This window comes from Triticum dicoccoides, chromosome 5B (genome assembly GCF_002162155.2).
Source record: "Triticum dicoccoides isolate Atlit2015 ecotype Zavitan chromosome 5B, WEW_v2.0, whole genome shotgun sequence".
Classification (NCBI taxonomy): Eukaryota; Viridiplantae; Streptophyta; class Magnoliopsida; order Poales; family Poaceae; genus Triticum; species Triticum dicoccoides.
This window is the reverse complement of record NC_041389.1, coordinates 361,685,003-361,757,091: the sequence shown is the minus strand read 5'-3', so window position 1 is coordinate 361,757,091 and position 72,089 is coordinate 361,685,003. Positions and strand designations below refer to the sequence as shown.

Below are 72,089 nucleotides of genomic sequence, written 5' to 3'. Positions count from 1 at the left end.
AACATGCTTTTATGAAGCAATCTTTCTTAGCACGCATCCTAGCGGTTCTTTATTTGCACTCATCAATGGAAATTCTCATGGCTTTGAGAGACTCATTGATATCATGCTTGGGTGGAATAGATCTAAGTTTCAAAGAATCAACATCAAGAGAAATTATATCCACGTTCCTAGCCAATTCATCAAATTTAAGCAATTTTTCTTCAAGCAAAGCATTGAAATTCTTTTGAGAGATCATAAATTCTTTAACACTATTCTCAAAATCAGAGGGAATCTTGTTAAAAATTCCATAAGAATTGTTGTAGGAATTACCATAATTATTAGAGGAATTACTAGGAAATGGCCTAGGATTAAAGTTTCCTATATACGTGTTGTTACCAAAATTATTCCTACCAACAAAATTCACATCCATAGATTCATTATTATTCTCAATCAAAGTAGACAAAGGCATATCAATAGGATCAATAGGAGCACTCTTAGTAGCAAACAATTTCATAAGTTCATCCATCTTTCCACTCAAAACATTAATTTCTTCTATCGCATGAACCTTTTTACTAGTAGAACTTTCGGTGTGCCATTGAGAATAATTAACCATAATATTATCTAGGAGTTTGGTAGCTTCTCCTAAAGTGATTTCCATAAAAGTGCCTCCCGCGGTCGAATCTAAAAGATTTCTAGAAGCAAAATTCAATCCAGCATAAAAATTTTGTATGATCATCCATAAATTCAAACCATGAGTAGGGTAATTGTGAATCATTAATTTCATTCTTTCCCAAGATTGGGCAACATGCTCATGATCAAGTTGTCTAAAATTCATAATATCGTTTCTAAGAGAGATGATCTTAGCAGGAGGAAAATACTAAGAGATAAGAGCATCTTTGCACTTGTTCCATGAATCAATACTATTTGTAGGCAAAGACGAAAACCAAGTTTTAGCACGATCTCTAAGTGAAAACGGAAATAACTTCAATTTAACAATATCATTATCCATATCTTTCTCCTTTTGCATATCACACAAATCAACAAAGTTGTTTAGATGAGTAGCTGCATCTTCATTAGGAAGGCCGGAGAATTGATCTTTCATAACAAGATTCAACAAAGCAGCATTGATTTCACAAGATTCAGCATCATTAAGAGGAGCAATCGGAGTGCTAAGTAAATCATTATTATTGGTATTGGAAAAGTCACACAATTTGGTATTATCTTGAGCCATCGTGACAAGCAATCCAACACACAAGCACACAAAAGACAAGCGAAAAGAGAGGCGAACGGGAAAGAGAGGGCGAATAAAACGGCAAGGATGAAGTGGGGGAGAGGAAAACGAGAGGCAAATGGCAAATAATGTAATGCGAGGGAGATGAGTTTGTGATGCGTACTTGGTATGTCTTGACTTGAGCGAAGACCTCCCCGGCAACGGCACCATAAATCCTTCTTCCTACCTCTTGAGCACTGCGTTGGTTTTCCCTTGAAGAGGAAAGGGTGATGCAGCAAAGTAGCGTAAGTATTTCCCTTAGTTTTTGAGAACCAAGGTATCAATCCAGTAGGAGGCTCCTCAAAAGTCCCACGCACCTACACAAACAAACAAGAACCTCGCAACCAACGCGATAAAGGGGTTGTCGATCTTTTCACGGCAACTTGCAAAAGTGAGATCTGATAGAGATAATAAGATAAGATAAATATTTTTTGTATTTTTATGATATAGATTGGAAAGTAAAAGATGCAAATAAAAGTAGATGGGAAACTTATATGATAAAAGATAGACCCAGGGGCCATAGGTTTCACTAGTGGCTTCTCCCACGATAGCATAAGTATTACGGTGGGTGAACAAATTACTGTCGAGCAATTGATAGAAAAGCGCATAGTTATGAGATTATCTAGGCATGATCATGTATATAGGCATCACGTTCGTGACAAGGAGACCGACTCCTGCCTGCATCTACTACTATTACTCCACACATCAACCGACTCCTGACTGCATCTAGAGTATTAAGTTCATGAAGAACAGAGTAACACATTAAGAAAGTTGACATGATGTAGAGGGATAAACTCATGCAATATGATATAAACCCCATCTTTTTATCCTCGATGGCAACCATACAATACGTGCCTTGCTGCCCCTGCTGTCACTGGGAAAGAACACCGCAAGATTGAACCCAAAGCTAAGCACTTCTCCCATTGCAAGAAAGATCAATCTAGTAGGCCACACCAAACTAATAATTCGAAGAGACTTGCAAAGATAACCAATCACACATAAAAGAATTCAGAGGAGATTCAAATATTTCTCATAGATAAACTTGATTATAAACCCACAATTCATCGGATCTCGACAAACACACCGCAAAAAGAGTTACATCGAATAGATCTCCAAGAAGATCGAGGAGAACTTTGTATTGAGATTCAAAGAGAGAGAAGAAGCCATCTAGCTAATAACTATGGACCCGAAGGTCTGTGGTAAACTACTCATAACTCATCGGAGAGGCCTGCGAGATGATGTAGAGGCCCTCCGTGGTCGATTCCCCCTCCGGCGGAGCGCCGGCGAAGGCTCCAAGATGGGATCTCGCGGATACAGAAGGTTGAAGCGGTGGAAATAGTTTTTCGTGCTGCTCCAGGATATTTTTGGGGTACGTGGATATATATAGGCGAAAAAGGTAGGTCAGGGGAGACACGAGGGGCCCACGAGGGTGGGGGGCGTGCCTGCCCCCTTAGGGTGCGCCGGGCACCCTCGTGGCCGCCTTGGTTACTTCTTGACGTCTACTCCAAGTCTCCTGGATTGCGTTTGTTCCAAAAAGATCGCTCCCGAAGGTTTCATTCCGTTTGAACTCCGTTTGATACTCCTTTCCTTTGAAACACTGAAATAGGCCAAATAAACAGCAATTCGGGTTGGGCCTCTGGTTAGTAGGTTAGTCCCAAAAATGATATAAAATGTAGAGTAAAGCCCATAAACATCAAAACGGGTAATATAATAGCATGGAACAATCAAAAATTATAGATACGTTGGAGACGTATCATGGCCCCCCTCGGTAGTTATTGGCTCCAATATTTCTTAAGTATTCCATAAAAAGTCTCCGTGAAGTTTTAGCTTGTTTGGAGTTGTGCACAATAGGTGGCCTGACGTAGCTTTTTTAGGTCCAGATTTTCAGCTGCCGGAATTCTCCCTCTTGGTGTATACCTTGCAAATTTTGAGAAAAAAGCATTAGAATTACTCCAAAAACATTATTATGGATAAAAACATTATAAATAACAGTAAGAAAACATGATGCAAAATGGATGTATCACCCGCCAGGAGTAACGACCACCAGCGGGTGTGTCCGGGGCATTACAACTGTGAAGGGGGGCACAACACACGGCTAAGAAACAATTGTTGTGCTTTGGGGTGCCCGTCGCCCCCGTATATAAAGGAGGAGAGGTAGGAGGTGGCGGCCAAGGAGGGGCGCGCCATAGGGGGAGCCCAACTAGGATTCCCAATCCTAGTTGGACTCCCCTTCCTTTTCCAAGAGGGGAAGAGAGGGAAGGAGGAGAAGAGGGAGAAGGAAAGAGGGGGGAGCCACCCCCTCCCTAGTCCAATTCGGACTTGCCATGGGGGCGGGCGCATCCACCCCTTGCGGCCCTCCTCTCCTTTCCACTAAGGCCCATGAAGGCCCAATACTTCCCCGGGGGGTTCCGGTAACCCCTCGGTACCCCAAAAAATATCCAAACCTCTCCGAAACCATTCCGGTGTCCGAATACCTTCGTCCAATATATCAATCTTTACCTCTCGACCATTTCGAGACTCCTCGTCATGTCCGTGATCTCATCCGGGACTCCGAACAAACTTCGGTCACCAAAACACATAACTCATAATACAGATCGTCATCGAACGTTAAGCGTGCGGACCTTACGGGTTCGAGAACTGTGTATACATGACCGAGACACATCTTCGGTCAATAACCAATAGTGGAACCTGGATGCTCATATTGGCTCGTACATATTCTACAAAGATCTTTATCGGTCAAACCACAAAACAACATACGTTGTTCCCTTTGTCATCGGATGTTACTTGCCCAAGATTCGATCATCGGTATCATCATACCTAGTTCAATCTCATTACCGGAAAGTCTCTTTACTCGTTCCGTTATGCATCATCCCGTAACTAACTCATTACTCACATTGCTTGCAAGGCTTATAATGATGTACATTACCGAGAGGGCCCAGAGATACCTCTCCGATACATGGAGTGACAAATCCTAATCCCGATCTATGCCAACTCAACAAACGCCTTCGGAGACACCTGAGCATCTTTATAATCACCCAGTTACGTTGTGATGTTTGATAGCACACAAGGTGTTCCTCCGGTAATCGGGAGTTGCATAATCTCATAGTCAGAGGAACATGTATAAGTCATGAAGAAAGCAATAGCAGTAAAACTAAACGATCATAATGCTAAGCTAACGAATGGGTCTTGTCCATCACATCATTCTCTAATGATGTGATCCCGCTTATCAAATGACAACACATGTCTATGGTTAGGAAACTTAACCATCTTTGATTAACAAGCTGGTCAAGTAGAGGCATATTAGGGACACTCTGTTTGTCTATGTATTCACACATGTACTAAGTTTTCGGTTAATACAATTCTAGCATGAATAATAAACATTTATCATGATATAAGGATATATAAATAACTACTTTATTATTGCCTCTAGGGCATATTTCCTTCAGTTTCCCACTTGCAATAGAGTCAATAATCTAGATTACATAGTAATGATTCTAACACCCATGGAGACTTGGTGTTGATCATGTTTTGCTCGTGGAAGAGGCTTAGTCAACGGATCTACAACATTCAGATCCGTATGTATTTTGCAAATCTATATGTCTCCCTCCTTGACTTGATCGCAGATGGAATTGAAGCGTCTCTTGATGTGTTTGGTTCTCTTGTGAAATCTGGATTCCTTCGCCAAGGCAATTGCTCTAGTATTGTCACAAAAGATTTTCATTGGACCCGATGCACTAGGTATTACACCTAGATCGGATATGAACTCCTTCATCCAGACTCCTTCATTTGCTGCTTCCGAAGCAGCTATGTACTCCGCTTCACACATAGATCCCGCCATGACGCTGTGCTTGGAATTGCACCAACTGACAACTCCACCATTCAATGTAGATACGTATCCGGTTTGTGACTTAGAGTCATCCGGATCAGTGTCAAAGCTTGCATCGACGTAACCATTTATGACGAGCTCTTTGTCACCTCCATAAACGATAAACATATCCTTAGTGCTTTTCAGGTTTTTCAGGATGTTCTTGACCGCTGTCCAGTGATCCACTCCTGGATTACTTTGGTACCTGATGACCCACAAGTATAGGGGGTCTATCATAGTCCTTTCGATAAGTAAGAGTGTCGAACCCAACAAGGAGCAGAAGGAAATGATAAGCGGTTTTCAGTAAGGTTTTCTCTGCAAGCACTGAAATAGTAGGTGATAGATAGTTTTGTGATAAGATAAATAGTAACGAGCAAAAGTAAATAAAGTAAATAAAGTGCAGCAAGGTGGCCCAATCCTTTATGTAGCAAAGGATAAGCCTGGACAAATTCTAATAATGAAGAAGGAGCTCCGAGGACACATTGGGAATTATCGTCAAGCTAGTTTTCATCACGTTCATAAGATTCGCGTTCGGTACTTTGATAATTTGATATGTGGGTGGACCGGCACTTGGGTACTGCCCTAACATGGACAAGCATCCCACTTATGATTAACCTCTATTGCAAGCATCCGCAACTACAAAAAGGAGTATTAAGGTAAACCTAACCACATCATTAAACATATGGGTCCATATCAACCCCTAACGAAGCAACGCATAAACTAGGGTTTAAGCTTCTGTCACTCTAGCAACCCATCATCTACTTATTCCTTCCCTATGCCTTCCTCTAGGCCCAAATAATGGTGAAGTGTCATGTAGTCGACGTTCACATAACACCACTAGAGGAAAGACAACATACATCTCATCAAAATATCGAATGAATACCAAATTCACATGATTACTAATAGCAAGACTTCACCCATGTCCTCAGGAACAAACGTAACTACTCACAAAGCATATTCATGTTCATAATCAGAGGGGTATGCATAAAGGATCTGAACATATGATCTTTCACCAAGTAAACCAAATAGCATCAACTACAAGGAGTAATCAACACTACTAGCAACCCACAGGTACCAATTTATGGTTTTGATACAAGATTGGATACAAGAGATGAACTAGGGTTTTGAGAGGAGATGGTGCTGGTGAAGATGTTGATGGAGATTGACCCCCTCTCGATGAGAGGATCGTTCGTGATGATGTTGGTGATGGTTTCCCCCTCCCGGAGGGAAGTGTCCCCGGCAGAACAGCTCCGCTAGAGCCCTAGATTTATTCTGCCAAGGTTCCGCCTCGTGTCGCCGAAGTTTCGTCCCGTAAGCTTGCCCACGATTTTTTCTAGGGGAAAAGTGATGATATAGCAGAAGATGGACGTCGGAGGCCCACCAGGGGGCCTAGGAGATAGGGGGCCGCGCCCTAGGGGGGGCGCCCCCTGTCTCCTGGACAGGGTGTGGGCCCCCTGGCCTATTTCTTATTCCCATAAATTCTTATTAAATCCAAAAAGTTGTTTCGTGGAGTCTCAGGTCTTTTGGAGTTGTGCAGAATAGGTTTCCAACGTTTGCTCCTTTTCCAGCCAGAATTCCAGCTGCCGGCATCCCCCCTCTTCATGGTAAACCTTGTAAAATAAGAGAGAATAGCCATAAGTATTGAGATATAATGTGTAATAACAGCCCATAATGCAATAAATATTGATATAAAAGCATGATGCAAAATGGACGTATCAACTCCCCCAAGCTTAGACCTCGCTTGTCCTCAAGCGGAAGCCGAAATCAAAAAATATGTCCACATGTTTAGAGATAGAGGTGTCGATAAAAAAATAAAATACGGACATGCGGGCATCATGTCATTCTAATAACAGCAACATATATGGGTTTTGTCATATGATTTCCTATGTTCAAGTAATAAGCAATTCACATTGTCAAGTATGGTTCAAAAACTTCATTGGGAACTAACAAACTATAATCTCAATCACTGAAGCAATTGCAATTTATCGTAACATCAGAAAGAATCAATAATAGAGCTTTTCAGCAAGCTCACATACTCAACTATCTCGTAGTCCCATATAATTTTTAACACTCACGCAATACTTGTGGTTATAGAGTTTCAGTCGGACACTGAGAAAGATAGGGGCTTATTGTGTTGCCTCCCAACGTATTCACCTTTAGGTGATGTCAACAGTAATAGCCTATGCCAACTTACATCCAATTGGATATATGTATCATGATCTTTCCAACACGAGGAGCTTGCCAAAGGATAAAAATAAAAAGGGAAAAATGAGGATCACCTTGACTCAAGCATAAAGTAAAAACATAAAGTAAAAGATAGGCCCTTCACAGAGGGAAGCAGAGGTTGTCATGCGTGTTTAGGGTTGATGCATAAAGTCTTAGTGCAAAAGAACGTCACCTTATATTGCCCCTTGTATGTGGACCTTTATTATGTAGTCTGTCGCTTTTATTACTTCCACAACAAGTTCGTACAAAGTTTATTTTCTCTGCACTAATAAGTCATACTCCCTCCATTCTGAATTACTTGTCGCACGTATGGATGTATCTAGATGTATTTTAGTTCTAGATACATCCATTTCAACGACGAGTAATTTGGAACGGAGGGAGTACATATTTAGAGAGCAATTTTTATTGCTTGCACCGATGACAACTTACTTGAAGGATCTTACTCAATCCATAGGTAGGTATGGTGGACTCTCATGGCAAAACTGGGTTTAAGGATATTTGGAAGCACAAGTAGTATCTCTACTTGGTGCAAGGAATTTGGCTAGCATGAAGGGGAAAGGCAAGCTCAACATGTTTGGAAGGTCAATGACAACATACTTTAACTGAGATGTCGGAAAACATAAACCATTATGTTGTCTTCCTTGTCCAACGTCAACTCTTTTAGCATGTCATACTTAATTAGTGCTTCACAATCATAAAAGATGTCCAAGATAATATATTTATATGTGAACCCCTCTTTCCTTATCACTTCCTATTAATTGCAACGATGACCAAGGCTACGTTCATCAACTCTCAACAATTTTTATGCCTCATACTCTCTATGTGTGAAGTTATCACTATCCATAAGATCAATATGAACTCTTTTGTTCTTTCTACTTTCTCAAGATCATAGCAACATAGCAAAGCCCTTGACTCAACACTAATCTTTATTATAGATAGCACACGGACTCGATTACATAAAGAGATAACAATGAAAAACTCAAAACTACTTGATATCAAAACTTCGAACTAATAGATCAAGATGCTACTAAAAGGATCGAACTTAATAAAGCGGTAACAATATGAGTGTGATGGTGATACGATACCGGGGCACCTCCCCCAAGCTTGGCAGTTGCCAAGGGGAGTTCCCATACCCATGTGATTATTTCTTCGGAGGTGATGGAGATAGTAATGATGACGGTGGATAATCGCACATCGAGCGTAAAAGCTCCTCCAACTTACGGATAATGCCCTTGAGCCCAGCAATATGATCTTTCAACAAAATATTCTCCTTTGTGAGGTACTTGTTCTGTATGCGGGCTAACTCAATCATCTTGAAATCTTTAATCTCTATTGGAGTGAAAAGGTTTGGTAAAGGTTGAGGGAGGTCTTCTTCTTTCACCACCGGATCTTGAGCCTCCATGGCCTTCTTGATCCCTTCATCCTTGTTGCTCTCTTCTGGTTCCTCTCTTTTCAACTCTATCTTCAATAGCCAAGCATCCTTGTCTTCATTGTTGGAGGAGGGAGAAGTCATGGTGCTCTAAATCTGCAACAGGAACAGCTCGAAACGAAAACAGAGGATATTTGCGTGATACGGTGGTCAAAACCTTCGGGAGTATATATAATGAATTTTTACCGACCAAAATACGTAACATACAAGAAAACGGAGTCCGGGAGGCACATGAGATGCCCACGAGACAGGGGGCGCGCCCTCCTCTCTCGTGGGATCCTCGTGCCCCTTTCGGACTACTTCTTTCTTCCTAAAATATTTAAATAATACAAAACTGACAAAAATTGCCATTAGAGTTGTTTTGGAGTCGGTTTACTTACCGTACCACGTACCTATGTCTTTTCGGAGTTTGGAACATTCTGGAAAGTGTCTCTTATGTATTCCTCAGGGGTTATGGTTTCAATAATATTAGTTTCAACATTGATAGGATTACCTGAAATATAATGTTTAATTCTTTGACCGTTTACCACCCTCGGATTTGTGCCTTCGAAGTTGTTGATTTTTATAGCACCAGAACGATAGACCTCCTCGATAACGTAGGGACCTTCCCATTTTGGGAGAAGTTTTCCTGCAAAAAATCTCAAACGAGAGTTGAAAAATAACACATAATCTCCTACGTTAAACTCACGCATTTGTATCCTCTTATCATGCCAGCATTTGACCTTTTCTTTGAAAAGCTTGGCATTCTCATATGCTTGGGTTCTCCATTCATCAAGTGAGCTAATATCAAATAACCTTTTCTCACCGGCAAGTTTGAAATCATAATTGAGCTCTTTAATAGCCCAATATGCTTTATGTTCAAGTTCAAGAGGTAAATGACACGCTTTTCCATAAACCATCTTATATGGAGACATACCCATAGGATTTTTGTATGCAGTTCTATAGGCCCATAGTGCATCATCAAGTTTTTTGGACCAATCATTTCTAGATCTATTCACAGTCTTTTGCAAAATTAATTTGAGCTCTCTATTGCTCAACTCTACTTGACCACTAGACTGCGGGTGATAAGGAGATGTGATTCTATGATTGACATCATACTTAGCAAGCATCTTACGGAAAGCACCATGAATAAAGTGTGAACCACCATCAGTCATAAGATATCTAGGGATTCCAAACCTCGTAAAAATAACTTCTTTAAGCATTTTAATAGAAGTGTTGTGATTAGCACTACTAGTTGGAATAGCTTCTACCCACTTAGTAACGTAATCAACAGCAACTAAAATATGTGTATAACCATTGGAGGCAGGAAAAGGTCCCATATAATCAAAGCCCCAAACATCAAACGGTTCAATAACAAGAGAATAATTCATAGGCATTTGTTGACGTCTACTAATGTTACCTATTCTTTGACATTCATCACAAGATAAGACAAACTTACGAGCATCTTTGAAGAGAGTAGGCCAATAAAAACCAGATTGTAGTACCTTGTGTGCAGTTCTATCTCCAGCGTGGTGTCCTCCATAAGATTCAGAGTGACACTTGCGTAGGATTTGTTCCTGTTCATGCTCAGGCACACAACTTCTAATAATACCATCTACTCCTTCTTTATAAAGGTGTGGATCATCCCAGAAGTAATGTCTTAAATCATAAAAGAACTTTTCTTTTGCTGGTATGTGAAACTAGGCGGTATATATTTAGCAACAATGTAATTAGCATAATCAGCATACCAAGGAGCAGTACGAGAAGCATTGACAACTGCTAATTGTTCATCAGGAAAACTATCATTAATAGGTAGTGGGTCATCAAGAACATTCTCTAGCCTAGACAAGTTGTCCGCAACGGGGTTCTAGGCTCCCTTTCTATCAATAATATGCAAGTCAAATTCTTGGAGCAAGAGAACCCATCTAATGAGTCTAAGCTTAGCATCTTTCTTTTCCATAATATATTTAATAGCAGCATGATCAGTGTGAATAGTAACTTTTGAATCAACAATATAAGGTCTAAACTTATCACATGCAAACACAGCTGCTAAGAACTCTTTTTCAGTAGTAGCATAATTTCTCTGGGCAGTATCAAGAGTCTTACTAGCATACTGGATAACATTCAATTTCCTATCGACTCTTTGCCCTAAAACAGCACCTATAGCATAATCACTAGCATCGGACATAATATCAAAAGGTAAATTCCAATCATGTGGCTGAACAATAGGTGCAGTGATCAAAGCTTTCTTAAGTGTTTTGAAAGCTTCTACACAATCATCATCAAAGACAAAAGGAATATCTTTTTGCAATAAATTAGTCAGAGGCCTAGAGATTTTAGAAAAGTCCTTAATGAACCTCCTATAAAAGCCGGCATGACCAAGGAAACTTCTTATACCTTTTATGTCCTTGGGACATGGCATCTTTTCAATAGCATCAACTTTGGCTTTATCAACTTCAATACCTCTCTCGAAGATCTTGTGCCCCAAGACAATTCCCTCATTAACCATAAAGTGACACTTTTCCCAATTCAGGACGAGACTAGTGTCTTCGCATCTCTGCAAAACTCGATCAAGGTTGATCAAACAATCATCAAAAGAGGATCCATAGACGGAGAAGTCATCCATGAATACCTCACAAATCTTTCACAAAAATCAGAAAATATAGCCATCATGCATCTTTGAAAGGTAGCAGGTGCATTACATAAACCAAAAGGCATACGTCTATAAGCAAAGGTACCAAAAGGGCAAGTAAAAGTAGTTTTAGATTGATCCCCCGCTGGTACAGGTATCTGAGAGAAGCCAGAATAACCATCTAGAAAGCAAAAAATGTGTGTGTTTGGATAGCCTCTCTAGCATTTGATCAATAAAAGGTAAAGGGTAATGATCTTTCTTAGTGGCTTTATTTAACTTACGGAAATCAATTACCATCCTATAACCTGTAATAATTCTTTGTGGGATCAATTCATCTTTATCATTAGGAACAACGGTAATACCTCCCTTTTTAGGGACACAATGGACAGGGCTTACCCATTCACTATCAGCAACGGTATAAATAATACCTGCCTCAAGGAGTTTTAGTATCTCCTTTCTTACCACTTCCTTCATTTTGGGATTTAATTGTCTTTGAGGATCTCTAACTGGTTTGGCATCTTTCTCCACTGAGATTTTGTGTTGACATAATGTGGGACTAATGCCCTTAAGATCGTCCAGAGTATATCCACTAGCAGCTCGGTGCTTCTTTAGAGTTTTCAATAATCTTTCTTCTTCTTTCTCTGAAAGGTTAGCACTAATAATAACAGGATATATTTCTTTTTCATCAAGATAAGCATACTTAAGATTATCAGGTAATGGTTTGAGTTCAAACACGGGATCACCCTTGGGTGGAGGGGGATCCCCAAGAATTTCAACGAGAAGGTTATGTTTCAGCATAGATTCTTATTTAAGGAACACTTCATCTATTTCTTCCCTCTCCTTCATAAACATATCGTTTTCATGGTCTAGCAAATATTGTTCTAACGGATCAATTGGTGGAACAGCAATGGAAGCAAGACCAATAATTTCATCCTTACTAGGTGGTTCCCTTTCATGAGGTTGTCTACTAAACTTGGCAAAATTAAACTCATGAGACATACCATCTATGCCAACAGTGACAATATTCCTTTCACAATTAATCTTAGCACTAGCAGTATTCAAGAAGGGTCTACCAAAAATAATGGGACAAAAATCATCTTGTGGGGAACCAAGAACAAGAAAATCAGCAGCGTATTTAATCTTCCCACACAAGACTTGAACATCTCCAACAATCCCAATAGGTTTAATGGTGTCCCTATTGGCAAGCTTAATAGTAACATCAATGTCTTCTAATTCAACAGGTGCAATATCGTGCATAATTTCTTTATAAAGATCATAAGGTATCGCATTAGCACTAGCACCCATATCACATAAACCATGATAACAATGATCTCCTATTTTAACAGAAATAAGAGGCGTGCCTACAACAGGTCTACATGTCTTAGTATTGGGTCTAGCAATATTAGCAGTTTCACCCAAGAAAGAGATAACATGCCCATCTAAGTCCTCATCCAAGAGATCTTTAATCATAGCAATACCAGGTTCAACATTAATTTGCTCAGGAGGTGTGTAAGTCCTAGCATTACTCTTAGGAACAACAGTCTAAGCTTTAACATGATCTTTTATCCTAACAGGAAAAGGAGGTTTTTCGACATAAGCAGTAGGAATAATAGGATCACTATATGTAATAGTCTTCTCTTCGACTATAATAGGTGCAACTACTTTCACTTCAACAGGAGGATTATATTTAAACCACTTCTCTTTAGGGAGATCAACATGAGTAGCAAAAGTTTCACAAAAAGTAGCTACTATCTCAGAGTCAAGTCCATACTTAGAGCTAAATCCACGGAAAGCATCGGTATCCATAAAAGATTTAACACAATCGAACTTAGGTGCCATACCTGACTCCTTACCATCATCGGAACCCCAATCTTCAGAGTTGCGTTTAATTCTTTTCAATAAGTCCCATTTGAAATCAATAGTCTTCAGCATATAGGAACCAGCACAGGAAGTATCGAGCAAGTTGCGATTATCAAGAGAAAGCCGAGCATAAAATTTTTGAATAATCATTTCCCGAGAGAGCTCATGATTGGGGCATGAATACAACATTGACTTAAGCCTCCCCCAAGCTTGAGCGATGCTTCTCCTTCGCGAGGCCAGAAATTATATATGTAATTACGATCACGATGAACAAGATGCATAGGATAGAACTTCTGGTGAAATTCCAACTTCAGTCGCTTATAATCCAATATCTCGTATCATCACATAGCCTATACCATGTCATTGCATCTCCCTTCAAAGATAAAGGGAAGACCTTCCTTTTAACAACATCATCGGGAATACCTGCAAGCTTAAATAATCCACAAACTTCATCCACAAAGATAAGGTGTAAGTCAGGATGCAATGTTCCGTCTCCTGCAAAGGGATTAGCTAGCAGTTTTTCTATCATACCCGAAGGAATCTCAAAGTAAATATTTTCATAAAGTATAGTAGGTTGAGGAGCATATATTGGCTCTTCTGGTTGGGGTGAAGATACCCCAAACAAGCCCCTCAAAGGATTAGTTTCCATAGTGACAAGTAACAGAAAATTTTAGCACACTAAATAAATGTTTCCTTACCAAGTTCCACTCACCAAGAGCGCTATGCTCCCCGGCAACGGTGCCAGAAAAGAGTCTTGATGACCCACAAGTATAGGGGATCTATCGTAGTCCTTTCAATAAGTAAGAGTGTCGAACCCAACGAGGAGCAGAAGGAAATGATAAGCAGTTTTCAGCAAGGTTTTCTCTGCAAGCACTGAAATAGTAGGTGATAGGTAGTTTTGTGATAAGATAAATAGTAACAAGCAAAAGTAAATAAAGTAAATAAAGTGCAGCAAGGTGGCCCAATCCTTTATGTAGCAAAGGATAAGCCTGGACAAATTCTAATAATGAAGAAGGAGCTCCCGAGGACGCATTGGGAATTATCGTCAAGCTAGTTTTCATCACGTTCGTAAGATTCGCGTTCGGTACTTTGATAATTTGATATGGGGGTGGACCGGCACTTTGGTACTGCCCTAACATGCACAAGCATCCCACTTATGATTAACCCCTATTGCAAGCATCCTCAACTACAAAAAGGAGTATTAAGGTAAACCTAACCACAGCATTAAACATATGGGTCCATATCAACCCCTAACGAAGCAACGCATAAACTAGGGTTTAAGCTTCTGTCACTCTAGCAACCCATCATCTACTTATTACTTCCATATGCCTTCCTCTAGGCTCAAATAATGGAGAAGTGTCATGTAGTCGACGTTCACATAACACCACTAGAGGAAAGACAACATACATCTCATCAAAATATCGAACAAATACCAAATTCACATGACTACTAATAGCAAGACTTCACCCATGTCTTCAGGAACAAACGTAACTACTCACAAAGCATATTCATGTTCATAATCAGAGGGGTAATAATATGCATAAAGGATCTGAACATATGATCTTTCACTAAGTAAACCAAATAGCATCAACTACAAGGAGTAATCAACACTACTAGCAACCCACAGGTACCAATTTGTGGTTTTGATACAAGATTGGATACAAGAGATGAACTAGGGTTTTGAGAGGAGATGGTGATGGTGAAGATGTTGATGGAGATTGACCCCCTCTCGATGAGAGGATTGTTGGTGATGACGTTGGTGATGATTTCTCCCTCCTGGAGGGAAGTGTCCTCGGCAGAACAGCTCCGCCAGAGCCCTAGATTGATTCCGCCAAGGTTCCGCCTCGTGGCGGCGGAGTTTCATCCAGTAAGCTTGCCCATGATTTTTTCCAGGGGAAAAGTGATGACATAGCAGAAGATGGACGCCGGAGGCCCACTAGGGGGCCCAGGAGATAGGGGGCCGCGCCCTAGGGGCGGCGCCCCCCTGTCTCCTGGACAGGGTGTGGGCCCCCTGGCCTATTTATTTTGCCCATAAATTCTCATTAAATCCAAAAGGATGTTTCGTGGAGTCTCAGGTCTTTTGGAGTTGTGCAGAATAGGTTTCCAACGTTTGCTCCTTTTCCAGCCAGAATTCCAGCTATCGGCATCCCCCCTCTTCATGGTAAACCTTGTAAAATAAGAGAGAATAGCCATAAGTATTGAGATATAATGTGTAATAACAGCCCATAATGCAATAAATATTGATATAAAAGCATGATGCAAAATGGACGTATCAGTACCTCCCTGCTAAACTTATATCAAGGCACACATCAGGTAAGGTACACAGCATTGCACACATGATAGAACCTATGGCTGAGGCATAGGGAATGACTTTCATTTTCTCGCTATCTTCTGCAGTGGTCGGGCATTGAGTCTGACTCAACTTCACACCTTGTAACACAGGCAAGAACCCTTTCTTTGGCTGATCCATTTTGAACTTCTTCAAAACTTTATCAACGTATGTGCTTTGTGAAAGTCCAATTAAGCGTCTTGATCTGTCTCTATAGATCTTAATGCCCAATATATAAGCAGCTTCACCAAGGTCCTTCATTGAAAAATTCTTATTCAAGTATCCTTTTATGCTATCCATAAATTATATATCATTTTTGATCAACAATATGTCATCCACACATAATATCAGAAATGCTACAGAGCTCCCACTCACTTTCTTGTAAATACAGGCTTCTCCAAAAGTCTGTATAAAACCATATGCTTTGATCACACTATCAAAGTGTATATTCCAACTCCGAGAGGCTTGCACCAGTCCATAAATGGATCGCTAAAGCTTGCACAATTTGTTAGCACCTTTAGGATCGACAAAACCTTCTGGTTGCATCATATACAACACTTCTTTAAGATATCCATTAAGGAATGTAGTTTTGACATCCATTTGCCAAATTTCATAATCACAAAATGCGGCAATTGCTAACATGATTCGGACGGACTTAAGCATCGCTACGGATAAGAAGGTCTCATCGTAGTCAACTCCTTGAACTTGTCAAAAACCTTTTGCAACAAGTCGAGCTTTGTAGACAGTAACATTATCGTCAGCGTCAGTCTTCTTCTTGAAGATCCATTTATTCTCTATGGCTTGCCGATCATCAGGCAAGTCAACCAAAGTCCACACTTTGTTCTCATACATGGATCCCATCTCAGATTTCATGGCCTCAAGCCATTTCGCAGAATCTGGGTTGATCATCGCTTCCTCATAGTTCATAGGTTCGTCATGGTCTAGTAATGTGACTTCCATAACAGGATTACCGTACCACTCTGGTGCGGATCATACTCGGGTCGACTTACAAGGTTTGGTAGTAAATTGATCTAAAGTTTCATGATCATCATCATTAGCTTCCTCACTAATTGGTGTAGGAATCACTGGAAATGATTTTTGTGATGAACTACTTTCTAATTCAGGAGAAGGTACAACTACCTCATCAAGTTCTACTTTCCTCCCACTCACTTCTTTCGAGAGAAACTCCTTCTCTAGAAAGGATCCATTTTTAGCAACGAATATCTTGCCTTCAGATCTGTGATAGAAGGTGTACCCAACAGTCTCCTTTGGGTATCCTATGAAGACATATTTCTCCAATTTGGGTTCGAGCATATTAGGTTGAAGCTTTTTCACATAAGCATCGCAACCCCAAACTTTAAGAAACGACAACTTAGGTTTCTTGCCAAACCACAGTTCATATGGTGTCGTCTCAACGGATTTAGATGGTGCCTTATTTAACCTGAACGCAGCTGTCTCTAAAGCATAACCCCAAACCAATAGTGGTAAATCGGCAAGAGACATCATAGATTGCACCATAGCTAATAAAGTACGGTTATGACATTCGGACACACCATTACGTTGTTGTGTTCCAGGTGGCGTGTGTTGCGAAACTATTCCACATTGTTTCAAATGAAGACCAAACTCATAACTCAAATATTCACCTCCACGATCTGATCGTAGAAACTTTATTTTCTTGTTATGATGATTTTCCACTTCACTCTGAAATTCTTTGAACTTTTTAAATGTTTCAGACTTATGTTTCATCAAGTAGATATACCTATATCTGCTCAAATTATCTGTGAAGGTCAGAAAATAATGATACCCATCGCGAGCCTCAACACTCATCAGATCGCATACATCAGTATGTATTATTTCCAACAAGTCAGTTGCTCGCTCCATTGTTTCGGAGAACGGAGTCTTAGTCATCTTGCCCATGAGGCATGGTTCACAAGCATCAAGTGATTCATAATAAAGTGATTCCAAAAGCCCATCGACATGGAGTTTCTTCATGCGTTTTACACCAATATGACCTAAACGGCAGTGCCACAAATAAGTTGCATTATCATTATTAACTTTGCATCTTTTGGATTCAATATTATGAATATGTGTATCACTACAATCGAGATTCAATAAAAATAGACCACTCATCAAGGGTGCATGACCATAAAAGATATTACTCATATAAATAGAACAACCATCATTCTATGATTTAAGTGAATAACCATCTCGCATCAAACAAGATCCAGATATAATGTTCATGCTCAACACTGGCACCAAATAACAATTATTCAGGTCTAAAACTAATCCCGAAGGTAGATGTAGAGGTAGCTCGCCGACGGCGATCACATCGACTTTGGAACCATTTCCCACGCGCATCGTCACCTCGTCCTTTAGCCAGTCTTCATTTAATCTGTAGCCCCTGTTTTGAGTTGCAAATATGAGCAACAAAACCAGTATCAAATACCCAGGCGCTACTACGAGCATTAGTAAGGTACACATCAATAACATGTATATCAAGTATACCTTTCACTTTGCCATCCTTCTTATCCGCCAAATACTTGGGGCCGTTCCGCTTCCAATGACCTGTAACGCCCACGATGCGGCTATATCTCCCATGTGTTGAGGCACGACTTAGAGGCATAACCGCATGGTGGTTTGTCACAAGAAGGGTCATCTTCACACAATCCCATGTAATGAACAAGAAAGGGATAAAGAGAGTTGGCTTACAATCGCCACTTCACATAATACTTAAATAAGTCATACATAATCCAAAATACACACATAGACCGACTATGGTCAAATCCAAAAGAAAAGAAGATAACCCCAAATGCTAGATCCCGATCGTCCTAACTAGGAACTACTAATGATCATCCAGAAATGAAACATAGTAATGGCCAAGGTCCTCGTCGAACTCCCACTTGAGTTCGGTAGCATCACCTGCACTTGTATCATCGGCACCTGCAACTGTTTTGGTAGTACCTGTGAGTCACGAGGAATCAGCAATCTCAAAACCCATGAGATCAAGACTATTTAAGCTTATGGGTAGGATGTGGTAATGAGGTGGAGTTGCAGCAAGTGCTAAACAAATTTGGTGGCTAACATATGAGTACAAGAGTAAGATGAGAAACTACGCAACGGTCATGAAGTTAGAAGTGATCAAGAAGTGACCCCGAACTACTTACATTCAAATATAACCCAAACCATGTTCACTTCCCGGACTCCGCCGAAAAGAGACCATCACGGCTACCACGCAGTTGATTCATTTTAAATAAGTCAAGTGTCAAGTTCTCTACAACCGGATATTAACAAATTCCCATCTGCCACATAACCGCGGGCACGGCTCTTCAAAGTTTATACCCTGCAGGGGTGTCCCAACTTAGCCCATCGCAAGCTCTCACGATCAACGAAGGATATTCCTTCTCCTGGAATAACCCGATCAGACTCGAAATCCCAGATACAAGACATTTTGACAATGGTAAAACAAGACCAGCAAGACCGCCCGAATGTGCCGACAAATCCCGATAGGAGCTGCACATATCTCGTTCTCAGGGCACACCAGATGAAACATCCTACAAGTAAAACCAAACCTCAAGTTTCCCCGAGGTGGCCCCACAGTCTGCTCGGTTCGGACCAACACTTAGAGGAGCACTAGCCCGGGGGGTTAAATAAAGATGACCCTTGGGTTTGCAACCCCTAGGGAAAGTTATAGGTTGTTAGGCAAATGTAAAACCAAGGTTGGGCCTTGTTGGAGGAGTTTTATTCAAAGGGAACTGTCAAGGGGTTCCCGTAACCCCAACCGCGTAAGGAACGCAAAATCAAGGAACATAACACCGGTATGACGGAAACTAAGGCGGCAAGAGTGGAACAAAACACCAGGCATAAGGCTGAGCCTTCCATCCTTTACCAAGTATATAGATGCATTAAAAATAAGATATATTGTGATATCCCAACATAATCATATTCCAACATGGAGCAATCTTTAACTTCACCTGCAACTAACAAAGCTATAAGAGGGGCCGAGCAAAAGTGGTAACATAGCAGAACAACGGTTTGCTAGGAAGGTGGGTTAGAGGCTTGACATGGCAATATGGGAGGCATGATAAACAAGTGGTATGTAGCGCGACATAGCGATAGAACGAACAACTAGCAAGCAAAGATAGAAGTGATATCGAGGGTAATGGTCATCTTGCCTGCAAAGTTCTCAGAGTTGTCGAAAGCTTGCTCCTCGTTAGCGTACTCAATAGGTTCCTCATTCATGAACTCATCTTCCGGCTCTAACCGAAGCAAGAACACAAGCAACGGAACAACAATCAATCACGGTGAAATGCAAAAGCAACATGATGCAATACATGGCATGGGATGCAAGGTATGATGTGCAATGCATATGGATACTCCAGAAGGGAAAAGATGGTCAAGGCATAAACTTGGCAAAGCAAGTATGCCACGGGAAAGATTGAGTGATTTCGGTCGAAATCGATATAAGGATCACCGGAAACGGATGCACGGTTTGCAAATGACAAGCAAAACAAGAATGATGCAAAATTGCGCTAACATCATCGTAGCACTTACAATGCAACAAGAAACTATGCTACAACCCTCCAACAAGAAAACAAAGCAAATGGAATTAAATTACAGGTGAAACTCTACAAATCATGAACACTGAGTTCCTGCTAGAACTCACTAGAACAAGCTTAAAATAGCATGGCAAAAATGCAAATGATAACAGATTCACAGACTGTGAAAATACTAAACATGGCATAAACAGCATCAGGTAGCAATGTATAGAGCTAGCAAACAACATGCTACAGGAACATATCATGGCAAACAAAGACATGGCATGCTAGTACTAAAGGCATAGAACAAAACTCCCTTACTTAACTTTAACCAAAAATGCATGGACAAGATGGTAGCATCAATGCAAACATGGCAAATGATATGATCAGTTTCAGACTTAGAAGAAAAATAGAGCATGGCAGAAACAGATTCATGATAGCAATTTACAAGCTCATGCCACTCACCACAAAGCTAGGTTACTCCATAATAGCAAACTGAGGCATTAATGGATAGAGAAATACCATATCTTCAAAGCACTCTTACTAAACTATCTCAAAATGTGCATGGATCTCATGGTAGCAACAAGACAACATAGCATCACAATATAACAGGAAAAGACTTGGCAAAATATTCTGTGTCTGAAATCAGCAACATCACATAGCCTACTTTGCATGCTTGTAATAGTCACCACATAGCTCATAAAAATACAATGCTTGACCTATGTAAAGATGGCATGAGGGAGCTCATAAAACATGTAGACATCATCCTCGTAGGATGCACACACAAAATGCAATGAAAAAGACAAATCATCAAGTTATGATAAATTCCAGCAGACAACATCATATAGCAATTTTGCAACGAGTATAATGGCATCAATATGGACAGTAAAATGCATGAAAATAACACTAGCATGAAGAGCATCACGAGACGAACAATTCTATGTATCATATGCGCAAAACAGAGTTATGAGCATGAAGATATGGCATGATGAATAGGGCAACAAAATGTTAGGATTTGAGGACTTGGAGAAATTATACCCTTCCAGATCTAGGGTCTCAGGCATGGTTTTCGAGGTTCGTCGGGGTTCCGCTAGAGAAGAGGGAGGCTGTAGCCGAAGAAGCTCGAGGGAGGTGGACGCCGGCGAGGGGCCACCGGATCTGGGGCCGGTCGGAGATGGGACGGCGAGGAGGCGGCGCAGCACGGCCGTGGGCGCGCGCGGGCGGCGAGGAGAGCTCTGTCCTGGGCGGTGAAGGGCGGCGGCCGACGAAGGGTTCCGGCGGGAAGGCGAGAGGCGACGAGCGGCGGTTGGCGACGAGGTCGGCGCGGTGGACAACGGAGATGCGCGGTCGGCGGCGGAGGCGGTTCGGGCCTCGCGGGCCCGCTGCGGGCTCATGGGCCGGCGGCACTCGGGGCGGCGGATGTGCCACATGGCAGCCTCAGAGTGGTGCGAGCGGTGGTGCGGGGCGTGTCCGGCGGCATGGAGGAAGGTGGACTAGGGTTTTTACCCGTGATTTGGAAGGGGGATGCATATTTATAGGTAGGGGGCTAGGAGTGTCCATATGAGGTGCGGTTTTCGCCCACACGATCGTGATCCAACGCCGGAGAGCATGGAGGGGGTTTAGATGGGCTAGTGGGATGTTGTGGAGGGGTGTTGGGCTGCAAAGAGAGGGGGGTCTTTGCGGTTACCCGGTTAACCGTTGGGACATCAAACGACCTCCAAATAGAACGAATTTTGACAGGCGGCCTACCGGTGATGTACCAAGGCCACTCGACAAATCTCAACCCATTCCGAGAATGTTTTTATCCCGCTCACAAAACGAGATCTGAGAGTTACAATGGGTGCATGTGTGAGTGTCGGATTCTGAAACGGACAGCGGGGAAAATGACCGGATGCATGAGACAAACACGAATGCAAATGAGATGCACATGATGACATGACATGAGATGCATGACATGAGAAAAATGAAAAACAAAGACAAAACCCAACCAGGAAGGAAATATCATAACACATAGCCAGAAATGGCAAGAGTTGGAGTTACAATTATGGAAAGTTACATCCGGGGCGTTACATGACCAGTGGTCTTCTTGGGCTTAGGTCCAGACTTGGGCTTCTTCACTTGAGCATTAACTTTCTTGCTGTTCTTCTTAAAGTTCCCCTTCTTCCCTTTACCTTTTTTCTTGAAACTAGTGGTCTTGTTAACCATCAACACTTGATGCTCCTTCTTGATTTCTACCTTCGTAGCCTTTAGCATCGCAAAGAGCTCGGGAATTGTCTTATCCATCCCTTGCATATTATAGTTCATCACGAAGCTTTTATAGCTTGGTGGAAGTGATTGAAGAACTCTGCCAGTGACACTATCATCAGGAAGATTAACTCCCAGTTGAGTCAAGTGGTTGTGGTACCCAGACATTCTGAGTATATGTTCACTGACAGAACTATTCTCCTCCATCTTGCAGCTATAGAACTTATTGGAGACTGCATATCTCTCAATTCGGGCATTTGCTTGAAATATTAACTTCAACTCCTGGAACATCTCATATGCTCCATGACGTTCAAACCGTCTTTGAAGTCCCAATTCTAAGCCGTAAAGCATGGCACACTGAACTATCGAGTAGTCATCAGCTTGCTCTGCCAGACGTTCATAACGTCCGGAGTTGCTCCTGTAGCGGGTATTGCACCTAGCGGTGCTTATAGGACGTAATTCTCCTGTGCAAAAATGAGGATAATCCTCAAGTTATGGACCCAGTCTGTGTAGTTGCTACCATCATCTTTCAACTTAGCTTTCTATATGAACACATTAAAATTCAAAGGAACGGTAGCACGGGCCATTGATCTACACCAACATGGACATGCAAAAACTATCAGGTACTAAGTTCATGATAAATTAAAGTTCAATTAATCATATTACTTAAGAACTCCCACTTAGATAGACATCCCTCTAGTCATCTAAATGATCACGTGATCCACAACTAAACCATGTCCGATCATCACGTGAGATGGAGTAGTTTTCAATGGTGAACATCTCTATGCTGATCATATCTACTATATGATTCACGTTCGACCTTTTGGTCTCATTGTTCCGAGGCGATATCTGCATATGCTAAGCTCGTCAAGTTTAACCTGAGTATTCTGCATGTGCAAAACTGGCTTGTACCCGTTATATGTGAACATAGAGCTTATCACACCCAATCATCACATGGTGTGTCGGCACGACGAACTGTAGCAACAGTGCATACTCAGGGAGAACACTTATACCTTGAAATTTAGTGAGGGGTCATCTTATAATGCTACCGACGTACTAAGCAAAATAAAATGCATAAAAGATAACATCACATGCAATCAAAATATGTGACATGATATGGCCATCATCATCTTGTGCCTTTGATCTCCATCTCCAAAGCACCGTCATGATGTCCATCATCACCGGCTTGATACTTTGATCTCCATCATAGCATCATTGTCGTCTCGCCAACTATTGCTTCTACGACTATCGCTACCGCTTAGTGATAAAGTAAAGCAATTACATGGAGATTGCATTTCATACAATAAAGCGACAACCATAAGGCTCCTTCCAGTTGCCGATAACTTCTACAAAACATGATCATCTCATACAACAATTTATATCTCATCATGTCTTCACCATATCACATCACAACATGCCCTGCAAAAACAAGTTAGACGTCCTCTACTTTGTTGTTGCAAGTTTTACATGGCTGCTACGGGCTTCTAGAAAGAACGTTCTTACCTACGCATTAAAACCACAACAATTTTTCATCAAGTGTGTTGTTTTAACCTTCAACAAGGACCAGCCGTAGTCAAATTCGATTCAACTAAAGTTGGAGAAACAGACACCCGCTAGCCACCTGTGTGCGAAGCACGTCGATAGAACTAGTCTCATGAACACGGTCATGTAATGTAGGTCCGGGCCACTTCATCCAACAATACCGTCGAATCAAAATAAGACATTGGTGGTAAGCAGTACGACTATTATCGCCGACAACTCATTGTGTTCTACTTGTGCATATATCATCTACGCATAGACCTGGCTCGGATGCCACTGTTGGGGAACGTAGTAATTCAAAAAATTCCTACGATCACGCAAGATCTATCTAGGAGAAGCATAGCAACGAGCGGGGAGAGTGTGTCCACGTACCCTCATAGACCAAAAGCGGAAGTGTTAGTTAACACGGTTGATGTAGTCGAACGTCATGATCCAAACGATCCAAGTACCGAACGTACGGCACCTCCGTGTTCAGCACACGTTCAGCACGATGACGTCCCTTGAGCTCTTGATCCAGTAGAGGGTCGAGGGATAGTCCCATCAGCACGACAGCGTGGCGACGGTGTTGGTGATGTGATCCGCGCTGGGCTTCACCTAAGCACTACGACAATATGACTGAGGTGGTAAACTGTGGAGGGGGGCATCGCCACAGCTAAGAAACAAATGTTGTGCTTTGGGGTACCCCCCCCGACCTCGTATATAAAGGAGGAGAGGGAGGAGGTGGCAGCCAAGGAGGGGCGTGCCATAGGGGGAGTCCAACCAGGATTCCCAATCCTAGTTGGACCCCCCTTCCTTTTCCATGAGGGGGAGAGGGAAGAAGGAGGAGAGGGAGAAGGAAAGAGGGGGGCACCGCCCCCTCCCTAGTCCAATTCGGACTTGCCATGGGAGGAGGGCGGCCACCCCTTGCGGCCCTCCTCTCCTTTCCACTAAGGCCCATGAAGGCCTAATACTTCCCCGGGGGGTCCCGGGAACCCCTCGGTACCCCGAAAAATATCTGAACCTCTCCGAAACCATTCCGGTGTCCGAATACCTTCGTCCAATATATAGATCTTTACATCTCGGCCATTTAGAGAATCCTCGTCATGTCCGTGATCTCATCCAGGACTCCTAACAAACTTCAGTCACTGAGGGAGTCCTGGACTAGGGGGTGTCCGGATAGCCGAACTATCATCATTGGCCGGACTCCAAGACTATGAAGATACAAGATTGAAGACTTCGTCCCGTGTCCAGATGGGACTTTCCTTGGCGTGGAAGGCAAGCTTGGCGATATGGATATGTAGATCTCCTACCATTGTAACCGACTCTGTGTAACCCTAGCCCTCTCCGATGTCTATATAAACCGGAGGGTTTTAGTCCATAGGACGAACATCAATCATACCATAGGCTAGCTTCTAGGGTTTAGCCTCCTTGATCTCATGGTAGATCCACTCTTGTACTACACATATCATCAATATCAATCAAGCAGGAGTAGGGTTTTACCTCCATCGAGAGGGCCCGGACCTGGGTAAAAACATCGTGTCCCTTCTCTCCTGTTACCATCCGCCTAGATGCATAGTTCGAGACCCCCTACCCGAGATCCGCCTGTTTTCACACCGACATTGGTTCTTTCATTGAGAGTTCCTCTGTGTCGTCGCCCATAGGCCCGATGGCTCCTTCGATCATCAAAAACAATGCGGTCCAGGGTGAGACTTTTCTCCTCGGACAGATCTTTGTATTCGGCAGCTTCGCACTACGGACCAATTCGCTTGGCCGTCTGGAGCAGATCGAAAGCTATGCCCCTGGCCGTCAGGTCAGATTTGGAAGTTTGAACTTCACAGCCGACATCCGCGGAGACTTGATCTTCGACGGATTCGAGCCACAGCCGAGCGCGCCGTACTGTCACGATGGGCATGACCTAGCTCTGCCGCCGGACAGTGCCCTGGAGGCCGCACAAGAGTCCGCTCCGACCCTTAACTCGAAGCCGACTGCGCCGATCGAGGATGGGTGCCTAGGCACCGCCTCGGGGGCTGCTACCTCTACGGCGATAGAGCCGAATACCGACCCTGTCCCTTCTGAAGCTCGTGACTCCGAGGTGTCGGACTCCTCGCCGGACTCCAAACCTCCCGCGCCCCTACCAATCGAATCCGACTGGGTGCCGATCATGGAGTTCACCACTGTGGACATCTTTTAGCACTCGCCTTTTGGCGACATCCTGAATTCGCTAAAGTATCTCTCGTTATCAGGAGAGCCCTGGCCGGACTGCGGTCAGGACGGTTGGGATGCGGACGACGAAGAAATTCAAAGCCCACCCACTACCCACTTTGTAGCCATTGTCGACGATCTAACCCACATGCTAGATCTCGACTCCGAAGATATCGACGGTATGGACGACGATGCCGGAGACGACCAAGAACCAGCGCCCACAGGGCACTGGAAAGCCACCTCAACTCACGATGTATACATAGTGGATACACCAACAGGAAGCAATAACAAGGAACAACGGGACGCTGCGAGGCATAATTCCCCCGAAAAACAGCCAAAACAGCGACGCAAGTGTCACCCGAAGTCCCGCCTCGATAACAACAGCACCCATATCGACCCAGCCATAGAGCAGGGCGAACCAGTGGACGACGAACATGCCACCAAGCAACCATCCGAACAAGAGGAATTGGATAAACAGTCCATCCCCGGCGAAAACAACAGTCCGGATGATCTCACGTCGGACACATTGTTAGAACAGAAAAATCTTCACAAAAGGCTCGTCACCACTGCACGAAGTCTGAAGAAGCAGAAGCGGAAGCTCAAAACAGCGGAAGACATACACAGAATGAGATGGAGCAAGGTACTCAAGACCGCGGACAAGTACGGCGATAGTCGCCAAACAAAGAGCTACCCGAAGCACAAACTATTGCCCGAATTCGACGAAGAGGCCATGGAGCCCCCACAATCAAAAAACAAAGGGGCTGCCCGGTCGGATAGACGACCACATGGCAAACAAAGAGCGGCAAGCGGCGCCGCACACAAGCCGGCACACGATCCACATAAGGATCTTCACAAAAAGGATAGCCCGGCCAGGTCCATCTACGGGCCAAGAAGGAAGGCTCCTGGGAGCAAAACAACACGACGAGTGTTCGAAAACAATGGCAGACCTAAATACAGGGGCGCCGCACACCCCCTATGTTTCACCGATGAGGTACTGGATCATGAATTTCCAGCGGGATTCAAGCCCGTAAACATAGAGGCATACGATGGAACAACAGACCCTGGAGTCTGGATTGAGGATTACATCCTACACATACATATGGCTAGAGGAGACGATCTCCACGCCATAAAATACCTACCCCTCAAGCTCAAAGGGCCAGCCCGGCATTGGCTCAAAAGCCTCCCAGAAAATACCATTGGAAGTTGGGAAGAGCTCGAGGACGCATTTCGGGCAAATTTTCAGGGGACTTATTTCCGCCCTCCGGATGCAGACGATTTAAGTCACATAACTCAACAGCCCGGAGAGTCGGCCCACAAATTCTGGAACAGGTTCCTTACCAAAAAGAACCAAATAGTCGACTGTCCAGACGCCGAAGCCTTAGCAGCCTTCAAACATAACGTCCGAGACGAATGGCTCGCCAGACACCTCGGCCAGGAAAAGCCAAGGACAATGGCCGCATTAACAAGCCTCATGACCCGCTTTTGCGCGGGAGAAGATAGCTGGCTGGCAAGATGCAGCACCAGCGACCCGAGTACATCCGAGGTCAGAGATGGAAATGGGAAACCACGACGCAGAAAAGACCAGCGTCGAAATAAGGAAAATAGCCCAAAGAGCACGGCAGTTAACGCCGGGTTCAAAAGCTCTCGGCCGAACAACAAAACACTGCCTCTTAAGGACAACAGTGACGAGCTATCCAATCTAAACAAAATCTTGGACAAGATATGTCAAATCCATAGTACCCCCGGGAAGCCTGCAAACCATACCCACAGAGATTGTTGGGTCTTCAAGCAGTCCGGCCGACTTAACGCCGAACACAAGGGGCTCGACGCACCAAGTGAGGACGACGACGAACCCCGCAAGCAGAGCGACGTGAAACAAAAGACTTTCCCACAAGAAGTCAAAACAGTGAATTCACTTCAAGTGACAACAAGGAAAAATAGGGCGGCACCTACTAAAGTACACGCCGCACGGTGCACCCTAGCGGAGTCCCGAAACTGGATGTCAAAACCAATTACTTTCGACCATCAGGATTACTCCAGAGGTATTCGAAACGCGGGATGGACTGCTTTGATATTGGATCCTATAATCGACGGGCTACAGTTTACACAAGTCCTAATGGATGGTGGTAGCGATATAAACCTGCTATACCAGGACTCAATCCGCAGAATGGGGATAGACCCTACCAAAATTTGCCATAGCAACACTTCCTTTAAAGGAGTAACGCCAGGCCCTTATGCCAATTGTACGGGCTCCTTATTACTAGAAGTTGTGTTCGGTTCATCCGACAACTTCCGTCGCGAAAAGCTAATCTTCCATATCGCCCCATTTAAAAGTAGCCATCAAGCACTATTGGGACGCGAAGCTTTCGCCCGCTTTAACGCAATACCGCATTACGCGTCTCTTACACTCAAAATGCCCGATTCACGCGGTATCATCTCATTAAAAGGTAACTTCGAGTGTTCCTCGACCGCGGAAGAACGCGAGACTGCCTTGACAGCTACACACTAATCCTGCTTTGATGATCAAAGCTCCTAAAACAGGTTATTCAGACCCCGGACACGGTTAGATGAGTCCGGTAACAAGGGGCTTACTAGCCACATACCCCTTTACAAGGGGCTGAAAGCATGAACAATGAGAGCCAATAAAGCTCAATTTTATTCATTTTTTAAATCATGCTCCGTTTTAAATACATTTTTCGCACGCTCTTTTTCCAAACTAAGTTCTTCTCTCTTTACAGATGAACAACGTGCTACACCCGTCCAGGATACAGCACAACGGAGACACAGGCGCAGACGTGCAGCAGGGACCCGTTACAAGGATTCTTTTCAGATTAAGACCCTGCATAAACCTTTTTTACTGTCTCTTGTTGATACACATCCCCCGGTCTCTTACCATAACCGTGGAGGAGGCTGGCGTTTTGGCATCGGCCGCGTCAGAGGTTTTTGTGCGTACCTAGACACTAGGGGCTTAGGGCATTGTTCTGCCCGTCATCATAAAGACCAAATACCTTAGGGAGTGTTCGGCGTCTCGAGTTAGGCCTTATATGCATCAGCTCCGAATCATGTCTTTGGTCAAATGTTGGGTTTGAACGGCTCCTGTGTTTTGCTGCCTTACGTTCCGCTCTATCGGCTAACGCGGCACCAGGAGAACTACTACGATTGTGCCCCGGTTCGGCCGGGTGAGCACCTCAGTAGAGAAAGCCGAAAACTGACTGTCATGATATAGCGAGAGACTGGTCAACCACTCGATCGACCACCGGAATGTTTAGAATTCCTCCGCTTTGACGAAGGACCGTTTCCCGGTCAGGCACACACGCGCCCCGAGTTCGGAGAGCGCGGTGCCCCTAGGGGCTATATAGTAGCCCCACCATCGAAATCCTATGGCTAAGTGAAAGTGATAAAGCATTATAGTCCGGTTGCCTAGTTTGCTACGCTATCACCTCCTTCACAGGACCAAGACGTTGGATTAAGTGTGAAAATGCGCCTTTTTGCAAACACCCCCGCACCATGTGCGTGGGGGCTCAAGCCGAAGACTGCCATCTTTCAGGTTATATATACATATACATTAACGGCCGCACATGAGATATTTCAACACTTGAACGCACAAGTATAAAAAGCCCTTATATTATAAATATAGTTTTACAAATCATACATGTCATTTGAAAATAACGTTTTTCGAGCACTGCGACTCTATTAAGCGAGCGCCCCGCGGGACTTCCTCAAAATAGTGCTCGGCGGGTAATCGGCTTCTGTCCGAACCCCGGGATGAAACATCAGTGGCATCCATCTCTACCTAGCATGTTTTGACACGGGCGAGGGCCATCCGTGCACCCTCTATGCATGTCGACCGCTTCATCGCCTTGATATGCGGAACCGCATCAAGGAACTGATGCACCAAGCCAAAATAACTCTTCGGCTTGGGCCTGTCCGGCCACAGATGAGCCACGACATCCTTCATGGCAAGTCGGGACAACCTGCTCAGCTCAGCCCACTCAGCCAATCGATCAGTTAACGGAACTAGACGCTCCGGACTATGGAATTGAGACCAAAAAAGCTCTTCCATCTCGTGATCCTTTTGGCTTCGGAAGTGCACGACCACGTCCGCCGCACTCACCGCCAAATTCAGATAAGTATCCTCCGCACCCCACAACTGGCCCAACTGAGCATACTTCGGGTTCGTAAACTTCCTACGCAGCAGAAAGGGCTTTCCAGCCGCAATATCCCCGGCCTGACGCAGCTCCTCCTTTATAGCCCTCATCGCGGAGCGGGCATCTTTGGCTTCGACAGTGGCCTTCTTCAGGTCCTCTTGCTCCGCTTGGCGTTCTCATTCAAGAAACTCATAGCGGTGGGTAGCATCCTTCAGCTTCATGGCCATTTCGGCCATCTCCTCCCTGCTTCGGCAGTGAGCAGCCTTTTCGGCTTTTAGCTCTTCGGCCACCTTCGAGGCAGCCGCATCACTCTTTCTGGCTTGCTCCTTGACTCGGGCAAGCTCCGCCCGAAGCTCCTCCATAGCAGCGGCGCCATCTGCATCAAGCATACATATTGTCAGGCGTGGGCATCAGCTCCCTTACCAGGTGACCGCGGAGAAGCCACCTACCTTGTGACTCGTCAAGCCGTTTATTGACCAGCGCGATGTCCGCATCCGCAACGTCAAGTTGCCGCTTCAGTTCGGCAACTACATCAATCCGGCCGGCCACCCAACGCCCCGCCACCTATACGGGAAGAACGATACCTTATAATTGAGATTATGATCCTCGGCACGCTGTCGTTCTCGCCAACATACCGAGTCTCAGGGGCTACTATCTATACAGGGCGCATTCTAAGCGCAAAACTGTCAAAAAGTATGGTCATTTTTACGTACCTCAAACCCCATCAGTAAACTTCTGACGGCCTCATGCAACCCGCTCTCAGCGGATAAAATCCTTTCTATCAACGTACCCATTAATGTACGGTGATCTTCTGGGATAGACGCCCTCTCGAGCAGATCCTTCAGCTCCTCCGGCCGTACACCAGTTGGTGCCGAACTCTCCGGCCTTGCCTGACTCGGGGAGACCCTCCGTGACGACACCTCAGGGTTGTCCGCCCCGCCTGATGGTGCGGCAGATGGAGGCGTCTCGCTCTCCATCATCTCCGGACGAAGATCCCCCGAAGATGAGCTCTGCTGAGAAGGGCTAAGATCCGAACTACAAGGTAAGAACTTCGGTTATCCTCAGAAATAAAAACAGGGATGTCCCTTATTATGAAACTCCTCTTTTCTACTTATGGCTTGCTGGAGGGCCGATTCCCTTGGGGAAATAATGCGTCCGGGGTTTCCCCTGGCGTAGGACCCTCCGGTGAAGATTTCTTCCCCCGCTTTGAGGCCTTGACCTCCGGATCTTCAGAAGCGGTCCTCTTCTCCCCCTGGAGGGAGGGATTCTCGATCCCCCCCTTTCTTGAGAGCCTCTTTAGCAGAGGCAGTAGTTTCCCTGTTTCCCCCTTCGCCTTCTTCTAAAGGCATAGCCTCTAGCATCCTGGCTAACACGGGATCCGGCGTGGTCTCAGGGAGGGGGGCCGGACACCTTATTAGCTTTGCTTCTGCTATCCGCTCCTGTTTAGGGGACATCTTTTTAAAAGAGCAAGAATTATGATGAATATACGGATAGCACGTCCGGGCAAGGGAACTACTTACTTGAGTATCCGGGCGATTGCAGCTTAGGCCGGCATCCTCAGTCAAGTCCGGACACATCTCTTGTGATCCGAAGAACAGTTTATACATCTCCACGGGCGTCACACCCATGAGGTGGCGGAGAGCTCATGGTCCCTCCGGATTGAATTCCCACAGCCGGAGAGGGCGACGTTTGCAGGGCAGAAGGCGCCGGATCAGCATGACCTGCGTCACTACGACCAGAGTGATCTCCCTCTCTTGGAGGTCTCGAATCCGGCCCTGCAGTATTGGTACGTCCTTGGATGGCCCCCAGTCAAGCCCTTTGTTGACCCACGACGCCAGCCACTGTGGAGGGCCCGGGCGAAAGACAGGTGGCGCCACTTGCCTGGTGCCCTTGGGAGCGGTGATGTAGAACCACTCCTGTTGCCACAAACCAAGCTCCTCTTGAAAAGAGCCCTCGGGCCATGGAGCATCGTCCCTCTTGCTTATGACATCCCCTCCGCACTCTGCCTGTCTCCCCTCGATCATCTTCGGCTCCACGTTGAAGGTCTTGAGCCACAATCCGAAGTGAGGGGTAGTGCGGAGGAAGGCTTCGCAGACAACAATGAAAGATGAGATGTGGAGGATGGACTTCGGAGTCAAGTCATGGAACTCCAGCCCATAATAGAACATGATCCCCCTCACGAAAGGGTCCGTCGGGAAGCCTAAACCCCGACGGAAGTGAGACATGAACACCACGCTCTCACCAGGCTCGGGGGTGGGAATGACTTGCCCTTGGGCGGGCAGCCTATGCGAAATCTCGCGGGTTAAATACCTAGCGTCTCTCAGCTTTAGCACGTCCTCTTCCGTGACGGAAGAAGGCATCCACCGGCCTTGTAGGTCCGAGCCAGACATTGTCGAAGGTCCGAAGCGCTTGAATCTGGAACCTTGGGTGTTGGAACTCGGGGCGAGGGGCGGATTTGATCAAGGATTGAAGAAAAGAAACAGGCCTTGGTCTCATTATAAAGGGGTAGAATACCAAGAGCCGTCCCCGTGACCGTTTGGAACTCGCCTCCGATGGAGGGGGCGTGGCAACGGGCGCGGTTGGGTTACCCACGTCCGTATTGATGAGAATCCCGGAATAAGGGGACACGATCTCTGCTTTGATAAGACGTGCCAAGGAAACCGCTTCGCTAAACGCGCTGAGGTGGAACAATAAAAACAATTCGAGTAGAGGCTTGGCCGTGGCGCGATGTCATGATACGAAATACGTCAGCAGATTGAAGTTGTGTAAATATTATTCTCTCTGTGGTGGTATGTGGAATTTATTTTGCAGAGCCGGACACTATCCTGGTGTTCACAATCTTCTATGACGTATTCAGAGGAGGAACCCGCCTTGCAATGCTGAAGACAATATGCGCGCCAGACTCATCGTCATTGAAGCCTGGTTCAGGGGCTACTGAGGGAGTCCTGGACTAGGGGGTGTCCGGATAGCCGAACTATCATCATTGGCCGGACTCCAAGACTATGAAGATACAAGATTGAAGACTTTGTCCCGTGTCCGGATGGGACTTTCCTTGGCGTGGAAGGCAAGCTTGGCGATACGGATATGTAGATCTCCTACCATTGTAACCGACTCTGTGTAACCCTAGCCCTCTCAGGTGTCTATATAAAACGGAGGGTTTTAGTCCATAGGACGAACAACAATCATACCATAGGCTAGCTTCTAGGGTTTAGCCTCCTTGATCTCGTGGTAGATCCACTCTTGTACTACCCATATCATCAATATCAATCAAGCAGGAGTAGGGTTTTACCTCCATCGAGAGGGCCCGAACCTGGGTAAAAACATCGTGTCCCTTGTCTCCTGTTACCATCCGCCTAGACGCACAGTTCGGGACCCCCTACCCGAGATCCGCCGGTTTTGACACCGACAGTCACCAAAACACATAACTCATAATACAAATCGTCATCGAACGTTAAGCGTGCGGACCCTACGGGTTCGAGAACTATGTAGACATGACCAAGAGACATCTCCGGTCAATAACTAATAGCGGAACCTGGATGCTCATATTGGCTCGTACATATTCTATGAAGATCTTTATCGGTTAAACTGCATAACAACATACGTTGTTCCCTTTGTCATCGGTATGTTACTTGCCCGAGATGTCTAAGGTGTTCCTCCGGTAATCGGGAGTTGCATAATCTCATAGTCAGAGGAACATGTATAAGTCATGAAGAAAGCAATAGCAGTGAAACTAAATGATCATAATGCTGACCTAACGAATGGGTCTTGTCCATCACATCATTCTCTAATGATGTGATTTCGTTTATCAAATGACAACACATATCTATGGTTAGGAAACTTAACCATCTTTGATTAACGAGCTAGTCAAGTAGAGGCATACTAGGGACACTCTGTTTTGTCTATGTATTCACACATGTACTAAGTTTCTGGTTAATACAATTCTAGCATGAATAATAAACATTTATCATGATATAAGGAAATATAAATAACAACTTTATTATTGCCTCTAGGGCATATTTCCTTCAGTACTGACTACCTTTTTCATACATGTCTTACAATTTTTTATGCATAACAATTGTTTGTACACGATTAACATTTTTCAGATACATAATTAACATTTTTTCGAATATATATTTTGATGTCTATCTTTTTTCATGTATGCCCTAGATTTTCATAGACATCAGTAACGTGCTTAACATTTTTTAGTGCTTGATTACCTTTTTCAATATATGTTTTTAATGTCTACATATTCATACACATTGTATATTTGTCATATACATCAGGTATATTTTTATACTTGTTTAACACTTTTTTAATATTTTCATAAGCGGAAGCTTATATGGGCCGATGACCCACCGCAGGACTGGTGTCCAAAGATTTAGTGGGTTGAAGTGATGGTGTACTGGACTAGGGGGTGCTAGCCACATCGGCTCCCAGACATACGGGCCAGTCTAGGATTATAAACTGGTGGGCCATATTCGTCAGGCCCAGGAGCTTCAAGAAGGAATCTACTAAAGAGTTAATGCATACTTCAAGGCAATCTTCGCACATTTACCCTTAGATGTAACCGACACATGTGTAACCCTGGGCATCCCCGGTATCTATATAAGCCGAGGAGTGAGGACCGTAGACCCCAACTTTCATACATACACGATATCATGGTAGGTCAACGCGTACTATGTACCTCCTCAATCAATACAATCAACGCAGGACTAGGGTATCGTATATACGAGAGAGCCCAAACATGGGTAAAACCAGTGTCTCTGTTACCATCGCACCAAGGCTACCAGCTCGGGACCCTTATCTGAGATGTGTTGGATTTGACTCCATCATTGGTGGCCCATGCAGGTTCCTCTGAGTAGTCGAAGTAGTTCATTGGCATTCATGACCGATGATCAGATCGGCGCCAACACGATTCTTGCGCTGGAATTTCCTCACCTAGTTTTCGCGGAATCTAGATTGAGTGCCAAAACATACATCAAGTTGGGTGCCGGAATGGACTCCCGATTGAGTTTTCGTGGATACAAAGGCTTTCGGCGGCGAAACTTCTCATCTAGATTGCTCAAAAAAATAAGAAACTTCTCATCTAGGGTTCTTTTCGGGGGTTTGGGTATTTATAGGAATTTTTGGCGTCGGTCTCACGTCAAGGAGGCCCATGAGGGAGCGACAAGCTCGGGAGGCGCGCCCTAGGGGGCGCCCCCCAGGCTTGTCATGCCCTCGTGGCTCTTCTGGCCTGGCTCCGGTGCTCTTGGGTCTCTTCTGGTCCATAAAAAATCACCATAAATTTTCAGCCCATTCTGAGAACTTTTATTTCTGCACAAAAATGACACCACGGTAGTTCTGCTGAAAACAACGTCAGTCCGGGTTGGTTCTAATTAAATCATACCAAAACCATATAAAATTGTTGTAAACATGGCATGAATACTTCATAAATTATAGATACGTTGAAGACGTATCAGTCATCTCCTTCGTCGGAGGCGGTCAGTGTGAGGCTGGGTGGTCGGATCTCAAGATCTGTCATCTAGTCCCGACTGCGAGTCGGGGAGACATAGTCGCCGGTGAAAACCGAGCCAACGATGGGTGTTGGCGGCATTTTGTAGCGTTACCTTGATGAAGGCATCGATGTGTAACTATTGTCAATCCACTCGTGCTGCTCTGGGGAAACCCTAGAATCTGGTCTTCCAGATCGGACGATGGTGGCACTGCGGTGTCGTTTCTGTCTTGGGAGCATCATTTGTGGAGCAGCGTTGAAAGACATAGGCGGGAGGTGGAGCGGCTTTGTCTTGCATGGAGCTTTGGTGGAAATGTCAAATCATGCCTGGCCGATAGGTGCTACGCTGTGTCATACCTGTTTAGCAGGTGCTATGCATGACATATCTTGCAGAGACTTCAAGCTGTGCTGGCTGGTGGTAGTTGGCGCCATGGTGTTGTAGTGTATCGGCGGCGACCGCGGCGTGCTCAACACTTTGTGTGCAGGGAGGTGGTGATGGCCGGAATGGCACGGATGATGTCGATCTCTTTCCTGAAGATGGGTCAGCGGTTCGATGATGATGTCGGCTTCTTAAACGTGTGCACGTTGTGTACGCTTTAGGTTTGCTGCACCGGCTGTAGGTTCCGATATGTTATGTGGATGGATCGGCGACAACACTGATTTTAGATATGGGGAATGAGAGCACTTAACATTATCGAGTTTGTAGGTGTGAGTGATGGCTTCGGGTGGCTTTATGTATGTTCTTGTCAGACCTTTGTGAAATAATTAATAAAAATGATTGTATGCATCGATTGATGTAGAAGCCAGGGATTTTAACCTCCTTTTTTAAAAAAAAGTACGGAAATCATGAATGTTGATGCATTTTAAAAATAATGTGTTATATTATGACCTTAACAAAAGCTTACGGGTTGTGTCATGCTGAAAATTTGGTGTCGAGATAATGGTTTAAGGATTTCCTTATGTTACTTCTTCTGCTTCTGCTCTTCATAAGTACTCAGTATTTTTTCTCTTTGAAGCTCCCTTCAGATGATGAAATCTACTTAGTACTCTTCTCAATAACCATGGCTCTCTTCTCTTAGCCAAAAAAGTGCACATGATACTTGCTCCATATTTGTTTGCTCGGATTTGGTCGTAATTCATATACGTTTGTATGTTTTCAGGTTGGATTCTTCCGATCTACGCTACTCCTCGATGGTGTTGGTTATTGTTCTGGTGCGCTGGTCCTATGATGCCTTAGCACGATGACTTCCCGACTGTCTATTACAACAAGTTTTGCCCGGTTCCAGTGAGGAAGGGGCGATGACGGCGGCGCGCCTTCGACGCGCTTCAGTCTTTGTAGTCGTTGTTAGGTGGTCTACGGATCTGGATGTAATTTTTATTATTTCTGGTGTTCGTTGTACTGCCATGATTGAAGATGAATAGATTGGAAGTATTCTCGCAATTTTTTTTATTTTTTTTTCGTTTTCACTTCGGGTTTCATCGGTTTTTTTAATTATAGTTTTTTTTAACATGTGTCTGCATTTTTTCATGCTTTTTTTTAAACGTCAGTACAGACGCAAGCGCTCTTACATACGCGCATTCACTCACCTCTATGAACGCACACACGCACATCCTACCTCTATGAGCATCTCCGAGAGACTGCTCCGGCATATTATCTTGAGATATACAAAGTCACCGTATGCGTCTCGTCGTCGACAGGAACGTCTGCTCCCACTGAAAGTGCATCGTCAGAAATCCTGAAATAAATCCAGGATAATGCGAGCATCGGGACTTGAACCCTGATGGGCTGGGGATACCACTGTCCCTCCAACCATCCAACCACAGGTTGGTTCAGCATTAAAAATGTTTTCATGCTCTAACTACATTCTTTTGTGTACATTAGGGATATTTTTAAAAATGTTTAATTTTTTTAAAATAAATGATTACATTTTCCCTAATATATATATATATATTAATGACTACTTTATTCATACACGACTTAAAAAAATTTGTACATGTTAAAAATATATATATATTTAACATTTTTTTTCAATATATTTTTTATGTCTATTTTTTTCATGTGCGCCTTAGACTTTCGTGTACGTCAGTAACATGGTTAACATTTTTCTAATACATGATTACATTTTTTTCTCAATACATGTTTTTCATGGCTACTTCTTTTCATACACGTTTGTACATTTGTCGCATAGATCAGGAATATTTTTACGGAATTGCTAATTTTCATCCGGATGAAAATTATTTGTCTTCATCCCTTTTCTGAGCCGTACGTTCTGTCGCGTCGTGATTCATGTTTTTCCTTTTCTCCTGTCCTCTTTCGGGCGCTGACCTTTCTTTATCGGGCCCGCTGAATTTTTCAATCCGACCCGTTACGCTCTGCTCGCTATCCCGCTTCTGTCGCTTCCTCCCTCCACAGCCTCGTCGTTTCCACTTTGCCACTTCACACACGCATCCCCTGGAAGAGAGGTTGGGAGAGATAGCCATGGCGATTTGGATCTCCCTCTCGGCGATCGACGCAGTTTGTTGTTGGTGACTCGCCTGCGCTCTCTATCCCGCTCCCCTGCTGCCTCCGCGCCCCGCTCGACCTCCCGTCGCCCCCCGCACCAACCCTGGCCCCAATTTCCCCCCTCCCTCCGATTTTTTGTTCGTCTGATTCGGTAATTTCTCTCGATTTCTCTTGTTCCGCAGATTCATAGTCAGATCTGTGTGTATTTTCCCCACAGCATTCGTATAGTCAGATCCGGATTCTGAGGTTCCGCCGTTTTTCTGGGTTTGAATCTCGTTTGCCATGGCGGATTTCGGCGGCGGAGTGCATTGTGGTAGGGGGAGGTAGTTCCAGTTTCTCGTTCGTAGGCCGCTCGTCCATGTCCATGGGCAGGGCGAGATGACTAGAGTGGTGCTCCATGAGGGGGTTTAACTGTTAGTTTTCATTGATCTGTAACTGCGGTGTTGTTATTCTATTCGGGTGGTTGTTTGATTAGATTGGCTTGTTTTACTTGTACTAATATGCGATGGTGATCTATCCCTAGGTTGTGCATGCAGGTTTCCCCTTAGGCTGACATCCACTTGGTTGCGTGGTTGTAGTTTTTACAATACAGTTCACACACATCCACCTACATTGTGGATACAGGACTATAGGAATGAGTCAGTAGATTTTGTTGTGTTTCTGAATTTGTTGTGGTTCTGTTCTTTGTCACTGGATATTTCCCATTTGTTTTTACAATGTAATTTCTAGTGCATTTACAGTGTAATTCGCTATGGACTTACAGTGTAATTGTCATTGATTTTACACTTTTATTCCTAGTAGATTTTGCAGTGTATTTTCTTAGGCGGCTTACACTGTATGTCCTTTTGGATTTGGGATTGGTGATGATTGGGTGAATGAATTAGCACTACCACTGCCACTGCCATGCTACTACTAGTAATCATAACCACCACCATGAAAAACTAATGTGTATTTTTGCACTGTATCTCATCAGTATATTTACACTATAATTATTAGTGCTTTTTACAATGTATCTTTAGTGGATTTACAGTGTATTTCTCAGTGTATTCACACTGTAATTCTTAGTGTGTTTTACTATGTAATTCTTAGTGTCATTGTACTGTTTTTTGCTTATCTTATCATTGATTTTTACACTGTATATCATATAGGAATTATGTTGCAACTACTGACTGCATTTAGATCATTCTATTTGTTTTCATAGGTTTGTTTTGTCATGCTTTGATGCTAATCCTTGTTTAATTTTTTTGCAGGGTGTTGTATAGTTAGTTGCTGGATAAAGTGTAATTTATTTTCATTTTATTTTGTGTAATCCAGTGATGATTTTTTATTGTAATTGTATTCTTTTTAATTCCTCATTTGGTCCCTTTCCAGCTCAGTTGTAATTAATCGCATGCCCTCGTGTTCTTTTGATTTAGTTCATGTGTTCTTTTTTCTTATTTGCATGATCCATTATATGCATCTGACAATGTGTATGTACTAAACATCTGTATGATCAGTTTATTTTTTATGTTTCTCATGAGGTTTATTTTTTCTTTGTGGTTGAATCCAGGTAGCTCTTTGAAAAGGCACAAGCCTAATGTTGATGTCATATATGACAGAAGACCTTCCATGGCTAGCTTCAATTTTGATTGCGAATCAAAGGATGCTCGTCCTGTTACCAAGGCGGATCAGAATATCGGTTCAGCTGATGTTGATTTTGAATTTCACCCAACTAGAAACAACCTTTCACCTATTGTTCCAGTGAGGCTATCCCAGCGTTTTATAGATGAGGTTGGATTCTCTTTTTTTGTCATTTATGTGTGGGGTTTGTTTCTAGTGCATCTCTGCCATGGTATGTCTTTTTTAATGGAGAGAAATGAATTGTTTCTAGTGTATTTGATTGGTTCCATTTTTTTGTTTCTGCTTGCAGGTCGACCAAGTTCAGTGTTCGCAATATGTGTCTGAAAGGCTTCTTAACTCTCATGTGTCTCCTTTTGAACATGTTATTTTCTCACTTTTTAGTTTAGTTTCTTTTTCCAGTTCCTTTATATATCTATTTATCTTAGTTATTTCTCCCCATTTGCTTATTAGTTTTTGTTCTATATCAGGACTGTGTTTAACTGGTGACGATTCCTCATTCCAACATTTCAAAGTCAGTTCAGGCATCCCAATCAAATCATGTTGATCTCAGCTCTCCAGAAGCATTAAATGAGTTCTTTAACAGAGGAGATGATGTAATTTCATGTGTTCTTTATTTTCGATTCTTAACTTCCTTTTCTCCGGATTATTTGTGATTGTTCCTCATTTTGTTTTCTTCTCTAGCTGGTCGGTCTTGATGAAGTTCAAGTAGTTGGCACCTCCACATTTTATGACCGTTGTGTTAATTTCGCAAAGAAGACGAATGAAGCTTATAACCGGCTGAACAATTTAGCATCATCTTCTTCCGTTAGACCGGTGCGTTTTTTCTTTGTGCTTTTTCACTCATTCTTATTTTTATTTTATTGTATTTCTGTTGCTATCTTTTTTATCATTTGATTTTTACGGTTTAATTCGTAGTAGTTTTTCATTGTAATTTTCCTATCTCGTCAGTGTAATTACAATGTAGTTCTTAGTGGATTTCTGTAATATCACTATTTTCTCATATTTCCTAGGTTATGGGACTTCTTATTTATTTTCTTGACAATCCCTATTTTTTTTCACAGGGTGTTTCAAACAGTCCTGAAGTCCTTATCATCTCTGATCCTGAAGGTGTTGCAGAATTAAATGCTGCTCAAAAGCGCAATGAGCTCGCTATTTCCAAATTTTCTAATTGTTCAACAGCGACGACCCAGCACGTTCCTCGTAGGATTGTCGGAGCTGCTAGGTTCAACTCAGATCCTTATGTTCAGCAGTTGAATCATTTTCCTGTTACTTTGCAAGAAAGGAAGCATTATTTTGCAATGAATCGCATTGGCAGCGACAAAGTTTGGTGCAAGTATGTTCTTCTTTTCTTCTCCTTGTACCTTTCATGCTTTTCTTTCGATTTTGTTGCTGATTGTGTACTCCATGTTTTTTAATTTTTTTGTCACTGATTTATCTTTCATTTTCTTCCTTTTTGTGTAGATATGAAGCTATTAGATATGATAGAGCGTTCTGCTCGTATCGCTCTCTTTCATCCCTATGCCCAGGTGGTCATCTAGATAACTTCCTCATTCTGTGTTTTTGTCGATTCCTTTTCAACAAGTGTCATCCTTCAAAATCAAAGAAACATTTCTTCTTCAGTTATATTGGGGTATGCTAGCTTGAACATTTTTCTTTAATTTCTTTGGATTATGAAGTTATGTCCCTTTCATGTTTCCCTTTTTTTTACTGTTCTGCTTTTTATTTTTTGTTTGCTGTAGGAGTGCATTCTGAATAACAACAATCCATTGACCCGTAATCCAAATATTGTCCGAAATGCTTTTGAGGGTGCTTGCAGCGCGTTTGTTTTGTGGAGATCAGACTTTGTAAGTCCATGTTCATTCTCTTCTCATTTTTATTTGTTTATTTCCTGCATTTCTAGATGTTGTTTTACTGATTTGATTCTTAATTTCAGTTGTACTTCCCTATTGGTCACGATGAGCATTGGTTCTCATTTGTCGTCTGTATCAAAGATAGAGCTTTTGTGTTTCTCGATTCGGCTTATGGAGAACTCATCATACCACAGAGATATCCGTAATGAGCTGGTAATTTTTCTTTACTACACGGATAGTTTCCCCACTGTATCTCACTGGTAATTCACAAAAGATTTTGCACTCTAATTCCTTAGTGAGTTCTCTCAAAGTTTTACAGTGTGATTATCAAAAGATTTTATAGTGTAATTCTCAAAGTATTTTTACACTGTAGTATCTTTTGTTTTACAGTGTAATTCTCAAAGGATTTTTGCACTCATTAGTCAGTTGTGGACTTTTTACATTGTAATTATCAAAAGAGCTACAGTGTAATTCTTAAAGTATTTTTACACTGTAATTATCTTTTCGTTTACAGTGTAATTCTCGCTGTGGACTTTTTACAGTGTAATTATCAAAAGATTTACAGTGTATTTATCTTTTGTTTTACAGTGTAATTTTCAAGGGATTTTGATTTTTTACAGTGTAATTTCTCACAAGATTTACACTGTAAATATCTTTTCTTTTACAGTGTAATTCTCGTTGTGGACTTTTTACAGTGTAATTATCAAAAGATTTACAATGTAATTCTCAAAGTATTTTTACACTGTTTATAGTGTAATTCTCAAGGGATTTTGATTTTTTACAGTGTAATTTCTCACAAGATTTACACTGTAACTCTCTTGGCGTTACAGTGTAATTCTCAAAGGATTTTGAATTTTTATTAGCGTTTTGCCCACCTCTTTCCTTGACCAGCAAGGCGATCCCCATGTGTTTGTGGCTGTTAGCTTGGGGGCTTTGTCCTCCTCTTTTTTAGCTGCTTTTTTGACTGACTTTTGGTAAAGTTGGGAGTGTGGTCCCATTTCCAAATTCATGTTTTGCTGGCATGCTTAATAGAGTTCATGTTTTTACTGTGTCTTTGTTTGTAATTGACTTTATCATTTATTTCTGGATTATTGTTGGATTTTTTAAAGTACCAGTCTTTTTAGTGGATTTACAATGTCATTTTAGTGGTTCTTTACAGTGTCATTTTTCAATTGCCATCTTACACTCTAATTCTTAGTGGGGCATTGTAGAAATTAGTGTCTATTTTAGTGGGTTTTACACTCAGTTTTCTTGATGGTAATATCATTGTAATTTTACCTCTTTCTTGTCAATGTATTTTTTGTAGGTTGGAAAAGTGCATGTGTGGACCCGTTAGTCTACTGAAAAGGACAAACAGAGGACAAGGGGCTGTCTGTCTGTTCGCTCCGGGTTGGAAAAGTGCATGTGTGGACCCGTTAGTCTACTGAAAAGGACAAACAGAGGACAAGGGGCTGCCTGTCTATTTGCTCCGGGTTGAAAACGTGCATGTGTGGACCCGTTAATCTGCTTACGAGGACAGACATATGACAAGGGACAGTGGACAGTTGTCATCCTGTAATTGGATGAAAAATATGGATGAAGGCCAATTGAATTTCATCCGGATGGACAATAGACAGTCCCTATTTTTATACATTTTCATATATTTTTAATATTTTCATACACATCGTGCTGAGGCGAGCCGAGGCAACAGTTGTTCGTCCCGAGCGCACGAAAACTTACATGGGCCCACAGCCCACCGTGCGGCTGGCGTCCAAACATTTTAGTGGGCTAAGGCCGATAAAATCTAACAGAAAGCAGAGCACCTGACCATGCGCGCGTGAAAAATGCTTCAGTTTCTGTTTTGATCGTGCGCAGAGACACATAAATCAGAAATAGCTGATCACATATTTTTGCCTAAAAAAAAGCTGATCACATATTTGTCTCACAAAAGAAAAGCTGATCACATATAGCTTTGGTCTTTGGAGGACATTGTCAACTTTCCTCTTCACTTGTGTTTCTTCTCCTATAGCACGAACTGGCGTGATATCGCTGGTTCAGAATCTTGATTTTGCTCATACCGATTTCTTAGAGTGTTTAGTGTGCAGATCCGGCACCTGTTCTCCTTGCTGTCGGTCTACAGATTCCGCTTTTCGGAGGATCTGGTGCCTGATCTTGTCTTGCAGAAGACTCAAGACTCAAGACTCAACTCAACTTTGTTTCTCTTACTATGGGTGGCCGGGTGAGGAGCTGCTGCGTCTTTTCGCCACACGACACTGTCATGAACTCATGATACGATACGATAGGAGGCGGGAAAGAAATGAGCTGCAGTGTCGCCCGGCGAGGGCTTCCGAGATGGCCTCAAACTCCTAATTCATGCTTAATCAAACTTGATTGGCACGCAAGCAAATCCGATTTCCTCACGGATCACATCACATACGCATCCACGGTTTGGAATCGGCATCACACCTGAGCTGATCAATAAAAGGCAGCCAACCTGTTGCCTTTGCCCTCACCTCGCTCTGACCAATCTTCTCTTCTCCAGCTTCCAATCTTCACCAATCACCAATCACCAGCCCTTACCCAGCGAAGCGACCGGCGTCCCCTGTTCCCTTCCCATGGAGATTGCCTACCCCTACGGCGGGGACCTCACCAGGAAGCACGGCTTCGTCACAGGCCAGCCGTTTGACGCCAAGATCGACATCATGTCCGGCCAGAAGCGCGCGAGGGAGATGGAGATCCTTCGCCAGCGCTTCCAAGCAGAGCTCGTCGCCGTCCGTCGCCTCCTCCACAAGGCGGCCGCCGTGCTAGCTCCCGCCTCGTCCCCGTCGGCTCCCCGCGTCAAGAAGAGTCGTCCAAGGTTCTTGGCCGAGGAACCGCCGACCAAGAAGAGGAAGGCGTCCCCTCCAGTTCCCCTGATCAATCGCAAGAAGCCGCCTACGAAGAAGAAGATGACGGCCTCTGAGCGGGAGATGCTCGCGGAAGACCTGGAGCTCTTCGTTGCGGAAATCCCCGATCACATCGTCCAGCTCTTGCAGAAGCACAGCTGCGCCACCCGCCCCGGCGAAATCGAGATCGACCTCCACGCGTTGGACGACGCTGCTGCTGTCGAGTTACAGGAGCAGGTTGACAAGTTCGCTCGAGAGAGGAGGTCGGCGAATCCGTCGCCCCAAGAACGCCATCAAGACGGCCCTGAGGTGATGGCCGAAGAGGAGGTCGAAGAAGTTGACATCTGTGGCGGCGTCTCCCCCTTAGCGATCGTGCCGCAACCTCTGCTGCAAGAACGCCACCAAGACGGCCCTGAGGTGATGGCCGAAGAGGAAGAGGAGGAAGAAGTTGACATCTGCGGTGGCGTCTCCCCATTACCGATCGTGCCGGCACCTCTGCTGCTCGTCGAAGATGAAACAGCCAGCGGCAGCCCAAGCTCCAGCAGCAGCAGCAGCAGCAGCAGTTCAGATACTGATTCCAGCGACAGCGATTCAGACACTGATTCCGGCAGCAGCGACTCGGGTTCAGAGCACTCCGGCGGCAGTGACTCAGATTCTGATTCCGACGAGATCGTCGACAGTCCAGCACCGGCCACGCCTCCAACATGTGAGCAGCTCGCCTGTGCTCTGGAAAGGCAGCGAAAGGAGGCCACGTCCCGGGCGAGGGAGAAGGCCCGTCAGGAGCTGCTCCAGATGGAGAAGACGGCAATGCCCGACGATACCCTACACCGAGAGGATCTGAAGAGGCTCGGCATTGATGAGTACAACACAGCGAAGCCCAGCAACGTGTTGCGGCAGATTGGGCTCTACCTCAAGGTTGACGAAGACTGGAAGCAGCAACGCCGTCAAAGCTTCCACGAGGATTTAGAGGAAGGCGAGATTCGGTCGTGATCGTCGTTGCTAGCAAGGTCCTATAACAAGTGATGCTGTTGCTGATGGCTTGATGCCTCACACAAAACTTGTAGCTCTCTTCTGTAGATTGTATGTGTGCTGAACATGATTGGATATACGAAAGTACATGATCAATTACACTGAGTATCAACTAAATTAGTGATATCTTCTTTGTACACATGTTTAACAGTTTTGCTAGAACTCATCTAGATGAGATATAGTTTGGTCTCATTCACCTTTTATAGCCATTGGATGTGATGCTATAAGATGCGTGTATGCTGATGTGGGTTGTATATGTTCTTGTTTTCAAAGTGAATGAGACCAAATTATATCTCATCTAGATGAGTTCTAGGCACTCCCCATGTTTAACAGATATGTCCATTTCCAATATCAATCATACTGAATATTTAACATGAACCGCAAGTGTATATAATAATGACATATAAGGACAACTAAATTTAGAAAAAAAATTGAGAATAGGACCACGAAATTTCAAGCAAGCCACATATATAAAAGAGAATTTTTATAACTCGGAGGCTCAGTATTTCTGAAAAGACATCTTCACATACATATGGAGATTAATATCACGATGTATGATTGATGCCTCAAGACCCTGAATGATAGCCTCACCTTATACATTCAATATACAAAAAAGATACATATCAAGGAGGCTTGTTCCAGTGGCACCGAGATTCGAGCCTTTTCAGTTTTCGTTTTGTGCCTGAATTTCCTACTAATGGATATGCTAACTAGCTCCTCCTTGACATTCTCATTCTTTATACAACCCGCTTGCACCATTCTCATTCCCAACTGCGAACTATACAGTTCTTCAGTTAAGCATCCAACAACCTTCAGCTTAATCTTCATGGTTGTTTTCGCCTTCAGAATCTGTTTAATAGAAGGGGTAGCTTATAACAAATCCATAAGAGTATGCTGCCGAGAAAGAAAATAAATCTAACACCAAGGAAATGAGCAAGAAAAGAATCACTGACCGGATCGGACATCCTCACCAACATGACCTCTGGATTGAATTTGTTTGACGAGCATCCGATAAATCAGTACCCACCAATATATGTGAAAGACCAGAAGTGAAAACAAGAGAGTGTTGAAAAGATAGTAGTACGAAGTTCTGTAGATTTTTCTGTTCTCGTTGTCCACGATCATAGCTATTTCATAACTGAAAAAGACGCAAGACCATTGAATTGATCAACAAAATGCACTACAAAACTTAGTAGAGTAATGCTGCTTTCTAATCAGGTAAAGTAGCACCACATGCCAGAACAACCAAGAGTGTTTACCTTGTGCTTCTTAGGATCCAGAAAGGAAACACTATTAGCCGAAGAAGGATCCATGAAGCCACAAAAAGTAGAAATGCTACAACAGCTAGCCACTCACAGCTACTGTACTTGGCCATCTTTCCAATCTCTAGGAATATATCACTTGCATCATGGAGGGGTAAAATGACCGAGCCAGGACGAGATAATCTGTTTGGAAGTAGCAACAACTTCAAGTTTGACTATGCTGTGTATTGTTATGGTATATAAGGGCGATTACACTCATCTGCATACCTGCAAATATAGGACACAACAATCAGAACAATAGTTGCCACATGGTGAGACATCATGACTCCGAAGTCCTTGCGTCTTGTTTCCCAGAACAGAAGATCAAAGATAGAATATACGTAAAATCCAGCGGCATACATGTATACAGCCTTAAGCTTCAGCCTGGAGAGAAAAACAAACAATGTTGAAGCCCTTGGAAATTGCAATGATAAGGAACAAAAGAGATTGTTTCTCTCTCTTACTTCATCTTTTGGTCGGGCCACAGCTGCTCGCCAGGCCCTACCCAAAAGTATCTTGTATTTGTAAACCACGATTCATTGTATGTTACAGATAGTGAAAAGAGTTCTGCAGAAAGATAATAAACAAATTTCCATGCCGATTCCTTAAATTTATTGATTTTCTTTCTCCTTTCATCTGTTTCAGCAAGCTTGTCATATCCCTTTCCAAATATAAGTCGTCTTGCTAACACCTGCGAAGAAAGTGAGATTTAAGAACTATAACATGTGCATGTAGTTCTGATTTGCACCATTCTTGAAACAATTTTGTTCAGAGTGTATAGTCGTAATATGAAATGATTAAGTATAGTACTCCCGGTGACTTATGTAACAAGACAAGTACGCGGTAAGTCAGTACCTACGACTGCAACGATGTTAGATTAGAAATTTCGAAGACCAACACCGGTACAAGCAAGGGCCATAGGTCGTACCAGTCTTTGTACCATTCGTGACCGCAATCACTACTTCAATCCCAACATCATCACTGAAGGAGAGAGGCAATTCATAAACTTCCATGCCATCCATCCTCACTGATATGATATATGTGTGAATGCTTTGATTAATTGTTACACGATTGATTATCCAAATTGTATCATATGTATTTTGTCAAATTTAAGGGCTCGGACAAGGTGATCTAAAGACCTACTTGGGTGGGGTAAGCACATGTTGTTTAGCGAATCCGCGATCTCCACATGACAAGTATTTGTGCCAATGAGGAGCGACGATGAGAACATGAGGAGCACGGGAAGCCATGAAACGTAAGCATTGATCCAATCTATACTGACCTTGATTATCAAGCCAACCATCTAGTAATTGAGCTGACCAAGCCCATTGGGAGGAGTTCAGTTAATTACAGGCAACTCACCTACCAAGCGTCTGAAACGAAGAGTACCAACGATCAAAATCATCTGACTAGTTACCATGAATCGATATCAACACGGTTTGAAAATCTTGCAGGAAGCTTTTCCAGGTCAACGTTGAGACCTGTGACGCCTTGAACGTGCCCAGCACTGGCTCATCTCACTCTTGGATGGGAAAACAAGAGAGATATCCCAGGCCAAGTGGACATGGACACCCCTCACTGCCCACGAACCAAACGCATCCTAACTGAAGAACTGAAGAGGGAGACAGCCAGGCAGGCAACCAAAATTTGGATTACCTCGAAGAGGAACTGGTTGAGGAGGAGGCGCAGGGCGGGGAAGAAGGCGAGGAGCAGGGGGAGGACGGCGTAGTCGGCGTACTCCGGGTAGGCCTCCGCCTCCCAGTCCACCGGCGGCGCCGAGGAGGAACAGGATCCCAGGAAGATCTCCAGGAGGGACGCCATTGCAGTTGGCGGCCGGCTCTTGGATCCGGACGAGACGCCCGAGGGGCAGAGGATGGGCGCGCTGAGACCGTGAGAAGAAGGATGAGCCAGGGGCAGTCAAGCGAGGGGGACAAGGCGAGATTTGAGATGGTGATAGTACTGAGCAAGAACTAACCTTGTTTATTGGTGCTAGTTTATTCTCGGAACGCGAGCGAGCGGATGCGGATGGACTGGTCCATTTCTGCAGGAGAGAAGCCCACTGTCTGTCTGTACTGGGTGGAAGGAAAGATGACGTGAAGGCGTCCAAAAGAACTTGGACGGACAAAGAAGAAGAACGGCTACCGGACTTGGACTGATCTGCCCCAGTCAGTTATTAGAGCAACTCCAATGGGAAGACCCATTTTGTCCGCGGCCGTCCGTTTGGATCGGCGCGGACAGAAAAGGCGGCCCAGCGCGCCGACCCAAACGGACGCGCGTCCGTTTTCCGTCCGCGAGCGACCCATTTCTGGCCCATTTTTGAGCTTGATTTGCGACGGCGCGGACACGCGACAAACGCGCGCGCGGTCGCCTACTCCTGCCCAGGGCCCGCTGGTCTGTGGCACATTGGTCTCCCTCCCCCCGGCCAACAAGCATTGTCATATTAGAGGTCGTGGCGTCTCAAGATCTCTGATCTGGCACTCTTTTTTTGGCATGGCTGGATCACACAATGATATCAACGTGCTTCAGCGCTCACCGATGTTTGCTAGGCTTGCCGAAGGCAACAGCCCACCGATGAACTTTACTATCAACGGCCACAACTACGACAAAGGGTACTATTTGGGTGACGATATCTATCCTCAGTGGACCACTATTGTAAAGACTATACCCAACCCTGTTGGAGAGAAAAGGAAAAGATTTGCCCAAGTGCAAGAGAGTGCTAGAAAGGATGTCGAGCGTGCCTTTGATGTTTTGCAATTTCGATGGGGCATCGTTCGGTATCCTGCTAATACTTGGAGCACGCAGAAACTATGGGAGGTGATAACTGCTTGTGTGATCATGCACAATATGATCGTAGAAGACGAGCGCCCGGAAAGTCTGTACGATCAAAGTTTTCAGTTTCAGGGTGAGAATGTTGTGCCTGAGCATGGAGTAGCGGCAACATTTGAGCAGTTCACTCAGTTTCATGAAGACATGCGTGATTGAAAAACTCACGTGCAACTGCAAAATGATTTGGTTAAGCATATGTGAATTCATGTTGGCAACCAATAGATGTATCTACTTTTATTCGTTCGTAAAACTATATGAAACATTTTTTTTATTTGGCCTGTAATAAAACTATACTATTTATTTGGGTGGACTATTTTATTTGTTAAATTTTCATTTCACAATATATTGAATGCAATGCAAAATTGGGCGGCCAGCCGACCACGCCTGCATATACGGGTCGACGCGTTAAGCGCGCTGCCGATCCATATGAAAAACAGGGCGGACGCCGGGCGGGCGGTCGACCCAAACAAACAAAAAGCAAACGAAATCGTCGTCCATTTCGATCGGCGCGTTCAAGTTGCTCTTAGGGCCGCGAGCTTATCGATGCCTGCCAAAATAAGCTGTTCCTGCCAGCTTGATTCGACGTACCAATCCAAATTTTTATGACAATGATAAGTGACGAACGTCAGTTGAAAGGGGATGTCAAGTGTGTGCTTGTTTTTTTCACCAACTTTACCCGGTAGAAGATAGAAAATCCTGCAGTAAGATATTACCCTGTGCTTATCAAGAAACTGTCGAACTCATATTGTACAACTAAACTTGCCATATAAAATATTCGCAAATGCCAGCCCTTCCGATGAACATTCATCTGATATTGCGATCCAAACTTTATTGTAGAAGCCCACTCTTACTAATTAAGGGCTCAATATTCCTCCTAGAAATACAAAAAGGACGTAAATCTAATTTCATTTATGGCGGACGCTACCTGTCATCCGGCTGATCCGCGCTCAGCCTGGTCGCCAGTCACCATCCTAGCATCTCTAACAGCCGCGCACGCTAAAAAGACGTTTGCAGCGCACGGTTCACGAGCTTTTGCGCGGCGCGGAGCGCTTGCTCCAGCGGCCGTTGCAGTTTAGCACGTGCGAGCCGCTCCAGCAGCCAAATAACATATGCACTCCAAACACAACCAAGAAGATCAAACACAAACAAAATAAGTCAACAATAAATAGTTCAATTTCATTATTACGACTCGAACAAATAGTTTATCTTGCAATAGACCAAATAGTTCAACAATACAACATCAAACGCACAAATGATGATGCTCTTTGTCGGCCATTCTATGCCCACCACTTCTCAATGAGATCCTCCTGAAGATCATCATGCGTTTCGGCACGTCAAATGGCATGATAGAAGGCAACAAAACGGGCCACCCTGGCAGCCCTTCGCCGCACTTGCACGGGATGTCCCAAGAGCTCATACTGAGAGTAGTCTAAATTTTGGTCATACTCATTCTAGATGATCATGTTGTGCATGATCACACAAGCGTACATGATGTACCAAAGCATCTTTTGATCCCAAAATTTAGCCGTTCCTCTCACAATAGTAAATTGGGCTTGCAAAATCCCAAAAGCTCACTCCACATCTTTTTTAGCCGCCACCTAAGCATTGTGAAAATCAAGATTTTCTTACCTTCCGATTTTCTCAACGGCTTCACAAATGTTTGCCACTTTGGGTAGATGTCATCCGCAAGATGGTAGACATAGTTGTATGTATGGTCATTTGCTACTAACTGCACCGGTGGCAGTTCACCATTTGTAATCTTATTCATGAGTGGTAACCGATTAACAACGTTGATGTCATTCAAATATCCAGGCATTCCAAAAAAAAAAACATGCCAACTCCAAGTCTCTTGATCGGCCACCGCTTCAAGGATTATAGTGGAACCCTTTTTTGGCTGTGGAATTGCCCATGCCATGCCTTAGGATAATTTTCTGAAATATATAAGAATTATTGGCTAAAAGACCTGATGGAGGGGGGCGCCACCTGAGCTCGTGAGTCCCATGACCCTCCGTTTTCCCTACCTCCAACTCCATAAATACCGTCTCACGAAGAAAAAATCAGAGAGAACGAACTATCGCTTTTTACGATACGGAGCCACCGCCACCTCCTATTTCTCATTGGGAGGGCTAATCTGGAGTTTGTTCGGGGCTTCGGAGAAGGGGACTCATCGACATCGTCATCATGAACCCTTCCTCATCAACAATTCCATGATGCCGCCGGGAGTGAGTAATCGCTTTGTAGGCTTGGTGGACGGTAATGGAGTTGGATGAGATTTATCATGTAATCGAGTCAATTTGTTAGGGCTTGATCCCTAGTATCCACTGTGTTTTAAGATTGATGTTGCTATGACCTTGCTATGCTTAATGTTTGTCACTATGGCCCGAGTGCCATGAATTCAGATTTGAACCCTCTATATTTTCATGAATATGTTTGAGTTTCTTGATCCTATATGCTAGTTATATGCGCTTGTTATTGTTCTCATCCATAGACCCCAAAGTGACAATAGTTGAGACACTCTCCAGGGATGACCGTAATTCGAGAAGTTCATGTATTCACTATGTGTTAACGCTTTGTTCCGGTTCTCTAATAAAAGAAGACCCTAATATCCCTTAGTTTCCCTATGGACCCCGCTGCCACGGGAAGGTAGGACAAAAAATATCATGCAAGTTCTTATTATAAGCACGTATGACTATATACGAAATACATGCCTACGTTGAATTGATGAATTGGAGCTATTTTGTATCGCTCTAGACTGTGACTGCGACATGATGAATGTCATACAACACAAATATCACTGATCCAATGCCTACGCTTTCCTCATATTGATCTTTACTAAGTTATTACTATTTCTACTGTTGTTACAATCACCACAAAACTACTATTGTTCATGTTACTGTTACTATCAAAAATATCAAACTACTGTGCTACTAAATAATTTGCTGCAGATATTTAGCTCTCCAGATGTGGCTGAATTGACAACTCAACTACTAAGGCTTATACATATTGTTTGACTCCCCTTGTGTCGAATCAATAAATTGGGTGAAATACTACCCTAGAAGATTGTCGCAATCCCCTATACTTGTGGGTTATCAACTATCGTTGTGTTGTCCCTTCGTGCCATACCACTGCGACACGTTGACACTGTTGGCGTTCTGGGAACGGGGGTCCCCAGACTTGCCTACCTACGTCCTACGGCGTGGCTGAAGTGGGGGCCCAGTGCAGCCCAGCTTCATCAGCTCAAGCTCAAGACCCTCGCGAGGGGCCAAGCCTCGCGGGGCGGATAGCAGGAAGCTTCCTCAGGAGCAGCCTCATCAGGCAGGCTCACGAGGAGGCGGAGAGATCAAGGCAAGGGTACCTCACGAGGAGCCCGTGACGCAAGCCATGACGATCGAGACCAGGCGGGCGCCGGCCTGTGCAGTGTCCTTGTTTCCCCTTCGGTGCAAAGGGGGCAAGCACAGGCCAAGGCATCAAGCAAAGGTTACCGTTTCGGTGCAACAAGACCAAGAACAGCAGAACAACAGGATGGAGGTCATCGTGGAGCCCAGGATGGCGTCATCATCAGAGTCTTTGGCAGTCGAAGATCAACTTTAGTCAGGATAAGTGTACTAGATGTTCCCCTTCAAAATGGCCAATTGTTGGCGCCCTTCCCGCTCATTATTTGGGAAGAGGCCCAGGGCCTCCCTCTATAAATAGAGCTAGCCACCACAGTAGGGCAAAAAGGAACGGATCGATCAGAGAGAGAGAGAGAGAGAGAGAGAGAAGCGATTGAACTCGCCCAAGCAGTTCATCGCACCAGCTCAAGAACAGCCCCTCGCGAGGCTGTTCTCCCTTTGTATTGTTCGTCATCAGCCCCTAAGGCAATCCACCACACCTCACACTTGAGTGGGGTATTACACCAAAATGGTGGCCTGAACCAGTATAAACCTCGTGTCCCTTGTGTGTTCTTTTTTCTAGCTTAGATTCCTTGCGAGACCTCGAGACGTGAGCTGGTAGGGGAAAGATCTTCGTGCGCACCCCAAAGTTTGAACCTCAAGGGTCTGCCGGAACCCGAAATCCGACATTTGGCGCGCCAGGTAGGGGTGCGCCAGAGTCTTTCTTCTTCCGGTCGCATGTGATCTACCGTCGTATCCATGGCTGACGCTCGTCGGGCTCGCGCCGAGCGTCGGGCTGCTCTCGCCGCTCGAGTCGCCCTGATGGCTCCCGTCGGCTGACGCCCCCGTCGTGCCCCGTCTCCTGCCGCCAACGCCGCCACCGGCCCGGTGGGGAACGAGCAGCAGGCCTCGTCCCTGCATCCTTTGGTGCGGTGGGAAGGCCGCACCGCCACCCTGTCGCTGACTCCAGCCGGTTCATCGTCCCATGCCCGTCGTGCCCCACGGACGCGCACGCTGCACTGCTCCTGGCGCGTGAGCTCCTGCACTACCATCCCGTCGACGACCTCTACAAGAACTGGCTCGCCCGCATCACCGAGCTCATCAACGCCACAGGGGGCTCTCCCTTGCCATCTCTCTCGCTGCCTCGCCCTCCATCCTGCGCAGGAGGTGTTGATCAGGAGGTGCCTCCGCCACCTCCTCCCCAAGAAGGCACCCTGGTTCTAAGGCGCGCGGCCCCAGGACGAGACCCTCCACGTCCGGCGCTCGCGCGACAAGAAAGGAGCTGCCAAGAAATCCCTCGTCCCCAAGAAGGTGCCCGCGTGCTCCCAGCATCGGTGCGCCATGACCGCATCCCTGAACCACCACGTCAAGACCCCGCGCTGCTCCAAGCGGCGGTGCGTGGGAATTTCCAGGAGCAAGCCCAGCACTAGCAAAGGGCTCTGGTGGCCACCGCAGGCTGCCGCACCTTCACCCCCAAGCTACATAGTGTCGCATGGCCAGGCAAGTTCAAGCCTGACCTGCCCCCTCGCTACGACGACACTGCAGACCCCGCGGAGTTCCTACAGCTCTACGAGCTAGGCATCAAAGTCGCCAACGGGGACGAAAAGGTCATGGCGAATTGGTTTCCCATGGCGCTCAAGGACGGTGCCCGCACCTGGCTCCTGAACCTGGCTCCTGGCACGATCTCCTCCTGGGACGAGATGCGCAGTCGCTTCATCGCCAACTTCCAAGGCACTCGCGACCGGCCCCCGGCCATGAGTGATCTGCGCCGCATCAAGCAACAGCCAGGAGAGACCCTGTAGAAGTACATCCAGCGCTTCAACAACGCTCGCCTCAAGATCCCCAGGGTGACTGAGGAGGCCATCATCTCGGCCTTCTCCGATGGCGTGTGTGACATCAAGATGAAAGAGGAGCTAGCAATCCATGAAGACCTGTGCACATCCCTGGAGCTGTTCAACTTGGCGACCAGGTGCGCCAGGGCCGAGGAAGGGCGTCTCTCCCTCCTCGAGCTGTCGGCTGCCGATCCAGAAGAGAAGAAGCCCAAGGTCAAGGACGTGAAGCATAAGGGAGCTGTTGTGCTTGCAGCAGAGCCAGACACCAAGCGAGGCAGGGATCAGCCTGAGTCATCCAAGGGCAGCCGGTACTGCGTGTACCACGACCTCCACACCCACAACACCAACGAATGCCAAGAGCTCAGGGCCATGCCAGATGGGCGTATCGGCCGATGCCCCGAGCGCAACGATCGGGGCTATGGCCGAGGAGGAGGAAGAGGTGGAGGACGATGGGAAGACCGTGGCCCTCGCCAAGGGTGGCATGACCGACCTTGCGAGGATCGTTGACAGGACCAGCCTCATGAGGGAGGTTGGAGGGATCAGCCTCGTGAGGATCGCCCGCACGGCAACGCAGGCCTCCTTCCTCTGCCACCACCACCAAGGAGGAATGAAGACCAACATCAGGACGAGGAGGCTGGGGGCTTCCAGGAGCCACGCGCAATCGCTTGCATCCTGGGCGGCGCCCAGGCCCCAGCCTCACAGTGCATCTTCAAGCAGTTTGCTTGCGAGGTGAATGCAGTCCTCCCCAAGCTTGAGGCTACACGCCCTCTCAGGTGGTCTGGGTGCGCTATCACATTCAGCTCATCGGATCAGCTCAAGTGCGCAGCAATTGCCGGAGTCCTCCCGATGCTTTGCTCCCCAGTCATCAGCAATGTGCAAGTCACCAGGACCCTCGTCGATGGCGGAGCAGGACTCAACGTCCTGTCCATCGAGACATTCAACAATCTCCAAGTGCCATATGATCAACTTCAGCTAACCAAGCCTCTCTCAGGAGTCACTGATGGTTCCACTGTTTCAATAGGGCAGGTTCGCCTTCCAGTCACCTTTGGGCAGCGCAACAACTACCGCACCGAGCTCATTGACTTCGACGTCGCCCACATTCGCCTGCCATACAATGCCATCCTCGGGTACCCAGCCCTGGCCAAGTTCATGGCAGTGACTCACCATGGCTACAACGTACTCAAGATGCCAGGAAGCGGTGGAGTCATCACAGTCCCCTGTGAGGAAAGGGATGCAGTGTGTTCTCTTGAGCGTGCCTTCCAAGCCGCGGCAATCGGAGACCCAGATCACAGGAGCGGGAGACTTCCCGAGGCGGTCCCTAGGAAGAAGAAGGATTCACCTGGCCCAAACCATCAGGAGGCAAGTACCTCCGGAGGCGTTGCATCAGGATCTGCGCCCGTTCAGGGGGTGCCACCCTCTGTCGCATAGGAAGGCATGCCCGGCGCCCCCCTCGGGCAGGGCTCAGGGGCTCTTTCTTGGAGAGCCACTGACTTTGCCAAGGTCATGAGGGAGGCGCTCGGGCACCACTTGGAGGCGTTCTTCAAAGCACGTTTCCCTAAGGAAGGTATGAGGCAAGGAGGGCCAAACCCTCAAGAGTTCATCGCGAGAAACATTCAGGAGCTACAGGAGTCAAGAGTCATGCGCGGAAGCCATCGCTTGCCCGCCGTAGCCCCACATCCAGGCGAGGATGGTGGGCTGCGCGTCTGCATTGACGTACCAGGGCTCAACCGAGCCGCATCTCAGGAGTGCCTCTGGCCTTCACGCGTGGGGCGTTGCGAGGGTCCACCTCACAGCTAAGTTCGCATGCCTTTCGGCCTGCCGAACGCAGCCGCTGCTCATCAGCGCCTGATGAGGAGCATTCTGGAGGCTCAGGAGGTCAGGCATCGCGCGGTCCTGGCGGAGATGGAGATGGCCCTCGAAGATCCACCTGTGCCCCCGGAGCCTCCCGACGCTCCTGGTCCCGAGAGCTCGTGTGGGTCGGCCTCCTCACCACACGTCGTCTGCTACTTCAGCATCACTTCATCTCCAACGGTATCAGGTGACATCTTTCAAAGTTCCATTTTCAGCTGGGAGCACCCATAGGGCTGCATCATTCCCAGGTCGCGTGGGTCCGTCCCTGCGGCATGTATTCGTTTTGCTTATGCTCTTTACCTACCTTGTTGGGGGCGCCCCTCGGGCTGCATTATCCCCAAGCCTCTCGGGCCTGACCCAGTGGCGTTTGCTTTTTCTGCATCTATCTAAATGGATTCGCTCCTTCATGCTTAACATGTTTTACCTAATCGCCTGCTCGATTGACACCTACCTTGGAGCCGCTCGCTCTGGCACGACACTTGCGTATGGGCCCGTCCCTGCAACACTGAAAAATCTAAGTGGCTGAGCTCTGGCCACGGCAGCCTCGCAAGGCGCCACCTCACCAGGCCCTCAATGCCCCAATCACTCCCTCGAAGCGACCAATGGTTGGCTGGCAACCGTAACAACAGACCTTGTTTCCCCTCGTGATTTGTATGCAGGACCCACTCTAGAAGCAACGCTGGGGACGTCGCGAGCTTTCTCTCCTTCTCTTCGGCACGATCCGCTTGCAAGTTAAAAGGGGGGCGCCTGAGCATCGTGACTCATGGGCTCTTACTGGCTCTCCAGCCCTCACCCCCTGGCCTTGACCCATGGCATCGCGACCTGTCATACCAGCGGCGGCTGAGCTCGCTTGAGGGCCAGGACCTGAGGATGTAGAGCATGAAGGAAAGTGCGGGGAAGAGGGAAGAAGCTCACAAGGACCTAATCCAGCAACACCTCATCCGCCGCCACGCAGGCCCGGCGCTTCGCCGAAAACCGCTCCAAACCTACCAGATAAGTCACGCAAGACTGAATCGACTCAATGCTAAACCCTTGCCTACTGCAGCTCTGTCACAGCAATGTTGCCTACCTTTCTTGCCCAGCGGAGGCTTCTTGAGCGCTAAAGGGGACCTCGTGAGCATCGTGACTCAAGGACTCTTACTGGACCTTGGGCCGCTCACCTCCTGGCCTTGACCACGGCATCGTGACCTGGCATACCAGCGACAGCTGAAGCCTGCCTGGGGACCGGGACCTGTCAGCGTAGAGCACCAAGCCCTCGTAAGGAAAGAAAGGGGGAGACGAGCTGGGACAGGACAAGCATCTCGCATCGATTCATAATAAGGATATAATATTCACAAAAAACATGGCCAGCGCCCTACATACCCCCGTGGGGTGGTACTTCGATTCCTCGTAGGGGAGTTGCAGTCGGCGTGCTGCAGCCAGAGCTCCCGAGGACCCCTCAGCGAGATCTCGAAGGCGAAGGAGGGAGGAAGGCGAATACAAGATCGAGGAGGCATGGCACCGTGAAGCACAAGCTCGCGAGACGAGCCCTCGGTGTGGACTCCAGGAGGAACGACGCGCACCGCCGTAACTCGCCGGCGTCGGCGACGACGCCGTCAGTGTCGCTCGATGCCTTCTTCTCCAGGGCCCTCGATTCGGACGTACAAGGGAAGCGGAAACCCAGGTGGCGGCCTCTCGTACCAGGGCCTCGATGCCTCCTGACGAGTACCCTCATCTCGGCGGCAGAGGACTAGCCGCTTCTTCGTCGGAAGCGGGTCAGGACCCTCTCGGGGGGCCTTTCCCTTCTCTTCTGCAGAAAACCGGTGGATTGGTGCCATCAGTGTAATGTGGAGAAAGAGCGGGGAAGAAGAAGAAAAGGAGTAGCAGGAAGGGATGGACTGGAAGGGCTCGCACCGTTCCGTACTTATAGCTGGAGGAGGCCAACCGTCGGCCGCCACGATCGCAGGTAATCATGACCCATTTTTGCATGCAGGGACTTGTTATGTCGTCCGGTTGCCGAGGCGTCGTGGGGAAGCGGAGATGCCCACGTCCAATCAACCGCCACGCGGCGCCCAAGGCCGCAGGCTATTGGGGCTCGCGGCGCTTCGCACTTGCCCCTTCACTTCTTTGCTAAGCCAAGTCCGGGCGCGCCTTGGGCCCGGGGGCTACTGTCGGTGTTCTGGGAACGGGGGTTCCCAGACTTGCCAGACTGCGGCCTGCGGCGTGGCTCAAGTGGGGGCCCAGTGCAGCCCAGCTTCATCAGCTCAAGCTCAAGACCCTCGCGAGGGGCCAAGCCTCGCGGGGAGGATAGCAGGAAGCTTCCTCAGGAGCAGCCTCATCACGCAGGCTCGTGAGGAGGCGGAGAGATCAAGGCAAGGGTACCTCACGAGGAGCCTGTGATGCAAGCCATGATGATCGAGACCAGGCGGGCGCCAGGCGGGCGCCGGCCTGCGCAGTGTCCTTGTTTCCCCTTCGGTGCAAAGGGGGCAAGCATAGGCCAAGGCATCAGGCAAAGGTTACCGTTTCGGTGCAACAAGACCAAGACCAACAGAACGGCAGGATGGAGGTCATCGTGGAGCCTAGGACGGCGTCATCGTCAGAGTCTTTGGCAGTCGAAGACCAACTTTAGTCAGGATAAGTGTACTAGATGTTCCCCTTCAAAATGGCCAATTGTTGGCGCCCTTCCCGCTCATTATTTGGGAAGAGGCCCAGGCCCTCCCTCTATAAATAGAGCTAGCCACCAGAGTAGGGCAAAAAAGAACGGATCGATCATAGAGAGAGAGAGAGAAGCGATTGAACTCGCCCAAGCAGTTCATCGCACCATCTCAAGAACAGCCCCTCGCGAGGCTGTTCTCCCTTTGTATTGTTTGTCATCAGCCCGTGAGGCAATCCACCACACCTCACACTGGAGTAGGGTATTACACCACAATGGTGGCCTGAACCAGTATAAACCTCGTGTCCCTTGTGTATTCTTCTTTATAGCTTAGATTCCTTGCGAGACCTCGAGACGTGAGCTGGTAGGGGAAAGATCTTCATGCGCACCCCAGAGTTCGAACCTCAAGGGTCTGCCGGAACCCGAAATCCGACAGACACGTCTCCAACGTATCTATAATTTTTCATTGTTCCATGCTATTATATTATCCATCTTGGATGTTTTATATGCATTTATATGCTATTTTATATGATTTTTGGGACTAACCTATTAATCTAGAGCCCAGTGCCAGTTTTTGTTTTCTTCCTTGTTTTTGAGTTTTCTAGAAAAGGAATACCAAACGAAGTCCAATTGACCTAAAAATTCACAGAGATTGTTTTTGGACCAGAAGAAGCCCACGGAGCATCGGAGATGGACCAGAAGAGTCCCGGGGCCACCACGAGGGTGAAGGGAATGCCCTACCCCCCTGGGCGCGCCCCCTACCTCGTGGCTTCTCGTGGACCCCCCCTGACTTGTTCCTGATGCCAACACCTCTTATATATCCCCAAACTTCCAGAACAGAACCTACATCAGGAGTTCCCCCACCGCAAGCCTCTGTAGCCACCAAAACCCAATCGGGACACTATTCCGGCACCCTTCCGGAGGGGGGATACATCACCGGTGGCCATCTTCATCATCCCGATGCTCTCCATGACGAGGAGGGAGTAGTTCACCCTCGGGGCTGAGGGTATGTACCAGTAGCTATGTGTTTGATCTCTCTCTCTCTCTCTCACTACTAGGGAAAAGCCTATACACAGAATCTTAGCAGCAGCACGGCTCAAAAAGGAGCGCTGCTGCTAATTAGTAGTAGCGCATGTGAGGGAAACTCGCTGCTGATAAGTTTTTAGCAGTAGCGCGCTCTGTGTAAACCGCGCTGCTACAAATATCGACCGGCGGTGTTCCCCTAACTCCATTTAGTAGTAGCGCCGTGGCGCGAACCGCGCTACTGCTACGGATGTAGTAGTAGCACACTTTTACTGAGATCGCTGCTGCTAAATTTCAAATTGGCACACTTTTTTGTCCCTGTTAGCAGTAGCGCCGTCGCCCAAAGCGCGCTGCTGCTAATTCCTTAGCAGCAGCGCGTTTTAGCACCCGCGCTACTGCTAATCCGCACCAACCCACCACCTTTTCCCCACCCGTCCCTCCCCTCCCCCTCCTCTTCCCTTTCCCCTACCTCCCCCACATGCTCCCACTCTCACTCTTCTTCTTCCTCAATACTTCTCCCCCATTACTCTCTCTCTTCTATCCACCTTTCTCTCTCTTCATTACTCCTGCCTAACTACACCACCTCCATTAATGCATCTCCTTTCTCTTTTTCCTTTCCCCTCCACTAGTTGAAGTTGTCTCCTCCCAAATTAGGTAGCTAGGTAGATGTAGGATTTAGTTAAGTGACCTATTTGCCCCCTAACTAGATCTTGAAGGAAATATGCCCTAGAGGCAATAATAAAGTTATTATTTATTTCCTTATATCATGATAAATGTTTATTATTCATGCTAGAATTGTATTAACCGGAAACATAATATATATGTGTGAATACATAGACAAACAGCGTGTCACTAGTATGCCTCTACTTGACTAGCTCATTAATCAAAGATGGTTATGTTTCCTAACCATAGACAAAGAGTTGTTATTTGATTAATGGGATCACATCATTAGATGAATGATCTGATTGACATGACCCATTCCGTTAGCCTAGCACTTGATCGTTTAGTATATTGCTATTGCTTTCTTCATGACTTATACAAAGTTCCTGCAACTATGAGATTGTGCAACTCCCGTTTACCGGAACAACACTTTGTGTGCTACCAAACGTCACAACATAACTGGGTGATTATAAAGGTGCTCTACAGGTGTTTCCGAAGGTACATGTTGGGTTGGCATAATTCGAGATTAGGTTTTGTCACTTCGATTGTCGGAGAGGTATCTCTGGGCCCTCTCGGTAATACTCATCACCTAAGCCTTGCAAGCATTGTAACTAATGAGTTAGTTATAAGATGATGTATTACAGAACGAGTAAAGAGACTTGCCGGTAACGAGATTGAACTAGGTATTGGATACCGACGATCAAATCTCGGGCAAGTAACATACCGATGACAAAGGGAACAACGTATGTTGTTATGCGGTTTGACCGATAAAGATCTTCGTAGAATATGTAGGAACCAATGTGGGCATCCAGGTCCCGCTATTGGTTATTGACTGAGAATGGTTCTAGGTCATGTCTACATAGTTCTCGAACCCGTAGGGTCCGCACACTTAACGTTATGATGATAGTTTTATTATGAGTTTATGAGTTTTGATGTACCGAAGGAGTTCGGAGTCCCAGATGAGATCGGGGACATGACGAGGAGTCTCGAAATGGTCGAGACGCAAAGATCGATATATTGGACGACTATATTCGGAGTTCGGAAAGGTTCCGAGTGATTCGGGTATTTTCGGGGGTACCGGGGAGTTACGGGAATACGAGGAAGAAGCAATGGGCCTCATGGGCCAAGTGGTGGAAGAGAGGAGGAAGGGCGCGCGGCCCCCCCTAGCCCAAACCGAATTGGACTAGGGGGCCGGGCCCCCTTTCCTTCTTCTCCTCCCTCTCCTTCCTTCTCCTTCTCCTCCCGTTCCTTCCCTTCTCCTAGTAGGACTTGGAAAGAGGGGGGAATCCTACTTGGAGTAGGATTCTCCCCCTTGGGCGCGCCTCCTCCTCTTGGCCGGCCCCCTCCCCCTTGCTCCTTTATATACGGGGGCAGGGGGGCACCCCATAGACACACAAGTTGATCTACGGATCGTTCCTTAGCCGTGTGCGGTGCCCCCCTCCACCATATTCCACCTCGGTCATATCGTCGCAGAGTTTAGGCGAAGCCCTGCACCGGTAGAACATCATCATCGTCAGCACACCGTCGTGTTGACGGAACTCATCTCCGGGGCTCGGCTGGATCGGAGGCCGGAGATCGTCATCGAGCTAAACGTGTGCTGAACGCGGAGGTGCCGTACGTTCGGTACTTGGATCGGTCGGATCGTGAAGACGTACGACTACATCAACCACGTTGTCATAACGCTTCCGCTAACGGTCTACGAGGGTACGTGGACATACACTCTCCCCTCTCGTTGCTATGCCATCACCATGATCTTGCGTGTGCGTAGGATTTTTTTTTGAAATTACTACGTTCCCCAACAGTGGCATCCGAGCCTAGGTTTTATGCGTTAATGTTATATGCATGAGTAGAACACAAGTGAGTTGTGGGCGATACAAGTCATACTGCTTACCAGCATGTCATACTTTGGTTCGGCGGTATTGTGAGATGAAGCGGCCCGGACCGACATTACGCGTACGCTTACGCGAGACTGGTTTCACCGTTACGAGCACTCGTGCTTAAAGGTGACTGGCGGGTGTCTGTCTCTCTCACTTTAGCTGAATCGAGTGTGGCTACGCCCGGTCCTTGCGAAGGTTAAAACAACACCAACTTGACGAACTATCATTGTGGTTTTGATGCGTAGGTAAGAACGATTCTTGCTCAGCCCGTAGCAGCCACATAAAATTTGCAACAACAAAGTAGAGGACGTCTAACTTGTTTTTGCAGGGCATGCTGTGATGTGATATGGCCAAGACGTGATGCTATATTTTATTGTATGAGATGATCATGTTTTGTAACCGAAGTTATCGGCAACTGGCAGGAGCCATATGGTTGTCGCTTTATTGTATGAAATGCAAACGCCCTGTAATTGCTTTACTTTATCACTAAGCGGTAGCGATAGTCGTAGAAGCAATAGATGGCATAGACGACAACGATGCTACGATGGAGATCAAGGTGTCGCGCCGGTGACGATGGTGATCACGACGGTGCTTCGAAGATGGAGATCACAAGCACAAGATGATGATGGCCATATCATATCACTTATATTGATTGCATGTGATGTTTATCCTTTATGCATCTTATCTTGCTTTGATTGACGGTAGCATTTTAAGATGATCTCTCACTAAAATTATCAAGAAGTGTTCCCCCTGAGTATGCACCATTGCCAAAGTTCGTCGTGCCCAGACACCACGTGATGATCGGGTGTGATAAGCTCTACGTCCATCTACAACGGGTGCAAGCCAGTTTTGCACACGCAGAATACTCAGGTTAAACTTGACGAGCCTAGCATATGCAGATATGGCCTCGGAACACGGAGACCGAAAGGTCGAGTGTGAATCATATAGTAGATATGATCAACATAGTGATGTTCACCATTGAAAACTACTCCATCTCACATGATGATCGGTTATGGTTTAGTTGATTTGGATCACGTGATCACTTAGAGGATTAGAGGGATGTCTTTCTAAGTGGGAGTTCTTAAGTAATATGATTAATTGAACTTAAATTTATCATGAACTTAGTCCTGGTAGTATTTTGCAAATTATGCTGTAGCTTGCGTTGTTGCTTTCATATGTTTATTTTGATATGTTCCTAGAGAAAATTGTGTTGAAAAATGTTAGTAGCAATGATGCGGATTGGATCCGTGATCTGAGGTTTATCCTCATTGCTGCGCAGAAGAATTATGTCCTTGATGCACCGCTAGGTGACAGACCTATTGCAGGAGCAGATGCAAACGTTATGAACGTTTGGCTAGCTCAATATGATGACTACTTGATAGTTTAGTGCACCATGCTTAACGGCTTAGAATCGGGACTTCAAAGACGTTTTGAACATCATGGACCATATGAGATGTTCCAGGAGTTGAAGTTAATATTTCAAGCAAATACCCGAGTTGAGAGATATGAAGTCTCCAACAAGTTCTATAGCTAAAAGATGGAGGAGAATTGCTCAACTAGTGAGCATGTGCTCAGATTGTCTGGGTACTACAATCGCTTGAATCAAATGGGAGTTAATCTTCTAGATAAAATAGTGATTGACAGAATTCTCTAGTCACCATCACCAAGTTAGTAGAACTTCGTGATGAACTATAATATGCAAGGGATAACGGAAACGATTCCCAAGCTCTTCGTGATGCTAAAATCGACGAAGGTAGAAATCAAGAAAAACATCAAGTGTTGATGGTAGACAAGACCACTAGTTTCAAGAAAAGGGCAAAGGGAAGAAGGGTAACTTCAAGAAGAACAGCAAGCAAGTTGCTGCTCAAGTGAAGAAGCCCAAGTCTAGACCTAAGCCTGAGACTAAGTGCTTCTACTGCAAAGGGAGTGGTCACTGGAAGCAGAACTACCCCAAGTATTTGGCGGATAAGAAGGATGGCAAAGTGAACATAGGTATATTTGATATACATGTTATTGATGTGTACTTTAATAGTGTTTATAGCAACCCCTTGGTATTTGATACTAGTTCAGTTGCTAAGAGTAGTAACTCGAAACGGGAGTTGCAGAATAAACAGAAACTAGTTGAGGGTGAAGTGACGATGTGTGTTGGAAGTGGTTCCAAGATTGATATGATCATCATCGTACAGTCCCTATACTTTTGAGATTAGTGTTGAACCTAAATAAATGTTATTTGGTGTTTGCGTTGAGCATGAATATGATTTGATCATGTTTATTGCAATATGGTTATTCATTTAAAATCAGAGAATAATTGTTGTTCTGTTTAAATGAATAAAACCTTTGATGGTCATACACCCAATGAAAATAGTTTGTTGGATCTCGATCGTAGTGAAACACATATTCATAATATTGATGCCAAAAGATGCAAAGTTAATAATGATAGTGCAACCTATTTGTGGCACTGCCGTTTGGGTCATATCGGTATAAAGCGCATGAAGAAACTCCATAAAGATGGATTTTCGGAATCACTTGGTTATGAATCATTTGATGCTTGCGAACCGTGCCTTTTGGGCAAGATGACTAAATCTCCGTTCTCCGGAACAATGGAACAAGCTACTGACTTATTGGAAATAATACATACCGATGTATGCGATCCAATGAGTGTTGACGCTCGTGGCAAGTATCGTTATTTTCTGACCTTCACAAGATGATTTGAGCAGATATGGGTATATCTACTTGATGAAACATAAGTCTGAAATAGTTGAAAGGTTCAAAGAATTTCAGAGTGAAGTGGAGAATCATCATAACAAGAAAATAAAGTTTCTGTGATGTGATTGCGGAGACAAATATTTGAGTTACGAGTTTGGTCTTCAATTAAAACAAAGTGGAATAGTTTCACAGCTCACGCCACCTGGAACACCACAACGTTATGGTGTGTCCGAACATCGTAACCGCACTTTATTGGATATGGTGCGATCTATGATGTCTCTTACTGATTTACCAATATTGTTTTGGGGTTATGCATTAGAGACAGCTGCATTCACGTTAAAAGGGCACCATCAAAAATCCGTTGAGACGACACCTTATGAACTGTGGTTTGACAAGAAACCAAAGTTGTCGTTTCTTAAAGTTTGGGGTTGCGATGCTTATATGAAAAAAGTTTCATCCTGATAAGCTCAAACCCAAATCAGAGAAATGTGTCTTCATAGGATACCCAAAGGAGACAGTTGGGTACACCTTCTATCACAGATCCGAAGGCAAGATATTCATTGCTGAGAATGGATCCTTTCCAGAGAAGAAGTTTCTCTCGAAAGAAGTGAGTGGGAGGAAAGTAGAACTTGATGAGGTAACTGTACCTTCTCCCGAATTGGAAAATAGTTCATCACTGAAATCAGTTCCAGTGATTCCTACACCAATTAGTGAGGAAGCTAATGATGATGATCATGAAACTTCAGATCAAGTCACTACAGAACCTCGTAGGCCTTCTAGAGTACGGTCCGCACCAGAGTGGTACGGTAATCCTGTTCTGGAAGTCATGTTACTAGACCATGATGAACCTATGAACTATGAAGAAGCGATGGTGAGCCCAGATTCCGCAAAATGGCTTGAGGCCATGAAACCTGAGAAATGATCCATGTATGAGAACAAAGTATAGACTTTGATGGATTTGCCCGATGATCAGCAAGCCATAGAAAATAAATGGATCTTCAAGAGGAAGACGGACGCTGATAGTAGTGTTACTATCTACAAAGCTAGACTTGTCGAAAAAGGTTTTTGACAAAGTTCAAAGTGTTAACTACGATGAGATTTTCTCACTCGTATCGATGCTTAAAGTCTGTCCGAATCATGTTAGCAATTGCCACATTTTATGAAATCTGGCAAATGGATAACAAAACTGCAATCCTTAATGGATTTCTTAAAGAAGAGTTGTATATGATGCAACCAGAAGGTTTTGTCAATCCTAAAGGTGTTAACAACATGTGCAAGCTCCAGCGATCCATCTATGGACTGGTGCAAGCATCTCGGAGCTGGAATATACGCTTTGATAAGTTGATTAAAGCATATAGTTTTATACAGACTTGCAGTGAAGCCTGTATTTACAAGAAAGTGAGTGGGAGCACTATAGCATTTCTGATAAGTATATGTGAATGACATATTGTTGATCGGAAATAATGTAGAATTATTCTGCAAAGCATAAAGGAGTGTTTTGAAGGAGTTTTTCAAAGAAAGACCTCAGTAAAAGCTACTTACACATTGAGCATCAAAATCTATTAAGATAGATCAAGACGCTTGATAAGATTTTCAATGAGTACATACCTTGACAAGATTTTGAAGTAGTTCAAAATAGAACAGTCAAAGAAAGAGTTCTTGCCTGTGTTGCAAAGGTATGAAATTGAGTAAGACTCAAATCCCGACCACGACAGAAAATAGAAAAGGAATGAAAGTCATTCCCTATGCATCAGTCATAGGTTCTATAAAAGTATGCCATGCTATGGACCAAACCTATTGTATACTCTGCCATGGTTTGGCAAGAGAGTACAATAGTGATCTAGGAGTAGATCACTAGACATTGGTCAAAATTATCCTTAGTGGAATAAGGATATGTTTCTCGATTATGGAGGTGAAAAAAAAGGTTCGTCGTAAAGGGTTACGTCGATACAAGTTTTGGCATTGATCCAGATGACTCTAAGTCTTAATCTGGATACATATTGAAAGTGGGAGCAATTAGCTAGAGTAGCTCCATGCGGAGCATTGTAGACATAGAATATTTGCAAAATACATACGGCTCTGAATGTGACAGACCCGTTGACTAAACTTCTCTCACAAGCAAAACATGATCATACCTTAGTGCTCTTTGGGTGTTAATCACATAGTGATGTGAACTAGATTATTGACTCTAGTAAACCCTTTGGGTGTTGATCACATAACGATGTGAACTATGGGTGTTAATCACATGGTGATGTGAACTATTGGTGTTAAATCACATGGTGATGTGAACTAGATTATTGACTCTAGTGCAAGTGGGAGACTGAAGGAAATATGCCCTAGAGGCAATAATAAAGTTATTATTTATTTCCTTATATCATGATAAATGTTTATTATTCATGCTAGAATTGTATTAACCGGAAACATAATACATGTGTGAATACATAGACAAACAGAGTGTCACTAGTATGCCTCTACTTGACTAGCTCATTAATCAAAGATGGTTATGTTTCCTAACCATAGACAAAGAGTTGTTATTTGATTAATGGGATCACATCATTAGATGAATGATCTGATTGACATGACCCATTCCGTTAGCCTATCACTTGATCGTTTAGTATATTGCTATTGCTTTCTTCATGACTTATACAAAGTTCCTGCAACTATGAGATTGTGCAACTCCCGTTTACCGGAAGAACACTTTATGTGCTACCAAACGTCACAACGTAACTGGGTGATTATAAAGGTGCTCTACAGGTGTTTCCGAAGGTACATGTTGGGTTGGCATAATTCGAGATTAGGTTTTGTCACTCCGATTGTCGGAGAGGTATCTCTGGGCCCTCTCGGTAATACTCATCACCTAAGCCTTGCAAGCATTGTAACTAATGAGTTAGTTATAAGATGATGTATTACAGAACGAGTAAAGAGACTTGCCGGTAACGAGATTGAACTAGGTATTGGATACCGACGATCAAATCTCGGGCAAGTAACATACCGATGACAAAGGGAACAACGTATGTTGTTATGCGGTTTGACCGATAAAGATCTTCGTAGAATATGTAGGAACCAATGTGGGCATCCAGGTCCCGCTATTGGTTATTGACCGAGAATGGTTCTAGGTCATGTCTACATAGTTCTCGAACCTGTAGGGTCCGCACGCTTAACGTTACGATGACAGTTTTATTATGAGTTTATGAGGTTTGATGTACCGAAGGAGTTCGGAGTCCCAGATGAGATCGGGGACATGACGAGGATTCTCGAAATGGTCGAGACGTAAAGATCGATATATTGGACGACTATATTCGGAGTTCGGAAATGTTCCGAGTGATTCGGGTATTTTCGGGGGTACCGGGGAGTTACGGGAATACGAGGAAGAAGCAATGGGCCTCATGGGCCAAGTGGTGGAAGAGAGGAGGAAGGGAGCGCGGTCCCCCTAGCCCATATCGAATTGGACTAGGGGGCCGGGCCCCCTTTCCTTCTTCTCCTTCCTCTCCTTCCTTCTCCTTCTCCTCCCCTTCCTTCCCTTCTCCTAGTAGGACTTGGAAAGAGGGGGGGATCCTACTTGGAGTAGGATTCTCCCCCTTGGGCGCGCCTCCTCCTCTTGGCCGGCCCCCTCCCCCTTGCTCCTTTATATACGGGGGCAGGGGGGCACCCCATAGACACACAAGTTGATCTACGGATCGTTCCTTAGCCGTGTGCGGTGCCCCCTCCACCATATTCCACCTCGGTCATATCGTCACAGAGTTTAGGCGAAGCCCTGCGCCAGTAGAACATCATCATCGTCACCACGCCGTCGTGCTGACGGAACTCATCTCCGGAGCTCGGCTGGATCGGAGGCCGGAGATCGTCATCGAGCTGAACGTGTGCTGAACTCGGAGGTGCCGTACGTTCGGTACTTGGATCGGTCGGATCGTGAAGACGTACGACTACATCAATCGCGTTGTCATAACGCTTCCACTAACGGTCTACGAGGGTACGTGGACATACACTCTCCCCTCTCGTTGCTATGCCATCACCATGATCTTGCTTGTGCGTAGGAATTTTTTTTGAAATTACTACGTTCCCCAACAGATCTATCTTTGTCAAGAAGAGCTTTGTGCACTTTTGATCTCCCTACAACATCATCTCCACCGTGTGCTCGATCTCGAGATAGAGGTGATGAAAATTTCATGCTTTTGCAAAATAGAAATATGTTTATGTGTGTGTGATATGTTTGTGGAAATTGTGTGTGTGGCATGAGTTGACGCCAAATTGTGCTTTTGAGTTGCCTATGTTTTGCCGAAATGTCGATTTATTTCCGTTTCGGCGAACTTCGGGCAAACTCTAGATCCATATATGTCCTATTTTTAGGGAAGGTCATGCCAAATTTTTGTATTACTTTGATGCATGCATGCATTTTTATAATCAATTTGTTTATTATTACCGTGCAGAGTTGACGATGGTCAGTGGAACGATGGTGGACAGGTGGTTGCGGTCGGCGGTGCAGGACATGAAAGAAAATAACCGGACAGAGGTTTTATGTCGGTGTCGAAAATGCAAAGGAATAGTTTGGCTCGACCCCCATGACGATGGTCGTGTCGAAGCGCACCTGCTCATGACTGGTTTCATGGATGGCTATACTCGGTGGATAATTGAAGATGAGGATGACGATGTTGAGGATGCCGACGGGGTAGGCAATGATGACACGGGGCAAGACGAAGAGATGATCGATAATGGCGGCGGGGAAGAGGCCGGACATGGCGGCGGAGAAGGGGCCGGACATGGCGGAGGAGAAGGGGCCAGACATGGCGGCGGAGAGAATGACATGGACTCCACGCAGCAGAGTTCGTCAGTACTAAGTTCAATCGTGCGGGACCCTCATGTTCAAGCATTGCTTCGCAAGGAGATGAGTACTGAGAGAGCTGCTTCTAGAGAGGAGGCTAAGCTGCAGCAACTGGTGGTAGACTCGAACACTCCATTGTATGATGGTTGCAATCCTGAGGTGACCCGCTTGAGTTTCATGCTCCAACTCCTGAAGACGAAGGCTAAAAACAAATGGACCGACACTAGCCTCGATGAGCATCTCAAGTACCTAAAGGATGTTCTTCCCGCGGGTAATCTATGTCCTACTAGTGTTGATGAGGCCAAGAAGATCGTGCGCCCTCTTGATCTGCCACACGTTAGATACCATGCATGCATCAACGATTGCATAATTTATCGGAAGGAGCACGCGGAAAAAACAAGCTGACCGGTGTGCAATGCTTCTCGATACAAGAAGGCCGGGAAGAAATGTCGCCAGAAAGTTGTATGGTACTTACCGATCACTCCCCGTCTCCAGAGGTATTTTGTAGATCCCAAGGAAGCAAAGCTAATGCGCTGGCACGCGGAGAGGAAGAAGCCCGACGATGGAGATGATCCGAAGCTGAGACACGTGAAGGATGGAAGCCAGTGGAGAGCGTTGAACAGCTTCTATTGGTATTTTGAATGTGATGTAAGGAACATCGTGCTTGGCGCGTGTACCGATGGCATGAATCCGTTTGGCAACCAGAACAACAACCATAGCACATGGCCCATGTTTGTATGGATGTACAACCTCCCCCTTGGTTGTGCATGAAATCAAAGTACATTCACATGAGCATGCTTATTCAAGGGCCGAAACAACCAGGAAATAATATTAATTTGTATCTGGGGCTACTTCAAGGGGAGTTAGACACGTTATGGAAAACACCGGCCAAGGCATGGGACGCCAGCAAAGGTGAGTATTTCAACATGAGAGCCGCGCTGATCACGACAGTGCAGGACTATCTCGGTTACGGATATGTGGCAGGCCAGGTGTGCCATGGATATTGCGGATGCACGCAGTGCATGGATGATACGACGTCTCAGCAGCTAACGTCAAGGAAAGATGGCGGGTCTGGGAAAATCGTGTACATGGGGCATCGAAGATGGCTTGAACAGGACGACCCGTGGAGAAACCGTGGAGATCTATTCAATGGTCACGCTGAGCATCGAGGACCTCCACGTAAGCGGAGCGGTGCCGAAATCGATGAGCTGTTGAAAAACTAGAAGGAGTGCCCCGCGCTGGGAAAGACGATGAGAAAGGCGCCGGAGCCGCTGCTGAAGGTATGGAAGACGAGGTCTATGTTCTGGGACTTGGAGTACTGGCACAAACTCGATACAACTCATTGCCTTGATCAAATGCATATCTGTAAGAATGTCCTTGAGAGCTTGCTCGCAACACTGATGAACATGCCGGATAAGACCAAGGATGGGCCAAAGGCGAGAAAAGACTTGCAAGATTTGAAAATTAGGGAATATCTGCACATGCTGCCCCGTAAAATGTCAGACGAGACAGAGACAGAGACAGAGGCACGGGAGAACAAGGGCAAGAAAATAAAGAAAGAGCATTATTGCCCCCCTTCTTGCTTCACCTTAAGTCAGGCTGAGATCAATCAATTCTT

General features: G+C 45.5%; 2 protein-coding genes across 2 annotated transcripts; one reads left to right on the top strand and one right to left on the bottom strand.

The window, feature by feature from the left end:
* The first annotated feature begins 44,191 nt into the window (after positions 1-44,191).
* LOC119309023 (transcription factor GTE11-like) lies at positions 44,192-45,642 on the top strand. The gene has a single exon (XM_037585141.1). It carries the CDS (start codon positions 44,275-44,277, stop codon positions 45,532-45,534), a length of 1,260 nt encoding a protein of 419 aa, XP_037441038.1. The 5' UTR covers positions 44,192-44,274; the 3' UTR covers positions 45,535-45,642.
* Positions 45,643-46,024: 382 nt separating this feature from the next.
* Positions 46,025-48,965, bottom strand: LOC119309024 (ASC1-like protein 1). Its single transcript, XM_037585142.1, has 7 exons — positions 48,850-48,965; positions 48,531-48,756; positions 47,339-47,565; positions 47,103-47,258; positions 46,833-47,018; positions 46,527-46,711; positions 46,025-46,422 (listed from the first exon to the last, which is right to left on the bottom strand). Exons 2-7 carry the CDS (start codon positions 48,693-48,695, stop codon positions 46,391-46,393), a joined length of 951 nt encoding a protein of 316 aa, XP_037441039.1. The 5' UTR covers positions 48,696-48,756; positions 48,850-48,965; the 3' UTR covers positions 46,025-46,390.
* Positions 48,966-72,089: the final 23,124 nt, after the last annotated feature.

Bases quoted from the DNA above. Each gene is read 5' to 3' on its own strand.
- LOC119309023 (XM_037585141.1), top strand. From the start codon at position 44,275: ATGGAGATTGCCTACCCCTACGGCGGGGACCTCACCAGGAAGCACGGC.
- LOC119309024 (XM_037585142.1), bottom strand. From the start codon at position 48,695: ATGGCGTCCCTCCTGGAGATCTTCCTGGGATCCTGTTCCTCCTCGGCG. The intron at 47,566-48,530 runs GTAATCCAAATT...CTTTCTTCGCAG, and splicing joins TCAACCAGTTCCTCTTCGAG to GTGTTAGCAAGACGACTTAT. The intron at 47,259-47,338 runs GTAAGAGAGAGA...TTTTCTCTCCAG, and splicing joins TGGCCCGACCAAAAGATGAA to GCTGAAGCTTAAGGCTGTAT.